The following is a 72,089-nucleotide window of genomic DNA, read 5'->3' on the forward strand; positions in this document are numbered from 1 at the left end:
GTAGGCTACAGAAACAGGATTTCAAAAGGAAAAGATCACTTTGGGACCAGCAGGGGTTACGTCAGGAGTGGCATCTGGAAAGGCTTCACAAAGGAGGTAATCTTGGGGGCCCATGAAGATCATTCTAAATGGGAGGAAAGAGTAAAAAAAAAAAAAAAAAAAGTTCAAGCTGCACACCATTAGAGTGGCTAAAAATCTAGTGACAACACCAAATGCTGGTGAAATCCTGCTGGAGCAACAAGACTTCTCTCTCACTGCTGGAGGGAATATACAATGGTACAGCCACTTTGGAAGACCGTTGGGCTATTTCTTAACAAGTTAAACATAGGCTTATCATACAATCCAGCAATTGTGTGTTCTTATGTATTTATCCAAATAAGCTGAAGATTTATCCAATAAGCTGAAATCTTATAATATAAGAGTAATTATCTACCATTACTTAAACTAATTTAGGTAATGGCTCCAATTGGAGCTTATGTCCAGATGGAGTGTATTTCATGGAACAAATCAACATAGCTCCAGGCAATTAGAAGCATGCAGCTTTTGACATGAAAATGCCTTTTTCTCCATATCAGTTTGCAAGGACAATCAGAAGTAGTTTGCTTTTAACTGGCCTGGCATGACTAACAGTAACTTTACAAATACTGCCTCAAGGCTGTGTCAACTCTCCTGCTTTCTGTCATAATATACTCAGCAGAGATCTTAATCAACTTGATATTCCACACAGCATATCAGTCCACTACAGTGACACTACAGATGACATCATGCTAATTGTTTCTGAGGAGCAGGAAGTAGCAAGTACTTTAGATGTCTTAGTAAACACATGTGAACTCCAGGTTAAAGATAAACCCCACAAAAATTAAGGAGGTTCCCACCTCAGTGAAACTTCTTAGAGTCAAACTGTCTAGAACATGTTGAGATCTCCTTTTTAGGATGAAAGAAAAACTGCTGTCCCTTGAAATGTCTTTGGCTGGGAAAAAGCACAACTCTTGGTGGGCTTTTTTGGATTCTGAATTCAATATATACTCTATGTGAGCGTGCTAGTGTAACCCATTTATTGACAACCTGAAAAAGGCCCACTATGGATTCAAGACCTTTCAGAAATGAAGATTTAAATCATTCCCTATCAGGTAAAGAACCTCAACCAACTCAAGTCCTGACTGAGCATAAAGAAAACATAAAACGGGTAGAGGAGGAAGAGAGTTACAAGTATCAACAACAGTCTTGTGACCAATTAGAAGGATTATAGAAACTATGTGTATTTTTCTTCCTTATTTTTCTTCTCCTTTCTCCTTCCCTTGTTTAGTGCCATATGCTATACCCAGACTAAACTTCAAGTGAACTCAATTTCATTTAATATTCTATCAGTTCTGTGAAACAGACAGTTATCTTGGTTTTGTAAGATGAGTAAATTAAATTTGAAAGAGGTTAAACAAACTGAAGCCAGGATCTCAAAGAGACAGGTGTATTCCCGTGTTTATTACAACATTATTCACAATATCTAAGACATGGAAGCAAAGTAAGTATCCAACAATGAATGATGGATAAAGAAAATATGGTATTTATATGCAATGGGATATTACCCAACTTTAAAAAAGAAGGTAAATTGTATTGTTTCCAACAACATGGATGATTATGCTAACATAAGTAAGCCAGATGCAGAACAAATCCTAGAGGATGCCACTTATATGAGAAAATAAAATAGTCAAACTCATAGAAGCAGAGAAAGGAATGGTGGTTACTGAAGTGGAGTAAAAAAGCAAAAAAAAAAAAGAACAAATTAAATCTCCTTACAATTTACAGCCCATCAACAAGTATTTGATACAAGCAGAGTGATCGTTCTCCAGGAACTCAACTGCTTCACCATTAATACTTTGCTAAAGGCAAAAGACAACTTTAGCTTGACATTACCTACACCTCCAGGATCCTGTAAAAACCCCTTTGGAAACTTCCTTTATCTCTACCCTGACCCAAGATATATGTTAGCAATCATCCTCCAAGCATATGGTCCACTGATATTCACCCGAAGCATCTCATGACTAAGGTTTTTACTAGACAGTAGTAAATGGAGTTTTCCTAACAACTGCCAGTCCCTCAGGGTCCTGGAAACCTTGCTTCCAAGTTCCTTAGAGACTCAGGCTATCCCCAAACCCCTCCCAACTTGAAAGTATAAAATCAACCATTCTTCACAACCCCAATACAGCTCTTTCTGCCCACAGGTCCTGTCCCTGTGCTTTAATAAAACTACACTTTTTGCACCAAAGATGTCTCAAGAATTCTTTCTTGTTTGCTCCTGAACCCCAATATTTCACATCTGTTACCAGAGGTTCGGGAGTGGGGAGAATTGAGAAGGTAATAGTCAAAGGGTACAAAACTTCAGTTATGTAAAATGAGTAAGTCTTAGAGTTCTACTGTGTATCACAGCGTCTATAGTTAACAATACTGCAATGTATACTTCAAAATTTGCTAAAAAGATGTATATTAAGTGTTCTTATCACCAAAAAAGAGGAAAATGAAAAAAAAAGAAGAGGAAACTTTCCAAGTTTATGGCATTGATTATGCTATTTCACTGGTCATATACTTACCTCCAAACTCATTGAGTTATTTACATTAAACTTGGCTTTTTGTATGTCAATCATATCTCAAAGTAGTTTTTTAATGACTAAAGAAAATTAAATAGCTTGCTTATAGTCACACAGCTCCCAAAGAAAAACTAAAATATGAACCCAACTCTGACTCCAAAACTCATAATGAGACAATGACATTAAGGAACTGGAAATAAAGAATGGTGTGGGTAGGTTCAGATTATTTATTTTTTATTTTATTTAAAATCAAATAATTGACATACAGTATATTACTAGTTTCAGGGGTAGAGTTTAGTGATTCATCAGTTGCATACAACACCCAGTGCTCTTTACATCACGTGCCCTCCCTAATAATGCCCAACACCCAGTTACCCCATTTCCCCCTACCCACCTCCCCTCTAGCAACCGTCACAATTTGTTTCCTATAGTTAAGAGTCTCTTATGGTTTGTCTCCCTCGCTGATATTGTTGGGAAGCTCTGGGCTTTCAGAGTAAGCTCTTCTGTGCCAGGTGCTAAGATACTCTCCCAGCTGCATGCCCTCCCTGCTGTTAACAGCCCTGTGATGCTCTGCAAACCACTTTGTCGGGCTTTGCCACTAGGGGGTGACAGAGGAAAGCTGCAAAGCTGAAGAGGAAGAAGGCAGTGCTCCTTCCTTTTTGCTTCCTTCTGCTTAATTGGGACTTCCTGAATACTGACAATTCCCAGGAGTCTCCCCCAGTAATACCTGTTCACTCCAGCAGCCCCAGATCCTTCCCCAAAAAGCACCTAAATCCAGTCTGCAATATTCTCAACATGTGGAGAAACTACCTCACAGCACACCCCACTCAAAGTCACCAGCTAGCCAGTTTTCCTGAAACATCTGATTCTCAGGACAACCCCCTCTCTAAATTTCTAAGTGTTAATTCCCTCCCTTTTCCCTTGAAAGAAACTATCTTTCCCAGGGTGTTCTGTAGTTCCTACATTTGTAACATCTCAGTATCCCCTTTTAACCCTTTCATTTTTTTAAGAGCTTAAAGTCTCCATATACAACTTACTTGATTCAAATAATGGGTGTGGTTCTTTTTTTTTTTTAAGATTTTATTTATTTATTTGACAGACAGAGATCACAAGTAGGCAAAGAGGCAGGCAGAGAAAGAGGGATAAGCAGGCTTCCCGCTGAGCAGAGAGCCCAATGTGGGGCTCAATCCCAGGACCCTGAGATCATGACCTGAGCTGACTGAGCCATCCAGGTGCCCCGCGGTTCTTGTTTCTTGAAGGGACCCTTACTGTTACACTCTTACTGCCTTTAAAAATTCAGATTATCGGGGCGCCTGGGTGGCTCAGTGGGTTAAGCCGCTGCCTTCGGCTCAGGTCATGGTCCCAGGGTCCTGGGATCGAGCCCCACATCGGGCTCTCTGCTGAGCAGGGAGCCTGCTTCCCCCTCTCTCTCTGCCTCTCTGCCTACTTGTGATCTCTGTCTGTTAAATAAATAAATAAAAAATTAAAAAAAAAATTCAGATTATCTACTGAACCATTTGTTCAGACTTCCCATCTAACTTTGGCTAATCCTGGGAACTAACTATGGAACAAATAAGACTCTGAGCTTTGGGGCACCTGGGTGGCTTAGTGGGTTAAAGCGTCTACCTTCAGCTCAGGCCATGATCTCATGATCTCAGGGTCCTGGGATGGGCTCTCTGCTCGTCAAGGGGCCTCCTTTCTCCTCTCTCTCTGCCTGCCTCTCTGCCAACTTGTGATCTCTAGCTGTCAAATAAATAAATAAATAAAAATCTTAAAAAAAAAAAAAAAAACTCTGAGCCTTGGCGGTGACAGCCAGAGAATTACATTATAGGCCTGACAAATTCTGACTGAGGAACAAGAGAGACTACTCAGGACCATTTAGCTCTGTAGTTAAGAAAGCTCTACCATGTCTATAAAAACCTTCTATGCAAAGTGGGCTGTGCCTTGGAGACCTGACAGCAGGTGGCCCTTTGTTAATTACTGACATCCCCCAAACTATAACAACTATGATAGAAAGCAGGTTTCTCTGCTTTCTATCATGATTGTTCTATTAAACACTATTAGGCAAACTTAGTTTTAAAAGTCCAAGAATACAAAGGGATTTTGAGAAACTGAAGGGAGAAAATGCTGAATCATCACATCAACAGAAGCATGAAAGCCTTAGGTGAGCCTGGGGATTTGAAAGCTAAGTAAAAGTGTTCTCGTGAAATTGAGAGAGCCTAATCCAAAGCACCAAATATTTGTTCATATTGGGGCTCTTCATTTTTTTAAGATTTTTCAATACAGTATTTATCTTCGATGGAAGAGACAAACTAAATCTTTTCTCAAAATGATGGGAGGAATCTTGGTTTGAATGGAGCCAGAATAAAGTAAAGGTAGTATTCATTTGTTCAAAAGATCAGACCTGTAGGCCTGCAGAAAAGATCCTAATAGGTTTATAACATTGTGGGATGGAGAAGCGAAGGAACACAGGATTTTCAGAGTCTCTGAGGTGGTAAGCCATGAGAAAGTTTGAAAAGAATCAAGATGACAGAGGTTTATGTAGAGTAACAGCCGGAAGATCTTGAAGCAGGAGAAATTCATGGTTCTACCCTAGAGGGCATCATGGGGGAGGCAGGAGATAATATAATGAATCCTAAAGATAGAATTCAGGAAACTCTGAGTTTAGCATTTTGAAACTTCACCCCAACACTTACTGTTTTATTGAACAGAAGAGGCAAAAACGAGAGAGAAGCAAACAAAGGTTAGGAACAGAAATCCGTGTGGACCAGAGGTTGAAACTGGAAGTAAGCCAAACAAATATCTTGTTATATTGTATTTGAGTATAGACTGTACACTTTGATCACTCTAAAGACCTTTTCAATTGTAGGAAGGAACCAAAAAAGGAATCAGAAGACCTAAGATGAAAATCACAAATCTACCCAGTTATATCTTGCCTATCAAATAGGGGTTCTAATATCTCAGTGTCCCTGTATCAAATAAGTTTATTGGGCACCTGTGTGGCTCAGTGGGTTAAGCCCCCGCCTTCGCTCTCTGCCTACTTGTGACCTCTCTCTCTCTATCAAATAAATAAAATAGTTTTAAAAAATAAGTTTATCAATAGTAATGTGCTTGGCATTTAAAAAAAAAATAATTTTTTCTCTTCCTCCTCTCCATTCAATTGTACATCTTCAGGAGAACAAAACCCTACTACTAGGAGGTTAACAATAAATACCCAAGTACACAAGAGTAGAGGATAAAGTTGAGAAAACTAGGAAGAAGGCTATCCAGGGTGATGTTTTACTCCATTTGGGTGGTTGCTCCTTCTTTATCCAACTCATCTGCACTCAGAAAAATCAAAACACTCAATACTTGCAGGAATTTTTTCCCACAGATGATGGTCCTCTCCTTTTCACGTACTTCTTCCCAACTGACCAAGAAGCCAAATTTCTACTGATGAATGCTGACCAGCTATGATTTTAAGCTGTCCTAAAACATCATAGTTCTCCAGTTAAAATTTCAAACTGGGGACGCCTGGGTGGCTCAGTGGGATGGGCCTCTGCCTTCAGCTCAGGTCATGATCTCAGGGTCCTGGAATCAAGCCTTGCATCAGGGAGCCTGCTTTCCTCTCTCTCTCTGCCTGCCTCTCTGCCTACTTGCGATCTCTGTAAAATAAAGTCTTAAAAAATTTTTTTTCAGGAGCACCTGGGTGGCTCAGTGGGTTAAGCCACTGCCTTCAGCTCATGATTTCAAGGCCCTAGGATCGAGCCCCACATCCGGCTCTCTGCTCAGCGGAGAGCCTGCCTCCCCTACCTCTTTGCCTGCATCTCTGCCTACTTGTAATCTCTGTCAATTAAAAAAATAAAATGTTAAAAAAATTTTTTTTCAAACTGAATTTCAATGTGAATTGCATCATTTCCCATAAACCATAGGTATTAATGAGGAATTCAGAATGGAAAAAACCATACTCAAGCTGACAGAGCTGTGCTTCAGTCCCTTCTAAATAATAAATCTTACTGAGGGTTTGCAAGAACTACCTCCACAAAATGGCAACATGGCAGAAGGTATTAGAGAAGAAGACACTGCTTCCCAGTAGCTTCACAGGGTTCCAGCAAAGCAAGGCAGAGAGCCACTAGGCCTTCCTTTGGAGAGGTGGAGCTCCTACTGGTTGCAAAGTTATAGTGAAGACTGAACAGGCAGAAGACTTTTCAGACATTGAGAGACTGGAAAGCTAAACTCCTAGGATTTACCCCCAGACCACCTCGTTGTTAAATAGAACACCTGTAAATGATGGAAAAAGAACTCTAGCTCCCCTTCATTTAATTAATAACTACCCTTTATTTAGAACAATTTATTGAGCACTCGCTATGTTCCAGACACCGTGTTAAACATTCTTAGTGCATGATTTACTTTATTCCTTAAACATTCTAGTGATGTGGTATTTTACAAATGGGGAGATTAATGAAGTAATTTCCCTGCTTTAGAAAAACATGCCAGTGGCTTTCAATGGTCTAACTACTTTACTTTTGTTCAAACTCCTCAGCCTGTGAGTCAAGACTCTCCATCTAGCTTTTACCTTCCAAGACTCTTTTCCAGACACAGTATAATATTCACTGCTCCCTAATGACAATTGGTTCTTTTCCATATCTGTGCCTTTACTGCAGCTGCTCGCTACAATTGGAATGACCTTCCTATTCTGCTTTGTCTTCAAGTCCTGTGTGCCCAAAGAACTCCAGTAGAAACTAAACCACCTGAAAGTACAACTGTGTCCTGCTCATTCCTAAGTCCCCTCAGTCTCCTACCACAGTGCAAGACAAATAGCAGGGGCTCAACAAAGACCGGCTAAAATAAGCTAAATTACATATTTTTCTCCTCAAAAATATAACAGCCAACAATGGAGAGATTATAGATTAGTATACAGTGATTAAGAACACAGACTCTGGAGTCAGATAGCCAGGGTTCAAATCCCAACTCCACTATTTACCAGTTGCTGACTTTGAGCAACTTATTTATTCTTGCTATGCTTCAATTTCCCTCATCTGTAAAACAGAGGATATCTTTAATACCAACCACAAGGGGCTGCTGTAAGAATTAAATTACATAATACATGCAAAGCATAGAACCATATCTGCTACATAGTGAATGCTAGATAAGGGTTTGCTGTTATTATATAATCAGCTGCATATTATAGTAAACTAACAACTCAAAATGTATTTTAAAGTCATCATGCCAGTTATTTAAATACATTAACATTAAATTATCTTAATTTTTAAAAATTTCAGCCACTTACAGGAATTCTTTGGAAATATAGTAGCTATTTAATTTAACCCAGTAATTAGATTTGTCTAATCAATGAGAAACATTTGATTCAAAATAAAATTATTTGATATAACTATTGTTAGCAAATAATTCCAAGGAATAAAAACCCTATGTTTACTATAGAATAATTATGTTTAATTATCTCAATACTAGATTTCACACAGTGAACAGCCAAAAATTTAATTTCCTCAATGCCTGTCATATATTAGGCATCCAAATTTTATTAAACATCCATTTTCCCAACCAGGTTAATTTTACTTAACACATACAATTTATACCTTCCTTAACTGTGTATAATTTCCTGTTACTACTGCACATTCTACAGCCCACAGTAACACACGAGAATTAACCCTCCAAGAAAAACAGGCAGCACTGCTAGTGAGCAGAAGCTGGGTGAAGCATGCATGTGCGGTGTGGCTGAGTACCGTGAAACCTGCTCTGGCATGTTGCAGCAGGACCATACATGTCCATGGGACACAGGGTGGAAGGGCTCACTCACCCCTCCCTTTAAGCCAGTATCAGCTGTCTTCAAGTCGCAAAACATTATTTCCATTTAAAAGAAATCCAGTCGGCACAGGCTAATAAGCTAGCAAGCCTTGATTCTGTCTTGGCTATAACCACACACTAGAAACTATCTCGAAAAAGCCCCCAAAGTCCACCACTTAACCCAAACCCAGAATCCTCTGCCTGCCTGCTCAGCAAAGAATAAAGTGAACATCATGCAATGAAAAGACTGACGTCCGTAGCCATCCTGATGCCAGCTATTTGCTCTTCCAAATGATATCATAAAGGAGTTCACCAGAAATTGAATAGATCATGCAATTCAGAAAACAAAGACCAAATGTTTTTACTTACAGGCATTTTTATTAGGATGACAAACTGAAAAGGCTCCTATAGCCTGCTTTTGTGAAGGGATGAAGTGCTCCATCAGGCTTAAAGAAAATTGAGTTGCCTCGAAGTGTGAAATCTCCCCACACTGACATTCCTGCTGACTCGGGAGGTGCTGTCATGGGAGGGTTTTCCCGACAGCACCCAGGAAATCCAGGATGTTGGTAAGGCACACAGAGGCTCACAAAATAACTGTGACTAACACACATAAAAGTGACCTTTCATCCCAGGCCAAGAACTTGGCAGTAAGCACATTTTGCGTCTGGGTGTTGGGGCCTCTTGTGTCTTCAGCCCTGCTCCCTTTCAAGGGCTTCAGGCTGCTTACCTTGCAGGTCCCACACTGACTTCATCATCCACCTCTTCCCACTGCCCCAGATGGCAGCTCTGTGGCTCAGCTCCCCTCTCACCTATGAGTAAATCTGAGATCTAAACATGGTGGTTGGTCTCTCTCTCCACACATCTTCCTGATGAGCACAACCTACCATCTCTACTTTCAAAATGTCTCTCCAACTCTTCCACCTCTTACCAGTTCCTCCACCACTGGCACCACAGCTCATCCTCTCTCCTGGACCATGGATTGTTCTGCCAGTTTTCACTTTGGCCCTGGAGCACCTGCCTTTCCCCAGAACATAACGCATGCTTTCACCCCCTGCTGCAAAGCACCCAGTGCATTCTCAGTGCCTTCAGAATAAAAGCTAAACTGTGTTGAACCTACAAAAACCCTACATGGCCCAGCATCTGCCTACCTCTGTGAACCTCATGCACTTTCACACTCATCTTTTGCCACACGCACACCAGCCACCTGGCAAGGGCTGTCACTGACCACCCGACCTCCCACCACTCTATCACTTCACCCTGTTTCATTTTCTCCTGGCACTTGTCACTTGCCATGGTTACTCCTTCATTTTTTTATTATTGTTTTCCCCTACTAGAATGAACACCTTGATAACAAGGACTTTATCTGGTCTGTTAACACCTGTATGCACAGCACTTACCACAGTGCTGGCTGATCTGCTGAATGATTTAACTAATTAAAAAAAATGAATAAACACAATTTACAGTTATGTAAATTTAATTCCAGAAAAATGCTGATTTTTTGGGGGTGCCTGGGTGGCTCAGTGGGTTAAGCCGCTGCCTTCGGCTCAGGTCATGATCCCAGGGTCCTGGGATCGAGCCCCGCATCCGGCTCTCTGCTCAGCAGGGAGCCTGCTTCCTCCTCTCTCTCTGCCTGCCTCTCTGCCTACTTGTGATCTCTCTCTGTCAAATAAGTAAATAAAATCTTTGAAAAAAAAATGCTGATTTTTATTAATAAGTATGAGGAACTGCTATTAGACAGGTGCCATTTACTACCCGTATTACTTTAAATCATTATTTAATATCCTCACTCTCAGTTTTGTCTTCTGGGAAGCACGTATAGTAACAGTCCTGGTCTTATAGGGTTGTAAGAAATAAGGAAGAAAATGTGCATAAAATACTATGTATTATGCCTGGCATATGGTACATATGTTCAATAATTGTTACCTATTAGCCGAGGAGAAGATGACCATATTGTAGTCATCTTGAAAACAAGAATATTAGTTTTGGGGGTGCCTGGGTGGCTCAGTGGGTTAAAGCCTCTGCCTTCTGCTCAGGTCATGATCCCAGGGTCCTGGGATCAAGTCCCACATCGGGCTCTCTGCTCCGTGGGGAGCCTGCTTCCTCCTCTCTCTCTTCTCTGCCTGCCTCTCTGCCTACTTGTGATCTCTGTCTGTCAAATAAATAAATAAAATCTTTAAAAAAAAAAAAAAGAATATTAGTTTTGTTGTGGAAACTGCTAAGCCACCAGTGGTCCCCAGGAAATTGAATAATCTGACTAGAAATCCCAGATATATCCTCTCTTTTGTCTTTAAGACAAAAACCACACCCTCCTCAATACCCCCAAAGGACACCCAAATAGCTTCCCATCTACTGTCCCTGCCTTCAAATTATCTCCTTTCTACCGCTAGCATTTTGGTTAAGAAAATAGGCTTTCAAATCAACTCCCCTTTTTTTATGGTCTCAAGCACTTCAATAACCTGTTCCCACCCATTTTACATCAACGTCTCTTAGGGTTGTCTAGTCAGAACAACACCCCCACTCCACCCCCATCCACCAAGAGGAAATCTGTAGAGTGGCTGAGAGTGCACAACCTGGAGCCAGACTGCTTGGCTTCAAACGCCAGCTCCATCACCTACTCACTGACTAGTTACTTAGCCTGTCTATGGCCCAGGATCCTCATCTGGGAAGTGGCAGGGACGGCAACTCTGCCAGGCTCAGCCTGGGGTGAGAACTGTGTAACACATGTTAAGCACCCAGCACAAGGCCTAATACTTAGTAAGTGATGATGTTGCTGAGTCTCTACTCAAAAACTAGTCATCTTTCTAAAAACAAATCCACACATGCCCTGTATCTGTTCAAAATCTTTAACTAACCTCTATTGCCAAGAGGACAAAGTTCAAAATCCTGAGTGGAGCCTACTAGAGCAAATTCTTCCTACTGTGGCCCTAGCCCACCTTTCCAACTCCATCTCCCACTGCTCCTCCTCCACAGCCTCCCCGAGTAAAGAAGATCAGGAGTCCATGCTTTGTGCTTCCCCCAGTCAACCCTGTTGCCATCCCATGAACGCTCCGCGGCGTTTTGTTTCCTTGATTTACTTGCTGAAATTCCCTTCCTATTCCTTCCTACATGCTAAGCTCCTCATCATGCTGCGATACCCACACAATCGTTCTCTTTTCATGAAGCACTTCCTGAATTTTCCACCTCCTTCTAAACTCCCACACCTCACCCAAAACACCTGGATGTACAACCCCGTTGTCATTTACCAGTTTACTTCTCTGTGTCTCTTCTCTACCACTTCAAGGGCAGGCACATATTTGCTTCTTTTTTATGCAATGTCTGAATTGCAATAGGTGTTCGACCAAATGAGGGTTTGACTGAACAAGAGATATCTGTGGGAGGAATGTGGATGACAAGCAAAATTCTAGCAGAGGAATCCAAAACCACAAAATCGTTCTAGTAGTGATAAGTGATAAGATGAAAAGTTTTCATGTAAAGCAGCTTTTGGATCCATCGTCTTGTTGATTTTGGCTTCTGACATCTTTATGTTGTACAATTCTCTACTTATTTTTTAAAGCCTGAGCCATTTTATATGCAGCTGGGTCAAGAAAACATATTCTTTAAGACTTTCAAAGTAAAATATTTCCTGAAGGTTTACTAGTTTGGTACTTTTCCTATTCCAAAGCAATTCTAAAACATCACAGTAAGTTTTATACCTTTATTTAATTAAATAATATGATCACTAAGGCTTTAGTAGTTTAGATGTGACTTGGAAATCTCCTAAATGTGCTCCAGAGAACACTAACTTAAGAAGCTAACTTATGGAAACAAATAAAATGATTCCATGGCCAAGCAAGTTTGGAGAAAAATACATGTTACATCTCTTTCTTGGAAAATCACAGAGCACTTTTGCATATTAAAGGCCTTGGAAGGTCCACCAATGAAAAACTCTATTTCCCAAATGTATTTACCAGAGAACCCTTTAATGGTTGCTTCAAACATGTGTTCATGGAACTCATTTTATGAAATACTGTTTAGTCTCTAAATGGCCCCATATGACTGTTCTTTGGGTTACGAATAATCCTAGTTCATAACATTGTTGGATGGAGTTTTAATGTACAGTTTCTGACTCTCATCTGCCTGTCCCTGACAAGTTACCGTTCACGGCCCGCATGGAGGGAATAAAAAGCAAAAGATTTTTACAGCTAAGGAGGTGTTTCTTTACACAGAATCAGAATCTCCTTCTCTACAGATCCCAACTGTTCATCTTAATTCAGCTTGTCGGAGCCATGAAGAATAAATCTAAGACCCTTAGCGCTTTTTCAGCCAGAAGACCTGGATTATCCCATAGAATCTTTGGTTGCTGGAAGACCAGCAATCAAAAAGCCTACTTATCTCCTTATCTGAAAAACAGACAAAAGAAATGTGGGGATGATTTGCAGATACCTAGCATACCAGGCCATCACTAATGATGTATAATGATTAGAGGTTAATGACTCGGTGCCTTTGAAGATTGAAATGAAGTGTCCTTAAAGTGACAAAGAGCCAACATGAAGAGTCCTAATTTGACAACAAAACAACCTAAACCCTTTTTATAAGGTAAAGAATGTGTCTCAGGTAATAAACACTTAAGTAATTAGACGGTTTTAATGGTGACAGCTATAAACTGAAACACGGAAAAAAAATCGTGGTAATAGGCTGACGCCCAGGAAGGTGAGTATAAAAGAGCCAAGGCAGAAGAGAGAAGCATTGAGACACCAACAGACTCCTCTTCTCAACCCAACAAAAACCCAACTCCTGACACCATGGCTTGCTGTGTTCCCTGCTGCTGCAGCGTCCCCACCGGCCCCGCCACCACCATCTGCTCCTCTGACAAATGCTGCCGGTGTGGAGTCTGCCTGCCCAGCACCTGCCCTCATGACATCAGCCTCCTCCAGCCTACCTGCTGCGACACCTGCCCCCCACCCTGCTGTGAGCCTGACACCTATGTGCCCACTTGCTGGCTGCTCAATTCTTCCTACCCAACCCCTGGAATGAGTGGGATCAACCTGACCACCTACGTGCAGCCTGGCTGTCAGAGCCCCTGTGAGCCCTGCTAAGCAACCCTATCTCTGCATAGGTCAGGGATGTGGGGCTCATCATCTGACCTTCAACCCCTGCTACCACCTACATCAGGCTAAATCAATCCCAAGACCCTGGGCCATGTTTTCATGAATTCACTCAACTTCTTCTCTCCTCCTTTGAGTGGAGTTAAAGACCTTCTTTCTGTCTTTTAGGCCATTTCATGGCTCTTTGAGAAATAACTATTTTGACTATTCTTTAATAAACTTTATTCTGGCTTAGCAAATGTTGCTTTGTGATGATTTATTCTCATGTTTCCTCTCAGAGAAAGTGGAATGCCTACCTAAACCTAAACAGCAATTCATCGTATCCAAGATTTATCTCAGCAGAAGGAGAGCATGTGTGGTGGAATCATTGAAAAATTAGATACTGGCTCTTTGTCATGGGTTGAAAAGTGAAAAATTCACTAGGTCATCTTGTAAGATCTTTTTACTCAATAGGTATTTTTTGAAGACAACCACTATGCCAGGCCCTATCCTGGAACCTGGAGATTAATATGTTTTTTAAATGTCTTATTCATTGTAATTTCCACTGACCCTGAAATTGATTTTTCTTTCTTCCCTAGGTGACTAAACAAACTGGCCAATTTGTAGAAATAATTTTGATTCCCTTAGTTATAGCCATCGGCAAAATTCCAAGCTCAAAATCCAATGTAATTTGGGGAAGACCAAATACCCATTTCTTCATATATGCTATCTTCTAGAAAAATCAATTCTGAATATTAGCATTTATTGATTATTCCTTGATCCCTCAAATGAGGCTTGGTTTACATGAGTCAGAATTCTCCTTAGAAGTTTATTAGTCCAAGTGTCATATAATATCATGGTGTTAAAATGAATTAAAAGTATCAGACTGGAGTGCAGTATTCTCCAAACACAAGAAACAGGCACACAATTCTGGAAGCAAAAACACACAGTTCCTCTTAGAACAAAACTTCGGTGATGACCATTAATTCATCTCCACAGTTGTCCTGTAAAATTCCAAGTGTGCAAGATTTTTACCAATACCCAAACTGCAATCTCATATATTTGCTTAGACTTGCCTTGGAACTTTGGGCTATGCACTTCCTCTCAGCCTAACTTTCCTTGTTATCATAGCAGAAATGATACTCTTATCCCTGCTTATGTTTCAGGATTATTGTGAGAATCAAACAACCCAAAGTGTTGACAGCCCCACTCTGGATGGTGAGAGACACTCGCCATTATTGCCACACAAGGATTCCCAGCTTCCTCACCAAAAGGCACCCCCTTATTTCTAGAAAAACATTATTTTTCCCATGTACCTTTGTAAAATAATTCATTGCTTCCTTCATGTTTGTTCAAAATACATTTATAAGCATCAGTGAGAATGTTAGGATTAATATACCCGTTACCTCTTTTTTTTTAGTCAAAAGCAAAGCAGTCTGACATTTTTATACATGCTTGTAAGGGATAAATATTTAGACTTTATTTTTTTCCTCAATTTATTTATTTTCAGAAAAACATTATTCATTATTTTTTCACCACACCCAGTGCTCCATGCAAGCCGTGCCCTCTATAATACCCACCACCTGGTATCCCAACCTCCCACCCCCCCGCCACTTCAAACCCCTCAGACTGTTTTTCAGAGTCCATAGTCTCTCATGGTTCACCTCCCCTTCCAATTTACCCAAATTCCCTTCTCCTCTCTAACGCCCCTTGTCCTCCATGCTATTTGTTATTGTCAGAAAGGATGAATACCCAACTTTTGTAGCAACATGGACGGGACTGGAAGAGATTATGCTGAGTGAAATAAGACAAGCAGAGAGAGTCAATTATCATATGGTTTCACTTATTTATGGAGCATAACAAATAGACTTTATTTTTAATACTTAAAATAAGTCTGAGTGTCCCAGTACTACCTCTGTGGACCTTTAGGCAATCAAAGACCCTTGCCTCTAGTTAAAAATGCCCCAGATGGAACCCAGGAAAGATGTGGCTCTGCACTTGAGCTGCCTCTGCGGCCCTGAGCTGGTCACTGGAGTCTGTGCATCTTAAATCAATTAAAAGGGTTGGTTGACCAGAAGCTCTCTAGGACACTTTCAGCTTTAAAATTCTATGGCTCTAGATCGTCCAGAAGCATTTTTTTTCCAATTTATTTATTTTCAGAAAAACATTATTCATTATTTTTTCACCACACCCAGTGCTCCATGCAAGCCGTGCCCTCTATAATACCCACCACCTGGTACCCCAACCTCCCACCCCCCCGCCACTTCAAACCCCTCAGACTGTTTTTCAGAGTCCATAGTCTTTCATGGTTCACCTCCCCTTCCAATTTACCCAAATTCCCTACTCCTCTCTAACGCCCCTTGTCCTCCATGCTATTTGATATGCTCCACAAATAAGTGAAACCATATGATAATTGACTCTCTCTGCTTGACTTATTTCACTCAGCATAATCTCTTCCAGTCCCGTCCATGTTGCTACAAAAGTTGGGTATTCATCCTTTCTGATGGGGGCATAATACTCCATGGTGTATATGGACCACATCTTCCTTATCCATTCGTCCGTTGAAGGGCATCTTGGTTCTTTCCATAGTTTGGCGACTGTGGCCATTGCTGCTATAAACATTGGGGTACAGATGGCCCTTCTTTTCACGACATCTGTGTCTTTGGGGTAAATACCCAGGAGTGCAATTGCAGGGTCGTAGGGAAGCTCTATTTTTAATTTCTTGAGGAATCTCCACACTGTTCTCCAAAGAGGCTGCACCAACTTGCATTCCCACCAACAGTGGAAGAGGGTTCCCCTTTCTCCACATCCTCTCCAACACATGTTGTTTCCTGTTTTGTTAATTTTGGCCATTCTAACTGGTGTAAGGTGATATCTCAATGTGGTTTTAATTTGAATCTCCCTGAGGGCTAATGATGATGAGCATTTTTTCACGTGTCTGATAGCCATTTGTATGTCTTGATTGGAGAAGTGTCTGTTCATATCTTCTGCCCATTTTTTGATGTGTTTGTCTGTTTCGTGTGGGTTGAGTTTGAGGAGTTCATTATAGATCCTGGATATCAACCTTTTGTCTGTACTGTCATTTGCAAATATCTTCTCCCATTCCGTGGGTTGCCTCTTTGTTTTTTTGACTGTTTCCTTTGCTGTGCAGAAGCTTTTGATTTTGATGAAGTCCCAGAAGTTTATTTTCGCTTTTGTTTCCTTTGCCTTTGGAGACGTATCTTGAAAGAAGTTGCTGTGGCAACTTCTCCTCTAGGATTCTGATGGATTCCTGTCACACGTTGAGGTCTTTTATCCATTTGAGTTTATCTTTGTGTACGGTGTAAGAGAATGGTCGAGTTTCATTCTTCTACATATAGCTGTCCAGTTTTCCCAGCACCATTTATTGAAGAGACTGTCTTTTTTCCACTGTATATTTTTTCCTGTTTTGTCAAATGTTAATTGACCATAGAGTTGAGGGTCCATATCTGGGCTCTCTACTCTGTTCCACTGGTCTATGTGTCTGTTTTTATGCCAGTACCATGCTGTCTTGGTGATCACAGCTTTGTAATAAAGCTTGAAATCAGGTAAGGTGATGCCGCCAGCTTTATTTTTGTTTTTCCTTAGCGATTCGGGGTCTCTTCTGATTCCCTATTACCCTGCAATTGCACTCCTGGGTATTTACCCCAAAGACACAGATGTCGTGAAAAGAAGGGCCATCTGTACCCCAGTGTTTATAGCAGCAATGGCCACAGTCGCCAAACTATGGAAAGAACCAAGATGCCCTTCAACGGATGAATGGATAAGGAAGATGTGGTCCATATACACTATGGAGTATTATGCCTCCATCAGAAAGGATGAATACCCAACTTTTGTAGCAACATGGACGGGACTGGAAGAGATTATGCTGAGTGAAATAAGTCAAGCAGAGAGAGTCAATTATCATATGGTTTTACTTATTTGTGGAGCATAACAAATAGCATGGAGGACAAGGGGCATTAGAGAGGAGAAGGGAATTTGGGTAAATTGGAAGGGGAGGTGAACCATGAGAGACTATGGACTCTGAAAAACAGTCTGAGGGGTTTGAAGTGGCGGGGGGGGTGGGAGGTTGGGATACCAGGTGGTGGGTATTATAGAGGGCACGGCTTGCATGGAGCACTGGGTGTGGTGAAAAAATAATGAATAATGTTTTTCTGAAAATAAATAAATTGAAAATTAATTAATTAATTAATTTAAAAAAAAAAAAACCACAGACAGATAACTACCATCATTCTCTTACAGGAGTGAAAACTGAGGCTCCCAAAGTTACACAAATAGTAAGTGCCACGGGGGATCAAACCTAAAACCACCTGAGTCTAAAAACCGCTTCTCTTTCCACTATACCAAAGTACACAGCTCCTTTGCAAACAGCACTATGTTCAAGATAAATAAGATTACACATGGCTCTCTTTATCTAGGAGAAAGCATATGCCACTTAACAATACATTTTCAATTATCCCACTAAATTATATATCTGGTTGTATATAGTAACTCACTCTTTCTGGGGTGATTATAGTTTAAGACAAAATGAATATATAGAGTGAGTCTAGGAAAAACTGTTTAGGTTCTAAGGTGAAAACAAATCATCTTTTTTTCTTAAAGTCAGACATTAAATAGTGATTAGCAACCTCAGCACAGGAAAAACATGGACTGGGTCATTAAGCCTGCACTGAAATATGGAATGTTTGGCAACTCAAAGACATTTTCGATTTTCTGATGAGTTTCAATAACCCAGTTCAATGCAAAAACAAACTATCTGTAAAGTTAATAATTGTTTATCCATGATAAGAGAACAGAAAACCATCATATCATTTTTCTTTCAAATTTATCCTGGCCTCCAGACCTTTCTTTCCATCTTCACTGATTCTAGCCTAATTTAGGCACAGATCACCAGACCCCTGATCACAGCCTCCTAGTTAACCTTGATTCAATAATCCCATGCCTCTCCCTTCATCTAAACTATACCTCTGTGAGACCAAGCTTCTATTCCTATTATAAATATTGGCTAAATTGAATTGCTCAAAACTCTAGGATAACTCAAAATTTATTTTTTTTATTTTATTTTTTTACTGAATCAAAGCTAAATTCTTCAATGTGGCTTTTAAGACCCCCCAATAACCTGATATAGTCAATTCCAGCGAATCTTACCTGCTACTAATCCTGGGGCAATGTGAAACCTACACTTGTCAGAGCAATGTCCCCTATATGATAGTCAAGAGAGTTGTCTCTGCAACCAGACTGTCTTCTTTAAAATCATATCTCTAATACTTTTAAATCATATCTCTAACACTTATTAGCTATGTGTCCTTTGGTCATCTCATTTAACTCCTCTCTGCCTCAGGTTCCTCAACTGTCAAATAAGATTAAAAATAGTTTGTAACCTACATAACTAGTATACCACAGAACTGTGCAGGTCATGAAAAACTAGGAAAGACTGAGAAAAGATTGTCCCTGACCATCACCAGATGTGATGACTAAATGTATTTTGGGATCTCAGATTGGATCCTGGAACAGAAAAAAGACAGTAATGGAAAAACTAATGGAAAAACTAGTGATATCTGAATAACATCTGAAGTTTAATTAACAGCAATGTACCAATGTTGGTTTCTTAGTTTCAACATATGCACAACATCATTGTTAAGATATTATCATTAAGGGAAATTGAGTGAGGGGTAGATAGGAATGCTGTACTATCTGCAAACTTTGTGTAAGTCTAAAATTATTCAAGAATAAAGAAGTGATTTTTGAAAAGTATGTATACATACAGAGAACTGGTGGTTTCCAGAGTGAAGGGGTTAGGGGATGGGCAAAGGGAGTAAAGGGGAGTGGGGGATACAGGCTTCCAGTTATGTAATGAGTAAATTATGGGGATGAAAAGTACAACACAGGGAATACAGTCAATGGTATTGCAATAGTGTTCAATAGTGACAGATGGTGGCCACACTGTGTTGAGCACAGCACAATGTACAGATCTGTCCAATTGCTATGTTGTACACCTGAAACCAATGTAACATTGTGTGTCAGCTATATTGCAATTTAAAAACATTTTTTAAAAGTATATACCTCCAAAGAATTTCCAATGGAAAAAAAGACCAGCTCTTCAACAAATGGCTTTGGGAAAATTGGACAGCCACATGCAGAAGAATGAAACTAGAACACTTCCTTACACCACACACAAGAACAGACTCAAAATGGATGAAAGACCTCAATGTGAGACAGGAATCCATCAAAATCCTTGAGGAGAACATAGGCACTAACCTCTTCAACCTCAGCCGCAGCAAGTTTTTCCTAGAAACATCACCAAAGGCAAGGGAAGCAAGGGCAAAAATGAACTACTGGGACTTCATCAAAATCAAAAGCTTTTGCACAGCAAAGGAAATGATCAACAAAATCAAAAGATAACCGACAGAATGGGAGAAGATATTTGCAAATGACCTATCAGATAAAGGATTAGTATCCAAAATCTATAAGGAACTTACCAATCTCAACACCCAAAGAACATGTAATCCAATCAAGAAATGGGCAGAGGACATGAACAGATATTTCTGCAAAGAAGACATTCAGATGGCCAACACACACATGAAAAAGTGCTCAACATCACTCAGCATTAGGGAAATACAAATCAAAACCACAGTGAGATACCACTTTACACCAGTCAGCATGGCTAAAATTAACAAGTCAGGAAAGGACAGATGTTGACAAGGATGCAGAGAAAGGGGAACCCTCCTACACTGTTGGTGAGAATGCAAGCTGGTGCAGCCGCTCCAGAAATAGTATGGAGGTGCCTCAAAAGTGAAAAATAGACCTACCCTGTGACCCAGTAATTGCATTACTGGGTATTTACCACAAAGATACAAAGGTAGTGATCCAAAGGGCATGTATACCCCCATGTGTATAGCAGTGATGTCCACAACACCCAAACTATGGAAAGAGCCTAGATGTCCAACAACAGATGAACATATAAAAAAGACGGGATATACATATGTATATAAATACATACATATATATAATGGAATATTATGCAACCATCAAAAAAAAAACAAAATCCTGCCATTTGCCACGATGAGGATGGAGCTAGGGGTATTATGCTAAGCAAAGTAAGTCAATCAGAGAAAGACAATTATCATACAATAATTGATATGAAGAATTTGGTAAACAAGACTCAATCATAGGGGAAGGGAGGGAAAAATGAAACAAGATGAAACCAAAGGGAGACAAACCATAAGAAACGCTTAATCTCAGGAAACAAACTGAGGGCTGCTGGAGGAAAGGAGAGTGGAAGGGATAGTGTGGCAGGGTGATGGACACTGGGGAGGATATTGCTTTGGGGATCCTGTGAATTATGTAAGACTGATGAATCACAGACCTGTACCCCTGAAACAAATAATATATTATATGTTAACAAAAAAAGTTTTACAAAAAAGTATATACCTTCTAAAACTGTAGTCAAGATTAAGTTAATTAAAACATGTACAGCCTTTAGAACACTGTGTACCAACTGTCAACCTCCAGGTCCATCTTTTTATACTCTGTGATGCTTGGGGTGAGGACTCTTAATATCCTTTGCCTCACTTTCTAGTAGATTCCACCAATGGAGGGCACTAGAAGGAACCTGTAAGGCCCAAGGAAGAGAAGATCTTATTGTCCCAGCATCCAGTCCTTTATGAGGCAGCTTCTAGTCTCCAGCTTCTTTCCATGATGCTCCAAAAATAGCATCACTGCACCCCCTCAGGAACACCTATATCAGCAAGGGGGTGACTCCCACCCATGAAGGCCCACATTCTGGCCCCACAGGGCCTCTTCCCTGAGCTTCTGAGGCAAGAGCACCAGTGGGGCAGCCCCCGGGGTCTGTGCCCAGCTCTGTAGGGCCACTCTTCCAAGCATCTGGGTTCAGTTGCCCCCAGCCTCTTCTCCCCACTCCCCGCCCTAAGGCTGGTAGCCTGCTTCTTGTGTTTGTTACCTCAGCTTTCCTTTTTGTTTTTTTCAGTCCTCCAATAACTATTTAACCAATCCCCTAACTTAAAATTCTCTCTGTTGAAATACTTTGTGTGAGGTTTTCCTGACTAAACTTGATACAGAAGTATTTGCATCATAAATGTCAGTTATCATTATTTTCCAACCTTCCTTCCTTAACCATTCCTTCCATGTGTTCCACCCCCAAAACTCCATCCCATGATCCAGGCCCTATGGTTAGATACTACAGAAATCAGGAAAAATAAGACATAGTCTCTGCTTTGAAGAAGATTACATTCTAGTTAAGAACCAACACGTGTGCAAAAACTGCAGCCAAGTTTTATGGATAGATAAGGGTTGCAATCAAGGCCCAAGAAGGCCTAGCCAGCTCTACCAAGGACAGGGGCAGCAGAGGGGCAGAACATGGAAGAAGTCATTGTTTTCCTTGCCCCAAAGACACTTATCTCTTTTCTAAGCATTGTCTAATCAAAACGACTTATTCCAAACCCTGCAGGCATCTCTGATCACTAAGCCTCTCCACTGTATTTCCTCCTGTGGACATTCTCACAGTGCCTATCCGGGAAACTGCACCGAAATGACCTGACAGTGTCACACGCAAGGCTGGATGATTTGCATAAGGAATTCTCATGTCATCTTTATTTAATTCTTGAAGTAAGACTATAGTAGGTGTATATTACTATTTTTCCCAAATTTGTAGTTGAGAAAACTAAAGCCCAAATAACTTGATCTAGGTCTCACAACATGTAATTTATAATTTGGATTCAAACCTAGCTCCAGCACTCCTCCCATTACCTTGTCTTGTACTTAATTATACATTGTTTGAATCATATGCAAAGGGATATGTAGACTTTTCCATCAGAGTTGGTACTCTTGGAGGGAAGGCACCATGCCTTCTATTTTTCTCTCTCTCCTACAGTTTTCAGAATGTATTACAGATTGAATAAATATTTGATTTATAATGAATAGATTTGCTTACCAGTGTCCTTTACTGTAGTTATGTACTAGCTTTGGCCATGACATCTTAATATTACCTTGAATTAAAGTGGAAGGACTTTTTTAAAAGTTTGATGGGAGGTGACTACCAGCTTTGGCAGTAGTTTTGAAAAATGAAATAGGCAGGTCAGCAGTTTGGCTTTTCTGAAAAGTTTGGTGTTTTGCAAAGAGAGGAAAGCTCATTTTTCAGACCATATATAATCTTATGGACCTATGTTTTAATATGTTCAGGCTCCTGGTTAAAAATAAAAAACAATGTCCTTTGAGAGCTTATTTATACATAATTGCATACACAGACAATGTAGTGGATCGGTACAGAAAATCATCTAGCAGGCTCTGAACTTCCCAATGAAGATGATTTTTTTTTAATTTCTGATACTCATTTATTCTCTCAAATCCATGAAAGATAGCAAGGTGAATCTGGCAGGAAAAAAGTCCCAGAGGTTTTGACTTCCCAAATATATCCAGAACACACATTTTAAGAAGGATCATTTCTTACTTTCTAGGGAAATCACTCTTGATTCTTTACACTCAGCAGTGATCCTTTTTAAGAACACATTCTGGTTGGTAAAAAAGAGGAAAGTTAGAAAAGACAGTGACACATTTGCCCGTGATTGAGTAAGTAGAGAACCTACACTGATACCATTTTGAAATAGCAACAGGAAGCACGTTTGAAATGTAGCAACACAACCAAATAAAACTGAAGGAGAGCTCATCCCACAGCTGATAAATAAGAAGTTAGTGAGTTATTTGTATGGGATTATACAAACAACAGGGAAACTTTATGATGGAAAGAAGCTGTGTTCCCTGAGACAGCTCCATATAAAAGACTCAGAGAACAACTCTGTAGAATATCTTCCTTCCTCACAAAATGTCTTGCTGTGAGTCTGGTCTCCAAGGCTGCTGCAGCATCCCCACGGGTCCTGCCACCACCATCTGCTCCTCTGGCCTGTGCTGTCAATGTGGAGTCGACCTGCCCAGCACCTGCCCACACGAGATCAGCCTCCTCCAGCCCGCCTGCTGCGACACCTGCCCCCCACCCCGCTGTGAGCCTGACTCCTACGTTCCATCATGCTGGCTGCTCAACAGCGGCCACCGTCCTCCACACCTGAGCGGGATCTCTGTCACAACCTGTGTCCAGCCCGGTGAGTGTGAAACACCAGGCTGCTAGCCAAAGATAGGTCCAAGAGCTTGCCCACACTGCCCCAAGGGACAACAACAGTCATTAAGGGCCACTCAGCAAATGGTCTTTAATTAAAAACTCTGGAAGAAAATGTTCTGACCCTGTGCCTTCAGTTTTGCAGAACTGTTCTACATTTTGAATGATTTCCAGTGAGAAGTCAAATAAACACTGTCATGGACCTTCTCACTTTAAAACTAAATAAACACCACTGTGCCCAAACCACGTGCTGTCTCGTGTTTAATGCTATAATTACCAAACAACTTTTGACACATGTGTGCACATTATAAACCTATAAATACGTCCAGGAGAATGACATCATCTGATGACATCAACATAAATCTCAGAGGCAAAAGGAGGCCTCACAAGGATATGCACATACTTGAAGAAAATTGCCTGAATGGTCAAATATATTAAACCTAAGATTAAAATCATTTTAAATTCCAAGGTCAGCTCTTACTTTTAATTTTAAGATTTTCCTGCCTCTTTAAGTAACTACATCGTATTTCTCCTTTTAAAGATTCTGAGAAACTGGCAATTAAATATCCACATACAGAAGAGACCCCAAAAACTGAGCTGAGCCATATTTTTTACTCATTTAGGTGAAGTTTCAAATGTAAAACCATTTTGACAAGTGTAAATGCACTTCAGAAATGAAATGAATCATTCTGCTTAATAAAGTATTATTATTATTATTATTATTAAGGGATATTCTAAAAATAAATACATACCTTTTTCATTCTAATCTGCAACTTAATCCAATTCAAATCACATTTATCAAATGCCTACTCTGACCTAGGTACTTGACAGAGACAAAGAAAGTGAAGTCATAATTCCCACTTTCAGAGAGTTTGCATTGGAGTGAGGAAGACAGATAAAAATGATGAGCCATAATATATAACAGACTGAAACGAGGTTTACATGAAAAGATAGGCAGCATACTTTGTGAAAGCAAAGAATGAAAACATCTAGAAGAACCACCTAAAGGTTGCCATGAAGAAAATAAATGAGCTAATACTTGAGGAATAAGCAGGATTTGAGAAGTAGAGAGTTGGGGAAGGACATTGCAAAGGACATCGCACAAAGATGCAGAGTTCCTAGAAGGCGCTAACTTTCATTTTTATTTGATAAGCTTTGTGACACATATCAATATTCAAGCAAAAATCAAGCCAACTTCACTAATGAGTTTTTCTTCCAATAAAATGCATGAAGCTTATTTACCAATGACATTTAGTATTTTCTGCTGATTGTTTCAACCAGGTTTCTTCGCTTTTAAACAGGCCAAGTTGGTTTTCCGTAATGTCCCCTCGGATACAGCCCACCAAAGAATGCGTACTTTATGTTTCCTCAACAACTTGCCATCCAACAAATTATGTATTTTAGATTCTACTACCTGAGTAGTTTTGTGCTAAACAAGGGGAAGATGCTGGAATCAGGATATTACACCCTGGAGATTATTCAGTCCAACTTCCTCATCTGCCAACATAGACTCTGGCAAACCAAGGCCAAGTGAGGTGAGGAATGCTTTATAAGGCATTCCTCAAAGGAATTTACAACATTAATTGAAGATCCAAGATATGAAAACAAATAAACATGCACAATAGGAAATAAGTCCATGAAGTAAGGATTTCTATAGTTCTAAATCACATTGGATCAGATGGACTTCCAGAAGCCACTGTCATTTTGTGAATCTTATGTCTACTCCTTTTAGTCCTTGTTTCAACTTATTTTAAATTTAGTAGCACATTCATTTGAAAATGAATAAAGATGAGGTGAATTTTCTTTTAACAGTACATTTTACAAAAGCCAGCAACTGTGTGGATCTTTCTTCCCAGTGAATTTACATTTTTGACATAACTTTGAGTAAAGAATGCTAAAAAAAAAAAATAGTAATACAGATTTCAGAAACTTGGAATAGATTAAAAATAATGAAAAGGAGTTTCATCTTATTCCATTCTGGCTCTACCCTACTTACTCAATTGAACCTGAATTATAGCCTCAATAAATAAAGTAAATATGTCTGAGATGCATACAGCCATATGCAATGTTCATCTAGAAGTAGCCATGTCCCTGTTGACTTTATTGAGAGGATGGTCCAATTAACCATTTGAGTTATATGTACTAAAATTAGTAATTAAAAATTGTATCATGTTATGCAACTATTTTAAATTAAGGGGGAAAAACAAGGAAAAGAATATAGCCTCTGAAACTATAGCTAAATTGTCTCTCAGACTGATTATCCATAATTCATATAAGGTTTGGCATTCCAGGACCCTGTGAAGATAAAATGTAATCATCTTACGACAAAAATGACAAGTCAGTGAGTCAAAAACATGATTTACCTTAATAAGGGCAGGACTTTTAATGGACAAGTAAATACCAAACTGATTAGAGAATCTTAGTGAAGAGGAGTGGGATAAACAAAAATGAGAGGAAGCCTTCTGGTTGGACCAACACCCATTGGGGAGCGTATATAAAAGCCCCAAAGCAAGAGGAGACATTTGAACCTGAGAAACCTCATCTTTCCAAGAAACCAAGAGCAGACCAGATTCTCAACACCATGGCTTGCTGTGTTCCCTGCTGCTGCAGCGTCCCCACCGGCCCAGCCACCACCATCTGCTCCTCTGACAAATGCTGCCGGTGTGGAGTCTGCCTGCCCAGCACCTGCCCTCACACCACTTGGTTACTGGAGCCAACCTGCTGTGACAACTGCCCCCCACCCTGCCACATTCCTCAGCCCTGTGTGCCCACCTGCTTCCTGCTCAACTCCTGCCACCCCACCCCAGGCCTGGAGACCATCAACCTCACGACCTTCACTCAGCCCTCCTGTGAGCCCTGCATCTCAAGCTGCTGCTGAATGATGGCTGCTTTGCTCCATGCCTGACAATGAAAAACCCAGAAGCTGTCTATTCAGTATTCACTTGCCTCAGCAGTTTATCAGATGTTGAGGCAGACCAGATGGCCCAGATATGAAAATCTACCTTTCATTTTAACGGAAAGAAAAATTGAGACCCTTTTTTATGATTATTTGGCTGAATAACCATTTCATTCATTTGGGCAGATGAATATCATCTATTATCAAAATACTAATGAATTCTCTAAGAGCTCGGCTGTATTTTCTGGTCATGTTGCTTTGTGGATCCCATTTCTTATACTGGGTATTTTCTTAGAGAAAAAAAAATCATGATGGGTTTTCCAATAAACTATTTCTCTGGCAAGATTTGTTGTTTGTGTATGTCAGAGTTTTGGGTATATGTTTAATTTTTTTAAAAAGGTAAAGATAAGATGATTATTCTATTAAAAGAAATAATCTATTAGAAGAATGCTTGGAACTAGCTAGCTTCCTAGGCTTGTTACCTTCAAATTGGTTATCTTTTATGTTCTCTCCTTTTCCTCAGCCAAATACAATTCGGAGGTGAGCCAATATTTATTTCCCTACACTTTGCTGGGTAAATCATAGTAACTCACATAATCCTTAAAACATCACTCATAGATGAGAAAAATGAAGCTTTAAGAATTATTCAACACTCTCAAAGTTACTTAGTAAGAACTCCAGAATTCAGCTCCTTGTATGTCTGATTTTAAAGCCCAATTCTTTCTACCATATGACAGAGCCTCCAATACCAACAGCCAGAAGCTGAGTGAACAGTTATGACATCAACTTCAAAAATGCAAGAGAAATTAAAAAATGGAAGGATCTTTAACAAAATCATCACATCCAATTATAACAGAAAAGGATCTATTGGCTCACAGATTAAAAGTGGCAGGTATTCAGTTCTAAGATCTGGGTCATTTAATGGGTCTACCAATTTCAACTTCATTTTCCCTTAAAGAGAACTTAAGTGGCCAACTCTAGAAGCAGGGCACTGTATCTCTACTTGCCACCATCCTGGGCACAGAAATTCAAATCAAAAGAATGTCAAAACTTTCCAGGCGATGAGCTGAGAATTAGAGCTAAGGCTTGATTAAATATGATTTAATGGGGCACCTGGCTGGTTCAATTGGTTAAGCATCTGCCTTTGGCTCCAGAGTCCTGGGATCCAGTCCAGCATCTGGCTCCTTGCTTGGTGGGGAGCCTGCTTCTCCTTCTCCCTCTGCCCCTCTCCCTGCTTATGCTCTGTCAAATAAACAAATAAAATCTTTAAAAAGAAACAAAATACAAAAAATAAACATGATTTAATCTATGACTTTGTTTTGTTTTTACCAATCTACTTACTTTTATCTTGAGATTATCCTTTACCCAGCCTTAAAGAGAGAATACATATATAATTCATATATTACACATATCAAGAAGTATACATATACATGTGTAATGCATATATGTGTCATTCATATACAAAGGCACAACTCAAAATCTGAAAAGCATTGGGCTAAAACCAAAAGAATAAAGGCAAAAAAGAAAAAGGCAGGGCAAGGAAGGGAAGAAATAAAAGCTTTTAAATAAATATGTTTCTCAATGTCCTTAGTGTGTCAGTCTCTCCAGAGAGGGATTTCTCAGACAATCTCACAGGCTTATTAGTGGTTTGAATGAATAGAACTTAGCAGCCATGGGGTACATGGATTCAGGCTACAATAATACCAACAAGGAATTTAGTCCATTCATTCATTCATACTTGGCCAGTATTTCATGAGTGCTTCCTCTGTGCCAGGCACCATATCTGTGTTAGGATTGTAAAGATAAAAGAAATGTTATTACCTGGATTGTTCTCAAGTTTCTCTCAAATCTGATGAGGGAGGCAGACAAGCTGTCTTTTTTTTTTTTTTTTAAATTTGGGGTACTTGGGTGGCTCAGTCAGTTACACATCTGCCTTCAGGTCAGGTCATAATCCCAGTGTCCTGGGATCAAGTCCCACATTGAGCTCCTAGCTCAGCAGGGAGCCTGCTTCTCCCTCTACCTGCTGCTCCCCCTGCTTGTGCTCTCACTCTCTACCAGCGGCCCCCCGAAATAAATAAAATCTTTAAAAAAAAGTATTTATTTTAAAGAGGGGAGAGGGGCAGAGGAAGAGAACCTTCAAGCAGACACCCCACTGAGCATAGAGCCCAATATACAATCTCATGACCCAGGAGATCATGACATGAGCCAAAACCAAGAGTCGGATGCTCGGTCAACTGAGCCACCCAGGAACCCTAAGACAAACCAGTTATTGTAGTCACAATACATGTGTTTTCCATAAGCATATGAATATATTTATAATGCCATGTGGATCCTGCTATGACTGATGTGAGCAGCATGGCATGCAAGCACACAGAGGAACTAAACCCCAGATCTGGTGATTCAGTGTCAGGGTGAGGGATAGTTATGGAAAGCCTCTGAGCTATCCAGGCTGAAAATTAGAAGATGACAAGGCAGGAGAGGAGGGGAGATGCTGTTCCAGACACAACAGCAGCTTACTAACTCATGGGTTGAGTCCACTGAAGATGGGGAGAAGAAGTGAGGGAAGGAGGAGAGAAGAAATGCAAAGACCCTGAGGTTGGGGCTCCCTAAGCAAAGGGTTTTAAGACTGAAACCTACAAGCAAAGAGAGATCTGAAGCAAGAAACTAACAATCCTATTTTGTTTCTTTTTATTATCAACCTTTGATTTAGGTCTTCACTGTCCCAGATACCCGTGTAGGGCCAAGGGCAGGCTACCCCAAGATGTGCCACTCTGGCATACTAATTTTTTTATACTGATTATTTTAAATAAAAATTACTTCAGAGATGGCCTATGCAAGGACATCCAGATCCTCCTTTGTCCCTGTGAAAGCAGGAAATAAATCTCCATTGTGAAAGGTACCCTCCCTGTATTAGGAGGTAAAGACACATCCTCATCATTACCAGAGATCAGAAATGTAAAGCTGAGAAGGACGTATATAAACAAACCTTGCTACCTTTTACTTGCTCCTAATTTACTACCACAGCCCAAATTCCATTTCCAATTCCTTACTATTTGAAGTTCCCAAAGTTAAGGTTTTTTTGACCTGCCAATTTCTCATGTATTGTCTATTTGCCCGCCTTAGTCATTTTTTTAAGTCTCAATTTCATTACTGGCCTTCCATGAGCACATAATAAAACTTTGGTGTTTTCTCCTGTTAATCTCTCTCATGTAAATTTAATTCTTAGGCCAGCTGGAAGACCTTCAAGGGTAGAGGAAGAATTTTCTCCTTCCCCACACCTCCACTGACTATAGATGGTATAATTAAAACTGGGCAAGTACTTGTGTATGTGTGCAGGTGCATGTGTACATGTATGCAGATTTTCAGCAATTTGAAAATCTACCATCTAATCAGAATCACCACGTTTTTCCTGCATTTGCTTAAAGGAAAAAGGTGAATTTTGTTTCTTAAAATAAAATGTTTAGTATCTCTGACACATACTTTAAACTTGCATGTTAAACCACAAAAAGGTAGCTCAATTTCAATAGCTCCTATATTTAGTTTATAACAAGTCAGTCATCAGGCCATCTAAGGCAAATTACCTCACCACTCTAGGATTCACTGTCCTAATTTACGAACAAAGGAGAGTTATCCCCAGGTCTCTTAGACCCTGGCAAAGAAAAAAAAAATTTAATAAAGCACCGCAAGTCTTTTCAATAAAAGAGATGAGTTTACTATCATAAACGTATTACTTTACAACTGCTTCGAACCTATAACTTTAAATATTTATAATTATGAAAACATAACATTCTACACAGAACAGTAATAATTTCTTTATCTTTATAAGCTTAACATTCTAAATAAGAGTGATCTCTTTCTGCCATGAAATTCTGTGAGAATCTGAAAACCTCCCTATACTGTTTTTCTTAGTATGTTAAAATAATTTCCTTCTGCTTTTAATGTTTATGCTCTTAGAACCCTTCCTATCATAATGTATAATAGCAGCAACTTAAAATAATATGTGCATGGTAAACCTTCCATCAAACTCCAAGTTCCACAAGAGCAAGAATGAGGTCTATTTTGTTCACGGTTATGTATCTAAAATTTATCACAGTGCTTAGCACGTGGGAACTGCTCAATAAATGTCTATTAAATTATTTTTAAAATACTGAAAATGTTAGTTAGTCCTAAGAAAAAGAATGAGCAATTTGGCAGGTATTCACTCAAAGATAAATCTGGTTGAAGTCCAGGGACACCAGCAGAGATTACAAATCCTTTTTTCCCGACTCATAGAGTACTTTCTTAAATTTAAATTTTATTAATTTATGTGCCAGCTGTTTTAATTGTAGGTATGAACCTTCAAATAAATGCTTGCTGTTTCCTATAGGTTTCCTCTTCTACTTGTCTGCAGCTATGTTTTTTTTCTTTAGACTGGTTATTTCCCCTTTTCCTTACTTCGAATTTGATCTGCAACTTACTTGGATAATGATTAGTTTGTGTAGCACTTTATGATTGTCTATGGAAAATAATCTTCCAAGTAGAAGAATGTAGATATTATGATTCTTATCTTGCAAAGGAGAAAGGATGAGCTCTAGAATGTGAATGACTTACCATAACAAGGAAGACAATGAGCAGGACTGGGATTAGTAAAGAGCTTTCTGACTCCTAATATGGTCCTTTTGAATCTACATGCAATCCAGGAAAACCATATAGACATGCTCCGCTATCATGCACAGATACACAGGTATACTTAAAGGAAGAGGTGGGGAGCAAGTGAGAAGAATCATGGCTTGAAGTATGAGTGAGTCAAAGTTGAGTGGAATGGTGTGAAGGTCGGGATGATCCTGCACAGAAGCCTACTGTGTGTTCCCTCTTAAACACTGAACCATGCCTAAAGTCTAAATAGTGTACTGGAACTAAAGAGTCCAGGTCCTTCCTACCCACAGAAACAACTGATTTGGGGAGAAAATGCACTACACTGGAAAAAAAATTAATTAAATAAAATAAAATGTATACAGATTAACTTAGACCCTTATCTTCCTTTCCTACTGTTAGTAATTTCATGTGAATATTAGTAGTGTGGTCTTGAATTATTCTTTTACTTAGGATGTAGATATAAGCTACAAATTCAACTTTCCCCACACTTAGCAGTTAATGAAGGAGACAAAGCAAGCCAGTTCTCAATAGAGAGATAAATAACCAATACACATATGAAGGAATGTCTCAACGCATTATAAAAGAAATACAAATACAATAATAATGAAATTTCATTTTTACCCACTAAGTTGGCAAAACACTTTTAAAATAAAACATCCATCAAAAAGTATAGGGGAACAGCAACTCTCAAATGCAGCTAGTGGGAATACATAAATAGAGACAAAAAGAACTGTTCTGAAGGGCAGTATGGCAATGAATATCAAAGGCCTTAAAATATTGTTCCAATAATTCTACCCGATAAGTCTGTTCCTGAAATGATCAGAAATGTGCATAAAGACTTCTATCCACAGTTGTTACTACTGCCACAATTACCACCTTGAAAATAACCTAATCATATGAAATTTTTAAGTAATTTAGATGTGTAACTATATGATGAATACTAGGAAACCCTAAGAATAACATTATCAAATATATTTAAGAATACAAGATAATGAAAATATATATGTTTAAGCAAAAGGCAAGTTACAGAAAAGTAGGTATGATTCAGTAACATAATAATAAATGTATAGGAAAATGACTAGAGGCATATATACAAATATTCATAGAGAATATCTCTTGATGATAAGAATATGAGCAATTTTTCTTTATACTTTCCTATTTTGTCCAAATTTTTAAATATATAATATTTATAGTCAAAAATGGAATAATAGGTATCTTTTAAAGTTTGCCATGTTTCTCAATAGCGTATTTCTCCATATTAATGTAAGTACGATCTTCAAAAGTCCCAACATTTAATACAATGTTCCATGTCGATTAGATCTCAACAAAAAATTAAGTCATTTTTTTAAAGTCCCAAAGCTAAAAGAAAGTTACTAACCTTAAGTTCAACTTTTCAAAAATGTATTGTTCAAAACAACAATACATCATCAGGCCAATTGATACAGAGGCAAAAAGAATAAACACTAAACCATCACTAGAGATAAGACCTACAAACTACAGGTATACTATTGTGCAATATTCCCCAGAAAGACTGGTGTTGGAATTGTAATAGCAGAAGCTTTTGGTGATACATCATAAAGCTTGTGTTCCAGTCACAAATAGCAAGAGTAATCAGTTCAGATTTAGCAAGGAATTCAAATAAATGTTAATTAGGAGAATAGAGACTCTTTACAAGCATCTAAATGTCAAACCAATCAAAGGATAATGGGTACACTAATGTAAACAAGAACCAGGAAAGAAGCCTTCTGGTTGGACCAACACCCACTGGGGAGGGTATATAAGAGCCTCAAAGCAAGAGGAGACATTCACACCTTAGAAGCCTTATCTGTCGTTACAAGCAAATCAATTAAAAACACAGATTCCCAACACCATGGCTTGCTGTGTTCCCTGCTGCTGCAGCGTCCCCACTGGCCCAGCCACCACCATCTGCTCCTCTGACAAATGCTGCCGGTGTGGAGTCTGCCTGCCCAGCACCTGCCCTCACACCACTTGGTTACTGGAGCCAACCTGCTGTGACAACTGCCCCCCACCCTGCCACATTCCTCAGCCCTGTGTGCCCACCTGCTTCCTGCTCAACTCCTGCCACCCCACCCCAGGCCTGGAGACCATCAACCTCACGACCTTCACTCAGCCCTCCTGTGAGCCCTGCATCTCAAGCTGCTGCTGAATGATGGCTGCTTTGCTCTGTGCCTGACTTTGAAAGAATCAACCCAGAAGCTTTAGCGTTCACCTGTCTCTCTGTACCTGCAACTAATTGCCTCTGCTTTCCAAGTTGGAACAAGGATGACGTTATCCCTGCCAACCCTAGCTCAAAAAGAAACCAAGAGACTCTCAATGGCCAAGTGGTAGATATTAGTGATCAAGGGCAATTTGAATAGGTGGATGCTATTGGCTTCCCAAAGTTTTTCATTTCCTAATATTAAATATTATCTTTCTTTGGGTGCTTTGGGAATTCTGTTTCCAGTGTTGGGTGGTATCTTTCTGGAAACTGAGGAGCTTCTTGATGATCATACAATAAATTTTACATCTCTGGTATAGCACAAATGTCTACAATTATGTTTGTTTATTCCTATTAATTCATTTTTTTTTAAAGATTTTATTTATTTATTTGAGAGAGACAGTGAGAGAGAGCATGAGCGAGGAGAAGGTCAGAGAGCGAAGCAGACTCCCCATGGAGCTGGGAGCCTGATGTGGGACTCGACCCCGGGACTCCAGGATCACGCCCTGAGCCGAAGGCAGTCGTCCAACCAACCGCGCCACCCAGGCGTCCCCCTATTAATTCATTAAATGCACTTCTCAGCCTTTGAAGAACTGAGAACATCTGCAAAACTAAAGTGTGACTGTGCAAATATTTCTTGCTTTTATTGTTCTTGTTGCTTAAAGAAAACTAAATGGTCTTGCATATAAGATGGTCCACTATTTCAGCATACTTGCAAATAGACTTTTCCTGCCTTGTCTTCCCAAGAAATGGTTTAAGGTAAATTGGGAAGAACTGAACATGACATGAAGACATAACATATTAACTCCCAATGACCTAATGTGTTTATGCAAAAAAAAATTAATAACTTTATAATGTCATTATTCACTCAGTAAACAGTTAATAAATACCCAATTACGTGCCCTATATTTTATTGTTCCTGCTCAAAAGGAACAGACTGTCTAGCAGGTCAGGCAGATACAAACACAATACCCATTCATTCCTTCATACATTAACAATTATTTATCGAATGCTGGGCATCATATTATAATAAAAAAAATAAGTTCTACTAGAAGTATAAGCAAAGTGCTGTGACACCATAAAATTGAGGACAGTTGAGAAATTAAGATTGTCGCCATGGTGATAAACAGGGGAAGGACAAAGACAAATTGACTTGAGCTTGTGGTCAAAGGGATTTGAAAGAGAAGAAGGTGTCAAAGAGAGATTAGGTAGTGGGGTTTTGTCACCTACAGAGCACAGGAGCAGAGAAGGAAGAGAGAATTAAAAAAGGATTTGTGGAGCATAACAAATAGCATGGAGGACATGGGGAGTTAGGAGAAGGGAGTTAGGGGAAATTGGAAGGGGAGGTGAACCATGAGAGACTATGGACTCTAAAAAACAATCTGAGGGGTTTGAATTGGCAGGTTGGGGTACCAGGTGGTGGGTATTATAGAGGTCACGGATTGCATGGAGCACTGGGTGTGGTGAAAAAATAATGAATACTGTTATGCCAAAAATAAAATAAAAATAAATTTTAAAAAAAAGGAAATACTGTATTCTGCTCTAGATATGTGAACTTTGAAGCACAACTGTTTCTAAATGGGAAATTAGTGAGCTGGAATTTGCCCAACAGTGTTCTAGAGAGAAAGAAGATGTATGAGGGAAGGTGCCCAAGTCTGTGTAAACGTTCTTATTAAGTACTTGCAAAGGGCTGGGTTGCTTGCATGCAGGATAAAATTCCATGAGGCTAACAAGAATGGCTTCTGGGGATAAAGAGGTGAATGGAGATACCAGATGTCAATCAGTACTAACAGACACCGAAGTTCCAGTACATGCAGAGATGACAAAGCTCTCAGTGCCTCTGGCATTCAACTGATGTTCCGGAAGGACACACCAAAAAGAGTAAAAAAAAAAAAAATCACAAATTGAGAAAAGAACACACCAAATTATTCTCGCTCTAGAAAAGTCTAAAACCAAGCCTGAGACAATCAAGAGAATCTTCCAGTGATTTAACTTCCTGTCAGAACAAAACTCAACACTCAACAATACCAAGACTTCCTGAAATATATCCTCCAGAATGAATGACATATTAAAAATTGTCATACAGGGGTGCCTAGGTGGCTTAGTCAGTTAAGAAACTGACTCTTGCTTTTGGCTTGGGTTGTGGGCTCAGGCTGCGGGCTCTACACTCAGAGGGGAGTGGCTTCCTCTCCCTCTGCCCCTCTCCCACTGACCCACATGCTCCCTCTAATAAATAAATAACTCTTAAAAAAAAGAAAAAAGAAAACCCCACAAAAATTTGCCAGACATACGAAGAAGCAGAAAAAATGTCATCCATAATTAAAAAAAAAAAAAAATCAGCCAATAGAAACAGGTCCATAGACACACAGATATTAGAATTAGCAGACAAGAATTTTATAACAATTACTATAAAAGTCATTATAAGTATTTTCAGGGACAAAGGGAAAGAGGAACGCAGTGTGAAAGGAAAAGAGTAAACAAGATGAAGAAGCTCACCAGAAAAGTGGAATTTTAAATTTTTAATAAAATTACAAGCTAAATTAAATTTAAATTATTTACATTAAGTGAGAAGCAAATAGAAATTCTAGAACTAAAAAGTACAATCTGAAATAAAGAATTCAGTAGATGGCCTTAACAGCAGATTGGAAACTGCCCATTAGGAGTGAGGTCAGTGAAATAAGAGAACTCAAAATAATCATAGATCAAAATTATCAAAACTAAAACAGAGAAAGGAACTGAAAAAAATGAACAGAACCTGAGCAGCCTCCTGTGGGACAGCGCCAAGTGACCCAACAATTATGAAATAGGATTTCCAGAATGATCGGAAAGTGGGGCAGGAAGTTGGGTAGAAAAAGGCTGATTTTTTTCCAAATTTAGTGATATAACTTATTAAACTACAAATTGAAGACTCTCAACAAACCCCAAACAGGTAACACAACCACCTAGATATACCACAGCCAAACTGTTGGATAAAAAAGCTCAACAGCACGCCTGAAAGAAGTAAGAGGAGTGAATACACATTAAACAGAGGGCAGCAAAGAGAAGAACGTCTGATTTCAATTCAGACAAAAAACGGAGGTCAGAGGACAATCAAACCTCATTGTAAAGGTCCAGGAGGTGGGGGGGGGGGGGGACGGGCCTCGGTTTTATAGTTTGTAAAAACCACTTTTTTTTTTTTAAGATTTTATTTATTTACTTGACAGAGACAGAGAGATCACAAGTAGGCAGAGAGGCAGGCAGAGAGAGAGGAAGAAGCAGGCTCCCCGCTGAGCAGAGAGCCCAATGCAGGGCTCGAACCCCGGACCCTGAGATCATGACCTGAGCCGAAGGCAGAGGCTTTAACCCACTGAGCCACCCAGGCGCCCCTGTGAAAACCACTTTTAAGAATGAAAGGAAAATGAAAACATGTTGAGATAAAGCTAATAAAAAGCATCCATCTGAAAGATCACTTTGGAGTTCCGGTTCAAGGTGACGCCTGAGAAGCTGTTGCACGCCCCTCTTCCCACAGATACCCAGGGTTACAGCTCCATCTGGAACAACTTTCTCTGACAGAAACCTATGGGCTGGCTGAGGGGCACACCAGGTCACCGAGGCGGGTAGGAGGCTGGGGCACCACCTGGCCCCCACCGCTGGGGTGACGGTGGGGGTGAGGTGGGGGTTGGGGGGAAGGGGTGGTACCCGCCATCAGGAGAGAACTGAGAACCCCGAGCCTCTCCCTGAGTAGCTGTGCGTTCAAACCCCACATCCGGTATCCCGATTTTCAGACACACACTTGAAAGACAAGCCCCCAAAACATGCAACCCTTCAAACCAGCGGAGGCTCGCATCCCCAGCCCCACGCGATGGCCGTGAGAGAAAGGGCTCTCAAGGGGCCCGGGCTTGGACTCACCGGTGCAGGGCCCAGCTCCAGCAGCCCATGGTCCCCGAACTTCGACAGAGGAGGCGCTCCCGCTTATATTAGAGCGTGGGTGGCTGAGGGGCAGGCGCTACTCCCCACACACACACCTCAGCGAAAAGCACCGACCGGAAGCTGGTGGGCGCCATCTTGGCGTGCTCCCGTTTGTGCTCCCGAGCTGGAGCGTTTCAGTCCTCAGCTGGTGCCCGGGTTTTTGCAGCCACAGCTGTCTAGCGGATGCGTCCTAATCACCTGGCTCTGGAGGCCCGCGGGGAGCTTGTGCTCCTGGCTACATGGGACTGTAAGAATCCGTGTCACCCAGCCACCCCGTCTGGCACCCCTATTTTTGGCAGTGCTACAAGGGGACACCTCCTGTGGCCCGTGGAGCTTACATTCATGTGTCCCAGAGGACTGTAACCAAAGGAGAAAGAGTTCTTACCCAGGAGCTTGGTCTTTCTAAGAAGCCTGTATCTGGGGCGCCTGGAGGGCTCAGTTGTTAGGCGTCTACCTTTGGCTCAGGTCAGGATCCCAGGGTCCTGGGATCGAGGCCCCTGTCGGGCTCCCTGCTCCTCCGGAAGCCTGCTTGTGGTCCCTCTCTCACTGCGACTGAGGGAAATAAATTAAAAAAAAAAAAATAGAGGCCTTTAGTTAATCATATCTACACCTGAGGGGCAGGTTTCTAATTAAACACATACATCTGTAATCCTTTCTAGGAATCTCAGAGGGTAGGCGCTATCTTCACCTTCAGGCTCTGCAGCACTTCAGAGCACCACTATCCCCTGAAAGGGAACTTTACACATGTCCTGTGCCCGAGGGACACCCTAGATTATTTCACACTTTTGGGTTCCACGGGACTGTGGCAACACTGTGGCAACAGGGGAGACAGTTCTTGGCAGGCTGCCACCCCAAGAATACCACAGAGACAAGCATTTCCCCGCCCCCCACTCCCTCCTCTTTCTGTGAAGAAGAGGCGGGTTGCTTCTCCTGGGAGGACTCCAGACCCAGCACACATTTTGGGTTGAGTGGCTCTCAAGGAACATAGACTACGGACACCATCTTGGCAGGCACTCTGCCTTTCTCCAGCTCAGTGGTACCCAGAAAAGGGCTTATACACTCATCTTGAGCCCCTATTTTTGTAACTGCGGCTCAGTGGACACCTCCAAATCACCTGGCTTTGCTGGCTGGTTGGGCCAGACTATATACAGTCTCACAGTATATATTTGCCTACTTTAAAAAGCTAATGCCTAGGGGTCTGATTCCCAGTCACCCTGAGTCTAGATGCTGACTAAGATCCTCCTCTTTGGGGCACTGACAGGTCTTGGCACATCCTTAATGCTGGGAGCTATTAAAAATATAATAGGCTATTTGCACAAGCACAGAGTTTGAAACTCAATGAAGAGCCAGAGCAGAACTGAACAACAAGGTTCATCTCCTACATAAGGCCACTCCTACATAAAGCCATCTACTGTATAGAACCTAGCATAAAGGTAAAGCAAGATGAAGAAACAGGGGATTATCTTCCAAATGAACAAGATAAAAATAAAATGGAATAAAGACTGGAATGTAAGATCTGAAACCATAAAACTCCTAGAAGAAAACATAGGCAGGAAGCTCCTGGATATAGGTCTGGACTATGATTTTTAAAATTTGATCCCCAAAGCAAAAGCCACAAAAGCAAAAAGTGGTACTACATCAAACTAAAAAGCTTCTGCACAGCAAAGGAAATCAGCAACAAAGTGAAAAGACAATCTGTTGAATGGGAGAAAATATTTACAAATCATATATCTGATAAGGTGAAATATTCAAAATGTATAAAGAATTCATATAGCTCCATACCAAACACAACCCAATTTAAAAATGGGCAGAAATTCTGAATAGACATTTTTCCAATGTCTATTGGACATTGGACATACAAAAGGTCAATAGATACATAAAAAGATGTTTACATCATTAATCATCAGGGAAATGCAAATTAATACCACAATGACATACCATGTCACATCATTCAGAATGGATAGTACTAAAAAGATAAGAAATAACAAGTGGTGGCAAGATGTGGAAAAAAGGAAACCCTTGTGCACTGTTAGTGGGAATGTAAATTGGTGCAGACACTATGGAAAACAGTATGGAGGTTCCTACAATATGATCCAGAAATTCCTCTTCTATGTATTTGTCTGAAGAAAATATAATTTTTATATAATTTTGTATAATTTTTATATTTCATATAGTTCTATATTTTATATATATTTGTTGTATATAAAAAAGATACATGCACTCCCAGGGTCTCCTGAGAGGCTCAGTTGGTTAAGTGTCTACCTTCAGCTCAGGTCATGATCCCAGGGTCATGGGATTGAGCCCATGGGATCAAGACCAGGGTTATGGGATCGAGCCTGTGCTGAGCAGGGAGCCTGATTCTCTGTCGTCCTCTTTCTCCCCCCTCCCACTTGAGCTCACTCTTTCTTACTCTCTCTCTCTCTCTCTCTCCCCCTCAAATTAAAATCTTTAAAAAAAAAAAAAAAAAAGATATGGGCACCTGGGCGGCTCAGTGGTTTAGGCCTCTGCCTTTGGCTCAGGTCATGATCTCAGGGTCCTGGGATTGAGGCCCACATCGGGCTCTCTGCTCAGTGGGGAGCTGCTTCCCCTCTCTGTCTCTGCCTGCCTCTCTGCCTACTTGTGACCCCCCTGTCAAATAAACAAATAAAATCTTTTTTTAAAAAAAAAGGATATATGTACTCCCATGTTAATTGCAACATTATTTACAATAGCCAAGATACAGAAACAACCTATACCATATAATGGAATATTATTCAGGCATAAAAAAGAATGAGATCTTCCCACTGCAATAACATGGATAGACCTCAAGGGCATAATGATAAGTAAAATAAAGTCAGATGGAGAAATATAAATGCTGGATGACCACTCATGTGTGGAATCAAAAACAAACAAACAAACAAATAAAACCAATTTGATAGTTATGAAGAACAGATTGGATGCCAGAGGCAGGAAAGTGGGGAGTTGAAGAAACGGGTGGACTGTTTTATTTCTTTAGTTTAAATATATTGAATTTTAAAAATAAATCACTTTTTAATATAAATGAAAATAACTAAGTAAATATATTCTGAAGTTTATAATCTGGAAAAACTATAATCAACAAAGACAATAGCCTTCTAATAAAAAAGCATATATTTTTGTCATGATCAGACATTAGAAAACTATCACTAAATTTTACCAATACCATTTTTTCATGTATCTTAGCCCATAATCATCATGATGCTAACACTGTTAAATGTTATCTGTAGTAATCCTTAAATGCTTTAAATTTCTTTTTAATTCAGAAATATAATATTCTGTTAAAAAGAGATGGGAATTGAAGAAAAACAACTATGAGAACAACTAAGAGAAAGTACTTCCAGAAAAAAACTTTCATTTGTGTTATAGCATGTAATAACCACCTTAGGAAGTTTTTTTTAATTTTTACTTTTTGATAATTTTAAGTCAAACAATGATTGTATTGCCACTTTTTTGTAGGACCTGTGCATTTACCCTAATGGTATTTTCATCCACCAAAACCAATAGCCTTGGATTACAAAATGTTATCCCTATGATGAGGGAAACACTGAATGAAGTGCTTTTGGTTTAAAATAGTAATTTTGCCACAGAAAGGAACACTGGAATTGGTAAAAATTTAGGACAGTGGAGAATGTGTTGCAAAGGGGCATATACTTTCTCCTGGATAAATAAACCAAGAAAAATTGGCAAAAGACTTGAATAGTTGCTTTGCAGAAAAAGATATCGAAATGAGCAATAAATGCATGAAAAGTTGCTCAGCATCAGTCATCAGAGAGATATAAATTAAACTATGAGAGAACACTTTTACACTGACATGTTTATAATTAAACTATGTGGCAATAACAAATATTGATGAAGATATAGAGGAATTAAATTTCTCCTACATTATTGGTAAGAGTATAAAAGGGTATGTATAATCACTTTGGGAAAAGGTCTGGTAGTTTCTTATAAAAAGAAACATACACCTACTGTATGACACAACTAGTCTACTCCTAAATATTTATGAGAAAGAAATGAAATACATATCCACAAAAAATATTTGTACAAGAATATCTATGGAAGTTTTATTCATAACATCCCCAAATAAGAAATATTCCAAATGGTCATCCAAGGAGAATTGACACATTGTAGCATATTCATACAATGAAATACTCCTCAGCAACTTTGTGGGGTTTTTTTTTTTTTTTGAAATAAGGGAAGAAAGAGAGAGAGAGGCAAGGAGGGAGGATGGGAGGAAGGGAGGAAGGAAGAAGGAAGGAAGGGAGGAAGAAAGGGAGGGAGGGAGGAAGGAGAGGAGGAAGGAAAGAAGAAGGAAAGAGGGAAAGAAGGAAGGAAGGAGAGAGGGAGGAAGGAGGGTGGGAGGAAGAAGGGACTAGAGGAAGGGAGAGAGGGAGGGAGAAAAGGAAGGAAGGGAGTGAGGGAGGGAGTGAGGAACGGAGGGAGGAAGGAAGGAAGGAGGGAAGGAAATACTGTAGTGCTGGTATAAGTGACAACATGGATGAAATAAAAACTGTGACACTGAGCCAAAGAAATCAAATAAAAAAGTACACACACTGTGATTTTACTTATGAAACTCACAAATAGGGAATACCAATTTCTGGTAACCAGAATCAGAGGAGTGTTTACCTTTGGGAGGTAGGGACTAAGTGAAAAAGGGTACATGGGAACATTCTGGTATCATGGAAATGTTAGGTATCTTGACTGGGGTGAGGGTTACATAGGTAGATGCATTTGTCAAATTGCATTTCAATATATGTAAATTTCATCTCAACTTAAAAATTTTGGAAGAAAAAAAGAATATGTACTTGGCAATTATGGAGTTATTGGGGACCAAGTTTGATTAACTGGAGACCTTACATGGGCATCATTTTACTATTTATAAAGTGAAATATATCCGTATTGTTTATGCCTTGACAGCTCCATGTAGAAGTGACAGGTTATTATTTTTCCCTACAGCGAGGACTAAGTAAGTCCCAAAGGAGTTGCATGACTAGATGAAGACAATAGAGCTAGTTAGTAAGAGCACTGGAACGAGAATGTAAATATGACCAGGAGGATGTCACTGTTCGTCCTCCGCCTATCTTCCTTGTCCTGCAGCATTCGGCTTCTTTCCTTAGCAATTATGTGTCAAACAGAAACCTCTACTGAGCCAAGTGTTTATATTTTTAGCAAACACTTATTAAGGGCCCATTATATTGTGTCCCAAGTGCTGAGGATCAGACAAATAAGATATGCTGGTCTTAGAAGAGACGTTTTCCAAAAAGGAGAAAGACCAGTAAACACAAAATACTGATAATGGTAAGAGATGTGACAACTGCTGTAACGGACATGTGTGCGATGGGAAATGCCTCCATCTCGGTGTGAGGAGCTAGACATCGTTTCAGCTGTCTTAACAGGTGGTTTCATCCAGGGTGGCAGAAGAGCAGTGGACCAAGGAAGCACCACCTACAAAGCTTGAAGGATGGCTGCAGTCTGGGGTTTGTGAGACAAAGTATTGGGAAATTAGCCTAGAAAGGTAAACTGGCACCAGATTGGAAAAGGTCATTTGCCAAGTCAGGAAGTTGGGATGTTATAGGTGGAAAGTGGCAAAAAATGGATTTGCATTTTATTAAAGTGATTATAGCCCTTGTAGGTGGATGTTCTGAGGTAAGGGCACATTACAAGAAGAAACCATGATGTCATGTTATCATGACCTTTAACAGCATCTCTTTATTTTCTCTATTCCCAATGTCCCCTCCTTTTGAGGATGATATGCCATAAAAAGGAATTCTGGGCAATTTCAATATTCTTTTTGTTGTTTTGTTTTTGTTTTTAAGTAGGCTCCACACCCAGCATGGAGCCCAGCATGGACCTTGAACTCATGACTTGAGATCAAGACCTGAGATGAGATCACGGATCAGACACTTAACCAATTGGGCCACCCAGGTACCCCAGCAATTTCAGTATTCTAAGATAGGAACTAAAGCTATAGATTGTCATACAACACTACCTAATTAATCAAGCCCAAAATAAAATAGCCCTGTGTGCTGGTGCTCTCACTACTTTCCTCTCTCTCTATCCTCTCTCTTTCCATATATCAACATTTTACAAATAGAAATTAGCTTAAGATTAAAGGAAATATTTCTTATTTTTACCTGCAGTTACTTTAAAATAATGACACATTGCTGCACTTTCATTCAACTGGAATCTACAATAGACAACCAAGACATGGATTCTCCTCCAAGAAATCCTTCCTTTAATTCATTAGGTTACTGTGGAAATAAGAATTTTCCTTCAGAGATTTGTAATTTCTGATTTTCAAATGTTTTTGAGTCCTTGAACTCATGTCCTCTGCAAAATAACATCAATATACCGTCAGCACTCCAAGAACATGAAATGGGCAGGAGACATAAATGGACATTTCTCCGAAGAAGACATACAAGTGGCCAACAGACACATGGAGAAAAGTTCAACATCACTTGCCTCAGGGAAATACAAATCAAAACCACAATGAGATAACACCTCACACCAGTCAGAACGGCTAAAACTAACAATTCAGAAAGCAGATTTGGTGAGGATGTGGAGAAAGGGGAACCCTCTTACACTGTTAGTGGGAACGCAAACTGGTGCAGCCACTCTGGAAAACGGTATGGAGGTTCCTCAAAAAGTTAAAAATAGAGCTACCCTACAACCCAGCAAGTGCACTACTAGGTATTTATCCAAAGGATACAAAAATAGTGATTTGAAGGAGCACATGCACTGCAATGTTTATATTAGCATTATCCACAATAGCTAAAATATGGAAAGAGCCCAAATGTCCATTAACTGATGAATGGGTAAAGAAGATATGGTGTGTAAATATATAGTGGAATATTACTCAGCCATCAAAAAGAATGAAATCTTGATGTTTGCAATGATGTGAATGGAACTACAGTGTATTATGCTAAGCAAAGTAATTCAGTCAGAGAAAGACAAATACCATATGATTTCATTTATATGTGGAATTTAAGAAACAAAACAGATGAACACAGGAGAACAGAAGGAAAAATAAAATAAGACAGAGAAAGAGAGGGAGGCAAATCATAAGAGACTCTTAAACATAGGGAACAAACTGAGGGTTGCTGCAGGGGAGGAGGGTAAGGGGATGGAGTAATGGGGTGAAGTAGGAGGGCATTAAGGAGGCATGTGATGTAATGAGCACTGGGTGTTATATGCAACTGATGAATCACTAAACACTACCCCTGAAACTAACACCACACGATGTGTGAACGAACTTGAATTTAAATAAAATGATGAAAGAATAAAAAAGAACATTTAACATTGTTGAAATGTAAAAAGAATCACTAAAATCAAACCCAACTCCACTCAGTGAATAATAAAACCTAAGAGTCTACAATGATACCTCCCTGAAGGTGCCCAATCCTATCTGATCTTGGAAGCTAAGCAGAGTCAGTCCTGGTTAGTACTTGGATGGGAGAGTAATAAATCCTAAGAGGCTATTTACACCCATCTATTTAAAATCTCTTGGTTTGGTTTTGGTTTTTGTTTTTCCATTATCACCTACCTAGGTAAGAGTGTTCAGAGTTAGAAAAAAAGAAACTAAATTTTTCTGGATCATGAAAATTTTAACTTTGTAAGAATAGTGGGGTTTTTTTTTCCAAATTTTAAAGTATCTGGAGGCAATCTGCTCTCCCACCCTTTGAAAATGAAATAAATACCACAATTACTCCAAGCAAAGTAAAAGAGATTATTCTACATACTGGAGAGGAAATTCAAGACATAGTCTTAAAAAGTTTTATCTCAGATCCCTATCCATTTGGTACAGCACCAGGGATTTCAACCAATGGAACTGCTGGTCTGGAATTCACATTATACCATTTTATTCCCCAGTGCCATTATTTCAAATTTTTATACTTGTGGCCTTAAAAAAGAAGTAAATAAGAGAAAACAGAGTCTATCTCAGGAGAGAAGCCTTCTGTAGCTTCTTAGCCCCTATTCTGAAGTATAACCCATGAGGGTTTAGTTTCACAAGAGACTAAAAGATTATAACCTACAAATCATATTTCATAAGGGTACCTGGGTGGCTCAGTGGATTAAGCATCTGCCTTCAGCTCAGGTCATGATCCCAGGATCCTGGCATTGAGCCCTTCATTGGGCTCCCTTCTGAGCAGGGAGCCTGCTTCTCCCTCTCCCTCTTCCCTCTTCCCTGCTTGTGCTCTCTCTCTCTCTCTCTGTGTGACTCAAATAAATAAATAAAATCTTTTAAAAAAGAAATATTATTTCACTCTTATTATTAATACAGGTGAAAAACAGTATCCTAATCTAAAATATGAGGCATAAGAATGTGGAAAAAACAAGTTTCAGGAAATCAAAAATCACCACTCCAGATCTTAACAACCAATTTGTATTTTTGCGTTGAGGACACAGATTATGCCCATCAGTTATGTAAATTGACTTTTCAATTTGTGCACAGGTAGACATGGTTCATACACACACATGCACACACACACACACACACACATACTTTAAACCCAGTTCACACCTCACTCCTCTACCATGTGAACACAGCAAGACCAAAAAAGCATTACAAAGATTGCTAACTACATAGAACATTTTATGATGGTGGCACAAACAAATAAATGGCATTTAATGATAAGTAATATGAATTTTTAAAGGATACATAAACAATTTCCAATAGATAAGAGTAAAATCTGTGGGAATATTATTTTCATTATTTGTAATCAATTGTATCTGTAACTACTGAGTGGCCAAATTTTTTCTGCCTTTCCATATTCTACCAAAAAGACAATGCTTCCTATGAAGATTTTCTGAACCAAGCATTTAATCCTACTGGCACATGGAAATAGTGTCCTTACTTGGTAACCTGAAGTTATGCCTCTTTTATGAGGCATAAAACTCTTCTCAGCAAACAAACAACACTAATGAATGTTCATATGAAAACTGGCACCAACAATGATAAACAGAACATCTGGTATATTCTGTAAATACTCATTTTGCGGGCTGTATAAAAGTCTCAGGAAGCAAAGAGACCTTGGGAGCCAGTCAGTTGGAGTTTCACAACTAGTCTTTGTTCTTCACATCTAACAGGATGACTTCTGACAGTTCCCCCACGTGCTGCTCTTCTGAATCCTGTGCCAGAGCTTCTGACTGTGCATTTGCTTCAACCTGTTCCGTGGAAACCACTTGCTTCCCCAGCACCCCTGCTACATCCAGATGCCAGACTCCCAGCTTCCTATCCAGGTCTCGTTTGCCGACTGGTTGCCTCACACCATGCTACTTGTCTGGGACTTGTAATCCGTGCCTGGTGGGGAACTGTGCTTGGTGTGAGGATGGAGTGTTCAACAGCAACGAGAAGGAGACAATGCAGTTCCTCAATGACAGACTCGCCAACTATCTGGAGAAGGTGCGTGGCCTGGAGGAGATGAATGCGGAGCTGGAATGCAGGATCCGAGAGCAATGTGAAGAGGACCTCCCACTGGTGTGCCCTGATTATCAATGTTACTTCGACACCATCGAAGAGCTGCAGCAAAAGGTCTGGTGTCTCTCATTGCCCTAACTTGTGATTTGCTTTATCCTTATACTAAAAAAAAAAAAAGAAAGAAAGAAAAAAGAAAGAAAAGAAAAGAAAGTCTGTTCTATGGAAGTCCCCCCCTCCCCAGGGAAAGGGGTCTTCCAAGAAATAGTGTGACTTAGAGGAAAAGGTGGTGGGCTGAGCATCAGCAACCATCAGCATTAGCCATGGGGCTCCAGTAATCATGAAATGGCCCAAATAAACTCACTCACATCTAGACTATGTCACCCAGAGAATGAGAAGAAAACTGTATGTAACACTAGATATTTATGCTGCTATCTTTAACATAGATATTGAAATGTCATCTTTTTAATCATGTAATATCATCCTTGTAATCATTTTCTTTTCTTACTGATGAATTTTTATCATTGTGGATGGGGATACACTCATAATACAAACTACCTCGGGAGAAAAATCCAAGTTCAACTGCCAGGAATATTGCAAAATGTCTTAGATCGCTGAAAAATCTTTTTTTTCTATTTCTTTTATAAATTGGTCCTGCTTTTCTCTTCGTTGAAGTGACATGGTTAATAAGAAAAATAGGCTGAAGGCTATTTTATACGTTCTTATAAAGACTTCTAAAAGATGGCATAGTTGTTAAATAAATAGTTATTTACATTTCTTTCAAAGAGTCCTCTATTACATATAACTAACTTACTTACCAGATCTTGTGCACGAAGGCAGAGAATTCTAGACTTGCTGTACAGCTTGACAACTGCAAACTGGCTGCCGATGACTTTAGATCAAAGTAAGTTAAATTTGAATTTGAAAATAATTTATGGCTTCCCCTCTCTCTCTCTCTTTCCCCCAAAGTCTCTCACACATGCACGCATCTGTACACACCACCAATATTCTCTATATAAGCTTTACTTTAAGCGAAGAATGCTCATAAAACTCACATTTGTCATTTGGGATATGGCTTCCTTGAGTCCTTGTGTCACTCACCAGCATGCCCAGCACCATACATGGTGTCTAGCAAAGTAATCTTGTATCTCTTTGGCTCTAAAAGGTACGAGTCTGAACTGTCTCTTCGCCAGCTGGTAGAGACAGACATTGGCGGCCTGCAGGGGATCCTGGGTGAGCTGACTCTGTGCAAAGCTGACCTGGAGGCCCATGTGGAATCTCTGAAGGACGATCTCCTTTGCCTTAAGAAAAACCATGAAGAGGTGAGGAAAGTGGTAAAATTGCTGAACAAATGTAGAAGTGACAAAGTCAAACTGATAGATTTCATGTTGTGTATATAAATCTAACTTGGACAGGTATTGCTAAAGCTGGAATGAGATTACTCGAGGCACCATTACAGGATTTTTGTTCCCTTGTGCCCACAGTTCTTGGTCATAACGCTTTGAAGAATGAAGAAGTAGACCAGATAAAGAGTGGTGGCAGCAAAGCAAAACTTATTGAGTGATAGTATAAAGCTCCTGGAGAGGGAGGGGAACTGAGAGGGTTGCCGTTTTCCCTTTCCAGTTTAGCAGTTTTTAGAAGCTCTTTCCAGGAACTATCTTGAGCATCCTGAGTGTGGGCTGCTTGTGGCTTGGCCACTAAGGTACGCTGATCAAGGCTTTGATGAGGCCCCTGTCTACCTATCAGGTTATTGTTCATGTGTTGCTGGTCTTTGGGGCTGATATCTGGAGACGAACTGCCTCAATTTGAGATAGTGACCAGTGTTTTATGGGTAATTGTTTGTTTCAGGATATTTGGCAAAAGTCACTTCTGCAGAGGCTGCCAGATGGGAGGCTATTATGGTCTTGTCTTTGCTGTAAAACAGGATGCTAGCACGGTTTTGTCTTAGCATCCTGATCCCAGTTTTCTTGTTGGGGACCCTGGCCCTCATGACCCAAGTATCCAATTAACCTCTAACAGCACTAACATTGTCCAGGCTGATCACTCCAGCATATCTCTGGATGTACATATGGAATGGCCCCAGCCAGTAACACATGAAAGAACCACTGTTTACCTGCCATTGCTTTTGTGAAGGAGGCAACTCTATAAATGGCCTTCCTTGGAGGCTTTATGCCAGATGTACCTCTAATCCATAAAGTGTGAAAATCAGACTGATAAACATGGGTATGAAGGCCGTTTCAGAGTGGGGATAACATTTCAGAATGGGGATAATATTGGGGCCACTATTGTAAAATATTCTGTCTCTATAAACCTTTTCATAAAATATGAAGTATATGATTATCTCACATTGATGAGGCTACAGAGTGAAAAGCTGAATGATGTAACATCGTATATTTTCCCTTTGAGCATGTGATGATGATAATAGCATTTACTGAGACCTTCCTCTGTGCCAAGGACTTTCATAAGTGATTTATATGAATATTAACTTGTATCTCACACAATAACTCTCTGGGGAAGGCAAAATTATTATACCCATTCTGCAGATGCAGAAACTGAGCAATAAAAAGAGATTCAACCTAAGCAATCTGACTCTAAATCCCACATTTTTACTCACTTCTCCAGAAACAGGATGCCCTTGGGATGTCAAAGTGAATTTTCTTCTCCAGCCCTCTGTGGCTTTCTTTACTCCATTTCCTCTTTCAGGCGGTCAGCTTGCTCCGGGGACAACTCGGTGACCGACTCAGTGTGGAGCTGGACACTGCCCCCACCATCGACCTCAACAGGGTCCTGGATGAGATGCGTTGTCAGTATGAAACAGTGCTGGCCAACAACCGCAGAGACGTGGAAGAATGGTTCGCTGTTCAGGTCAGCATCTGGAGCAAGAAAAATGACAGGCTTCGTCCTTCTTTGCATCCTCTAATCATACCTGTGTTTCAGACCGAGGAGCTGACCCAGCAGCAGGTGTGCAGCGCAGAGCAGCTGCAGGACTGCCAGGCAGAGATCCTGGAACTGAAACGCACAGCCAATGCTCTGGAAATAGAGCTCCAAGCGCAGCAAAGCCTGGTATGGGAAAGAAAGACAGCTCTGTTTTTCTCACTAAAGAATCAGGACCTGAGAAGCTATCCCCTCTGCCATAACCCCAAGGAGAGACCCACAGTTCACAGGGGAGAAAGTCTGAATTTCTAATTTGCAACAGCTGAATTCCCTTGTTTTCCCCCAATACTGCTGCTTACCTAGCTAGAAGCAGAGGTAATAGGTCAACAGCTTTGTACTGTCCCAGCAGGATGCCTGACCTTCCCTCCTGGCCTTGAGCATGATCCCCAGCACCTTCCAGAGTCAGAGAGAGAGAGCGGGCGCATGCAGGAGGGTAGGAGCAGGATGAGAGTGGAATCTCTGAGCCAAAGGCATTCAAGTATTCTAGTGGGTTTTAACTCTGTTTTGATATGGGCCGTGTTCCCAAACTCATCATCATATAAAAGAATAGTATTCACACTTTGCATTCTACCACTACCCTAAAATTTCCCAGGATCCACACCTCAACCAGACCCTTCACTGCACCCCACACCACCAAGCAACCGGAATACCATCCACTGGGGGCCCCTGGCTGGCTCAATCAGAGGAGTGCGACTCTTGCTCTCAGGGTCGTGAGTTCGAGCCCTACACTGGGCATAAAGATTATTTAAAATAAATAAACAATTTAAGAAAAAAAGAATACCACACTAGCCGCATCCAGTGGAACACCACTGTCTGTGCCACGTTACAGCTTAGGGAGACTATCTTGGTGAGTAATAGCTGCACATTCATCCTCTGAGAGCCTTAAAAGCCTCACAGTAGCTTTACGGGGTAAACCCCTTTACTAACCCCACTATATAGATGAGGAAGACTGAGATTCAGATTACATAGGGGCCATGCAGTTTTTTAAGAGGCAAAAGTGGAAGCTGGATCCAGCTGGTTCAATCCCAGAGCCTTTTCTCTGAACCACTCTTTAAGGGCTCCTCCCCACCTCAAGCCCATACTCAGTTTCTCAAATGCTGTTGACCCTCCTGAAGCTACATCCGAGTATGTTGCAGGTTGCAGTAAGCACAGTGATGGTAGGAATAACTAACCCTTACACAGCTTTTAAAATTTTTTTCCAGGCACTATTCAAAGTGCCTTACACATATTAATCCATTTCATCCTCACAACCATCCTATGAGTTAAGTACTTTGCATTGCCCATTTTTTATAGAATAAAACGGAGGCTCAGAGAAGCTAAGTCATTTTCTCAAAGTCACACAGCTGCACTAGGGTAGAGCAAGGATTTGAAAGCAGCGCTCTGTCCCCAAGACTATGCTAAACAGCCCTCCTGAATACACTCTTTTCCTTCTGCAGACAGAATCTCTGGAATGCACTGTGGCAGAGACGGAGGCCCAGTACAGCACCCAGCTGGCCCAGATACAGTGCCTGATTGATAATGTGGAGAACCAGCTGGCCGAGATCAGGTGTGACCTAGAGCGGCAGAACCAGGAGTACGAGGTGCTGCTGGACACAAAGGCCCGGCTGGAGTGCGAGATCAACACGTACCGTGGTCTCCTTGAGAGTGAGGACAGCAGGCAAGTTCCACGCGATTATTCTCCAAATCCCCCAAGTCACAAAGAGGCTCACGCAGGAGAATCCTGCCTCCTCAAGGTCTGCCCAAGGTGAAACCTCCCTAACGCATTAAAGAATCTCCTTACAAGGGTAAAATACAAACAAACAAAAAATAGCTCAGGCTAATCACATGACAGTAGACGTGTTCAAAAGTATTCAGAAGTTCAAAAGCGGAATGAGTATCATAGATAAGATTCCATGCTGGCGATCTCCCTTTGTTCCTGTCTGGCACCAAAGGGAAATCCGGAACATGCACAAGACAACATCTGCAAGTGAAGTAAACATGTAAAATTGCATTCAGCTGGCGTAGCTGCAGTGCATGTGGAACTGCAATGCTGGGTCCAGGCTTAAGTCAAATGTTACTCGGCGAAGAGTGTTCAGAAGATCATTTGCAGGGCAGATTTTGGCATGACCTTTCCTGAGTTGAAATTCTATCCAGCTTTCCCTTGTTAAACCTGGTTCAAAATTTCCACAGGCTCCCCTGTAACCCGTGTTCTGCCATAAGCACATCAAGCAACACCTGTGAGCCTTGCTCGGCGTATGTGATTTGCACAGTCGAAAACTGCTGTACCTGAGCGCTAAACCCCCCGTGTGTTGGATGGAGGAATCAAAGTCGGCGGGGTCCTGGAAAGCCAAAGGGGCAGCACAGACAGCTGAACCTGAAAGTCAAGAAGGCATTTCTATCCTAAACTTGTCCTCTAAACATCCTCACTATATTTCTGCTTTATCATTTCCTCTCCCGCCTGCTTGTGATATTAGAGCAGTCTATAAAACTTTCTTGCTCCAAATAAAATGTGTTTCATTCCTTTAACATGGCAAACATAGCTTTGTGGCTTATAACTGTGGATATAATAATGATGTGATGCCAGGGTAATTGCCTATGCCTGGCTTAATGCAAAATCAAAGTGGAACTGAAGTAGGAAACTCTATCCTTTTCTACATGGACATATATAGAAGGAGTTCACCTGGGTTGTCAAACACTGAAATGGCCATTTTATTTTCCTCAGTAAAATCTCATAGAGTCCTAATTTTTAGTTAAGAATATAATATCCTTGGGGCACCTGGGTGGCTCAGTGGGTTAAGCCTCTGCCTTCAGCCCAGGTCATGACCTCAGGGTCCTGGGATGGAGCCCTGCATCAGGCTCTCTGCTCAGCAGGGAACCTGCTTATCCCTCTCTCTCTCTCTGCCTGCCTCTCTGCCGACGTGATCTCTCTCTGTCAAATAAATAAATAAAATCTTAAAAAAAAAAAAGAATATAGCGTCCTTGTAGCTTTAACAATGCACTAAATAAAGTGCCAGTAATTTTAGCACTTAGTGTTGCATAAAATTTTTAATCTAAAAATATAATGCATCACTCATTTGTAAGAACCAGCAAAAAGCCTTGCATTCTAGTGTCTGTGGATATAGTCCACCATGAGAACTCTCATGTAAAACAATGGCCTCAAAATTTACCTGCTGTAAATGCAAGAAGCATTCATGACCCAAGGACTCAGGCTTCTCATAGTATGTATTTGGTATTTACAACTCATGGATTACTTGCTAGCCCTACAGAGGTGATATTTCCTCCCTATACTCAGTCTGGACCTAAAGCCCAACCTTTCTCTCTCCCACACAGCCTCTTTCCCAGAAGGCTCCAGCCAGGACAACACTGTAAAGGGAACTCCTTTCTATTACTCTCAGACTTGCTTTTCCAGCATCTGGAATGTGCTGGCTCCCCAGTCCCTGGGGCAGGAAAAGAGGCTGTACGAGTGTCTTGAGCTAGAGATTAAAGACCTGGTTACTCCTAACTGCAAGGGGACAAGAAAGAGTTATCTTCCCATGTGCCCCAAAGGAGAGGAGAACCAAATATGGGTGAGTGCTGAATTCTCTCCCACAGCAGCCTTGAAACACCTAGATGAAGAAAGGTGGAGGAAACCTCAGCAATAAATCTGCTCTGGGGAAACAAAGCAAGGAGAGCTTGGAGAATGGGAAGGGATACAATTTGGCTAGAGTGTAAGTATCGGGTACAGGAGCCAAGGGATATGAGATAGAGTCAGCTGGGTCAAGACTGTGGGGGTCTTAATTGCCTGGCAATCGAAAATTTGTACATTGCTTTGTAGGAAGCACTGAGCATTTCCGCACTGGAAAATGGTGCTATTAAGGCAGATAAAGAAGCTCTTCAAGATAGACTATGTCACAGAATACTCACAGGTTAGTCAGATTGCCAAAAGTTAACAAATGAGCTGGTGGTAGCAAATGAAAGTGACAGACACCCAATGTTGTCTCAAAAAAAAAAAGGTAATAAAAGAAGGAAGAAGGGGCCCTGCGTGGCTCAGTCAGTAACTGTCTGCCTTAAGCTCAGGTCATGATTGTAGGGTGCTGGCATTGAGCCCCACTGCCAGCTCCTTGCCCAGCAGGGAGCCTGCTTCTCCCTCTCCCTCTGCCTCCTGCTCCCCTGTTTGTGCTCACTCTCAGTCTTTCTCACTGTCAAATAAATAAATAAATAAATAAATAAATAAAACCTTTAAAAAAAAAAAAACGGAAGGAAGGAAGAAGCTACCTTCATGGCTGAAGTGCTATATACTTATGAGTAAGACATTTCTGATCAAATACACTTACAGAGAAGTGTGTAAACCTGGCGATTCACAGACCCGTACCCCTCGGGCTAATAATAAATTATATGTTTATGAAAAAATAAAATTTTTTTTAAAAATACGCTTACAGGGAAAGGAAAATTGATCAAGATTGAAGATGTCCAAGATGAAAGAAATGAGGAATATAATTGGTGAAATGATACTGAAGAAATCATAGAGGAGTCAGCTCCAGAACATAAATAAAGCAGTCAGCCATGGAAGGAAGGAAAATCTCTACCCAAGACACTCAAGAGAAGAAAAGTGAGAAGATGAAGAAAAGGGTATGAAAACAAAAATACAAAATAATTGTCAAACTCTGATTCTGAAAGTGATACACCCAAGTAGTAGTAGAATGTGTAGAAAAAAATAAGGAAGAAAATAACATTAACCAAAGTTATAAAACTCAAAGTCCTTTTTATGTGTTTTAAAAATGATTACAATTTCAAATGCTGTTATTTTTGGAGTCAGATTTATCCATTTTTTGTGGTTTCTTGATTTTGAGTCATTGTCCCTCTTAATTTATGATTAATTTATAAAAATTTTATAAATAAAATTAAAAATTTATACACTCTAAATTTATAAAAGAATTGTCTTACACTTTCTCTTGGCACATCTATGACTTCCATTTTTCACAAGTGAATCTATGATCCACTTGTAATTCAAGTATATGAATAGAGTAATGAGCATTACCAGAGCGACTCAGCTGTATCATATCTTAACTTTCTGTATTAATATCAGTTTATTGGGATCTAATATTCATACAATAAAATGCATCAGTGGAAAGTATGCAGTCCCACAAAATTTGAAAACATACAGTCATGTAATCATCCAGATCAAGATACAGACTAGCATAGCAAGATGTAAAATACCAACCTTGAGAGTATCTTCATGCTCCTTCCCAGTCAGCTCACCTCCCTCACGAGAAGACAATCACTACTCTGATAGCTAAGGCTACAGATGAGTTTTACCTGTTCTTGAAGTTAATATAAATGTAATCATACTGTTTGTACCCTTTTGTGCCTGACTTCCTCAGGTAGACATAATATATGAAGTTCTTCCGTGTTACTGTGAATACCAATAGTTCATTCTTTTTTGTTATCAAAAAAAAGTATCAGTCTATTCTATGAACATACCACAATCTATTCTATGAACATACCACAGTGTGTGGATCCATTGTCCTCCTTGTGAGCAGTTGGGTTGTTTCCAGTTTGGGTGCTATTGAGAATAAAAATGCTACAAGCATTTTTATACAAGTCTTTTTGTGTATATACATGCACTTACTTCTCTTGGGCACAGAACGAGTCATGTATCTGCTGGGTCAAAGGGAAGGTCCTTCATAAAATAGTGAATCCTTTCACCCAGGAGGTGGCCTGCCCTTTTGCTTTCTTAGTGGTATATTTTAATCAACAAAAGATTTTAACTGGAATGAAGTGTTATATTCCTTAGTGTTCTCCGTGTGCTAGAAATCTTTGCTCACCACAAGATTATGAAGATACTCTTCCATGTTGCTTTCTAAAAACTCCATACATACAATCTTCACATTTAAGTGTTTAATCCATCTTGAATTAATTTTTATAATTAATTTAAATTATTAAATTAATTTATTATTTATTATATTAATATTTATTATAAATATTAAGTAATGTAAATCTAAATTAATATGAATATTTATTATTAAATAAATGAATATTTATTATTAAATAAATTTATTTATTATTAAATAAATTTTGTGAGGTAGAGCTCAAGATATAGTAATTTATTTTATACAATTACCTTGACATTTATTGAAAAGGCCATCCTTTTCTCATTGACCTACTTGGGAAACTTTTTCAAAAATCAACTGACCACTGGGGTGCCTGGGTGACTCAGTGGGTTAAAGCCTCTGCCTTTGGCTCAGGTCATGATCCCAGGTCCTGGGATCGAGCCTCACATCAGGTGCTCTGCTCGGCGGGGAGCCTGCTTCCCTTCCTCTCTCTCTCTGCCTGCCTCTCTGCCTACTTGTGATCTCTGTCTGTCAAATAAATAAATAAAATCTTTTAAAAAAATTAATTAATTTTAAAAAATCAACTGACCACATGTATATGAGTCTATTCCTAGAATCCGTACTCTTTTTCACTATTTGCCAGCCCTCGTGCCAATATCACACTATCCAAGTATTATAGCAGTATAGTAACTTGTATGAATTTATACTCTCACCAGCAATAAATGAAAGGCTGTATACAGTACATTTGTTATAAAACTGTGATTTTTTCCAATCTGATAGTTGAAAAGATAAAATGATTTCTCAGTGTACTTTAAGTTTACATTTCCTTTTTTATTAGTGACACGAAGCATTTGTTCTAAGGCACTTTTTTTTTTGTTTTGTTTTGTTGTTGTTGTTGTTTTTTTGTTTTCCAGGATTTTTTTTCCAATTTATTTATTTTCAGAAAAACAGTATTCATTATTTTTTCACCACACCCAGTGCTCCATGCAAGCTGTGCCCTCTATAATACCCACCACCTGGTACCCCAACCTCCCACCCCCCCGCCACTTCAAACCCCTCAGATTGTTTTTCAGAGTCCACAGTCTCTCATGGTTCATCTCCCCTTCCAATTTACCCAAAAGCACATACCCTCCCCAATGTCCATAAGCCTACCCCCCTTCTCCCAACCCCCCTCCCCCCCGCAACCCACAGTTTGTTTCGTGAGATTAAGAGTCACTTATGGTTTGTCTCCCTCCCTATCCCATCTTGTTTCATGGATTCTTCTCCTACCCACTTAAGCCCCCATGTTGCATCACCACTCCCTCATATCAGGGAGATCATATGATAGTTGTCTTTCTCCGCTTGACTTATTTCGCTAAGCATGATACGCTCTAGTTCCATCCATGTTGTCGCAAATGGCAAGATTTCGTTTCTTTTGATGGCTGCATAGTATTCCATTGTGTGTATATATACCACCTCTTCTTGATCCATTCATCTGTTGATGGACATCTAGGTTCTTTCCATAGTTTGGCTATTGTGGACATTGCTGCTATAAACATTCGGGTGCACGTGCCCCTTTGGATCACTACGTTTGTATCTTTAGGGTAAATACCCAGTAGTGCAATTGCTGGGTCATAGGGCAGTTCTATTTTCAACATTTTGAGGAACCTCCATGCCGTTTTCCAGAGTGGTTGCACCAGCTTGCATTCCCACCAACAGTGTAGGAGGGTTCCCCTTTCTCTGCATCCTCGCCAGCATCTGTCATTTTCTGACTTGTTGATTTTAGCCATTCTGACTGGTGTGAGGTGATATCTCATTGTGGTTTTGATTTGTATTTCCCTGATGCCGAGTGATATGGAGCACTTTTTCATGTGTCTGTTGGCCATCTGGATGTCTTCTTTGCAGAAACGTCTGTTCATATCCTCTGCCCATTTCTTGATTGGATTATTTGTTCTTTGGGTGTTGAGTTTGTTAAGTTCTTTATAGATTTTGGACACTAGTCCTTTATCTGATATGTCGTTTGCAAATATCTTCTCCCATTCTGTCAGTTGTCTTTTGGTTTTGTTAACTGTTTCCTTTGCTGTGCAAAAGCTTTTGATTTTGATGAAATCCCAAAAGTTCATTTTTGCCCTTGCTTCCCTTGCCTTTGGCGATGTTCCTAGGAAGATGTTGCTGCGGCTGAGGTCGAAGAGGTTGCTGCCTGTGTTCTCCTCAAGGATTTGGATGGATTCCTTTCTCACATTGAGGTCCTTAATCCATTTTGAATCTATTTTTGTGTGTGGTGTAAGGAAATGGTCCAATTTCATTTTTCTGCACGTGGCTGTCCAATTTTCCCAACACCATTTATTGAAGAGGCTGTCTTTTTTCCATTGGACATTCCTTCCTGCTTTGTCGAAAATTAGTTGACCATAGAGTTGAGGGTCTATTTCTGGGCTCTCTATTCTATTCCATTGGTCTATGTGTCTGTTTTTGTGCCAGTACCATGCTGTCTTGATGATGACAGCTTTGTAATAAAGCTTGAAGTCCGGAATTGTGATGCCACCAACTTTGGCTTTGTTTTTCAATATCCCTTTGGCTATTCGAGGTCTTTTCTGGTTCCATATAAATTTTAAAATTATTTGTTCCATTTCTTTGAAAAAGATGGATGGTACTTTGATAGGAATTGCATTAAATGTGTAGATTGCTTTAGGTAGCATAGACATTTTCACAATATTTATTCTTTCTAAGGCACTTTTTAAATTGAATGCCTTTTGTATTTTCTTTCCAGTCATTATCTACAATGTTATTGCAAATATGCTTTCCCAGTTTGTCATCTGTCTTCTGATTTTAGAGGTTGTGTTTTTACCAATGTACAAGTTATTTGGTGTCGTCAGTTTATAAGTTTTTATGGTTTCTTTATTTTGGTCATTATTAGAAAGGCCTTCTGACTTCAAATTTATAAAAGAACTCTCATATTTATTAGCACAATTATGATTTCATTTTTTTGCATTTGAATCTTTGATCAATTTGTAATTTGTCAGGCTCCTGGGTGGCTCAGTCAGTTAAGCATCTGCCTTTGGCTCAGGTAATGATCCCAGGGGCCGAGGATCAAGTTCTGCATCAGGCTCCCTGTTCAGTGGGGTGCCTGCTTCTCCCTCTGTCCCTCCCCCAGTTGTGTTCTCTCACTCTCTCTCTCAAATAAATAAAATATTTTTTAAAAATTTATAATTTGTCCTACTATAAGGCATGAGGTATGATTCTAACATTTCCTGCCCTACCTTTGACCTCAGGTGATATAGAAATGTCCCCAAACTACCTATCACAGTCTATCTTTTCCCCCACTGATTTTAAATGTCACATTTATCATATACTAAATCCCGATCTGTAAGGAGGTCTATTTTTTTTTATTTTTTTAAGATTATTTATTTATTTATTTGTTAGAGAGAGAGAGAGAGCACAAGCAGGGGGAGAGGCAGACAGAAGGAGAAGAAGGCTCTTCTTCCCACTGAGCAGGGAGCACAATGCAGGACTCATTCCAGGACTCTGGAATCATGACCAGAACCAAAGGCAGATGTTTAACCAACTAGACACCCAGGTGTCCCAAGGTCTGTTTTAGACTCCTTATTTTATTCTCTTCATTTGTCTGGTTATTCAGGGATGAATACTATAGTACTTTAATTATTGAGGCTTTAAAATAGAAAGGATTAATCTCTTGGTGACTTTTCTCGTTTAGAATTTTCCTGGCTACTCAAATTTGATTAACTTTTTCTCATAAAACTTCAGAATTATCTTGTCTAATTGAAACTAAATCAATTTTGGGAGGATCTCAATAAATTTATTGGAATCTAAGTTAAATTAATGTAGAGATCACTGACATTTTTATAGTGATGACTACAGTATTTCAGGCCAAGAACATGATAAATCTTTCCATTTATCCTAGTTTTCTGTCCTCTAGTGCATTTCAATATTTTATTCATGTGACCTACCTTTCTAACTAAATTTACTTCTGTGTACTTTATATTTGTTGATGCTATTGTAAATTATTGTGCTTTTTCCTCACATTATGTGATATGCAGAATAATGGGCCCCCAAAGATGTCCTTATCCTACAATCTTTGAATATGTTAGGCTACATGACAAAGGGGAAGGCCACTAATCAGCTGACATTAAAATAGGAAGATTATCCTAGATGATATGCATGGGCCCAATATAATCACAAGGTCCTTAAGTGTGGAAGAGGGAAGCAGAAGAGTCAGTGTCAGAGTCATGCCATGTGAAAAAGATCTGCCACATGCTGGCTTTGAAGATGGAAGGGGCCACTAGCTAAGGAGCATGGGCAGCCTCTAGAAGCTGGAAAAGTCAAGGAAATTATTCTCTCCTAGAGCCTCCATAAAGGATCAGGAACAAATAACTTTCTTCAGAAAATGCTGAGAAAGTATTCCTGAGAAAGAAACCACGTGCCTTTCAACTGATCATGTTTAAACAGCAAATATAAGTCAACACCATGATAAATTTTTAGCTAACATAATTCCACAAGCAAACACTGAGCGCTAGAAATGTCATAAAATTTCCAAGAAATTTCTTCTTAGCAATCAAACCCTACCTGGAAAACTGAAACAGGAATCTAACAATCACCTTTAAGAAGTGTCTTATTTAAAACTAACAATTTAACCCATACTCACAATGTCTGAACCATGAAAATGGGAAAATCAGTGGGGCAGAACAAAATAAAACACTGATTTCTGAGTTCTCCAATGATTATTAGATATTAATAGATTCCCTTTCCTAGAGAAGAAAGGAAAAGAAGGATGAACTCATTCCCGATTCAAGCTTAATGCCAGGTGGAGAGGTCAATAAGGATTTAATGAACTTAATATACTCACACCTACTTAATAATGGATGCTGTTAGAACTGTGACGACAGTTCCTTTTGAAGACTTCATGTGAAGCTCTGGATCCAATGACAAGTAGTAGTTGTGATGGGTCATAACTTAGTAACAGCCTCAATGCACATTTTTATGAGACAAGTAACTCTTCTCAGGCAAGTAAAAAGCAGACTAATGAGATGTTCCTATGGGATTTGATATAAACATTAGAAAGGAAAACATCCTGTCAGCTGTGACCCCACCTAGAGCAAAGGCTATATAAGCACTTCAAAGAGGAAATAGCCGAGAAGCTTGGAAATCAGACACAGTCGAGGTTGCTTGAGCTTTCCATCAGGACCACGGACTAAAATAAACCAAAACTGGGTACACACTATGGAAACCAATGGTTGTACAACAACAATGATTTCTTGTTCAACGCCACACCAAAACTGCTCTAGGATTACAAATTTTCGGACCATTTCTTCTAACTCCAGCTGCCAACATGACGGTCTTGAAGCCAACATCTGCCAACAAGTTAGCCATGTTCCGAGGACTGCCAGACCCACTCCTTGCTTTTATTTCACACCCATCTGCTTAATAAGCAACTTCAATGCCTGTCCCCTTCTGGATGATTGTGGCTGTGGTGAAGGCATCAACAGCCACGAGAAAGAGACCATGCAAATCTTGAATGAGCGCCTTGCTAACTACCTTGAGAAGGTGCGGATTTTGGAACAAGAGAATGCTGAACTGGAGTGCAAAATCCAGGAGGAGTGTAACAAAGAGCTCTGTGTTGTATGTCCTGACTACGTGTCCTACTATGCTACCATAGAGGAGCTCCAGAGGAAGGTAAGATTCTTAGGAATGTGTATAATTGGGTTGAGTCATGACACTCTCCAAGCAATAGCCATTTGCTAACCCTTAATATTTTAGTTCATCTTATGTTGGAAAAAATATTTTGTAGAATAAGAGAATCTCTTGAATGGAATTGTCATCTGGAGGCAATATTCAGAGTTTTATATTTGCTCATCTTCCAGAGATACATTCTGCTGTGTCAGAAGTGTGTCAACATGTGTCAAAATGTGTCAACAACCTATTGCTGTCATTTCTTTAGCAAAAATAAGAAAACAGGGATCTGAGAAAGGGCATTTTGTTTTAACAAGTTCCCAAACGTTTAGGAATTATTATATGTTTTATCCATTTTGCTACCATCACCACTGTTTCCCCCTTTTATGCTCATTTCATTATCTCCAAATTATTTCAGTGGTTTCTTCCAACACCAAGTCTATCTCCTAATCAGAGCAATGTGTTGCTGTTACTGCACATGCCAGATTTATTCCATTTTTTTTCTTCAACAGGTGTTACCAAACACCACCACCAACACACCAGACATTACTCCAGGCTCTGGGAAAATATTTGTGTGCTAAAAAGTCCTTGCCCTCATGGTGGTTACATTCCAGAGGATGCAAATCAAGGGCAGATTTTATATTATATTTTATTTTTTTAAGATTTTATTTATTTATTAGACAGAAATTACAAGTATGCAGAGAGGCAGGCAATGGGGAGGAAGCAGGCTCCCTGCTGAGCAGAGAGCCCGATGCGGGGCTCAATCCCAGGACCCTGAGATCATGACCTGAGCCGAAGGCAGAGGCTTTAGCCCACTGAGCCACACAGGCACCCCAGATTTTATAATTTAATGGTAAAACATATACAGAAGTTTTTATTGGTGTGGGTTTTGCTGATTTCTTAGGAAAATAACAAAAACTCAGACTTTCCTGGGGTGCCTAGGTGACTTAGTCGTTAAGCATCTGCTTTCGGCTCAGGTCCTAATCCCAACATCCTGGGATCAAGCCCCCCATCGGGCTCCCCACTCTGCAGCAAGCCTGCTTCTCCTTCTCCCACTCCCCCTGCTGTGTTCCCTCTCTCTGTGTGTCTCTGTCAAATAAATAAAATCTTAAAAAAAAAAAACTCAGACTTTCCAAATCTTCCCAAACATCCTAAGCATAGCTATGAAAAGCCTAACTCCCCCCCATCCACTGTTAATTGCAATACACACAAGCCATTGGTTTTTAAAGAAGGAGATCCTGGTGTTTGTCTAATTTGTGTGTACAATTTCTTAATTCTAGATCTTGTGCACCAAGGCTGAGAATTCCAGACTGGTCTCACAAATTGACAACACCAAACTGGCTGCTGATGACATGAGAGCCAAGTAAGCCCACCCAGCACTGTCATTTGCGGCAGAATTCACCCGCCTCTGACTCTATACACTCCTGAGAAGATTATCCCCAAATCTGCTAAACCTCCTGCTTCACACCATACCAGCATGAGCCCAGGGAAAACCTTCACATTTGATAAATGGAAACAGTACTTGGAGATTCTAACATATGAACCCATCTGATCACCTGCACAGTAATTCAGGAAAATGGGTTAATAAATAGTTGCCTTGTTTACGTTGAGAAAACTGTGGTTGGGAGGGGGGGGGGGTCTGTCACATCCAAAGACATACAGCTAGGACAAGAAATAGCTAAAACATGCCTCCAAGTTTTCTAACTCCTCATCCACTGCTCTTTCTCCATCTACTGCATTGCCTCTTGGAGCAGGAGAAAGAGGATGAATTTCCTTATCTCAAAGAACAGCAATATAGCCTCATCCCAGCAAACTGATTAAGGAATAATAATTACGTGTGATATTTATCAAGTGGTCTCACTCTAACGAGAATAAAACTGACACAGAAATATACTAAATGAAAGGTCCAAAGGAAAATGCAGAAGGAGAGTTCTGCTTGGCTTGATTTACACTATCTGATTATAATGCCTTTCTTTTTGTGTCTCATTTTTAAAGGTATGAAGCTGAGATGTCCATACGCCAGCTGGTGGAGGCAGACGCCAAAGGCCTACAGCAGATCCTCAATGCATTGACACTGGCCCAGGCCGACCTGGAGGTGCAAGTCCAGTCTCTGAAGGAGGAGCTCCTCTGCCTCAAAAACAACCATGGAGAGGTTAGAGAAAAACCAAGAGAGTCATTACAAGCTAAGCCTCTAAAAATAGCAGCAATTCCTTTGACTTGAACTGGGCAATAGGTGTCTCCAAAAAGTAGAAACTACTCTGCTTTTCAGCCCCGACAGTACCTACCGCTACTAGCATGGGAATCCATCACCTATAACACAGTATCGGAGACCTCCATTGCCCTTCCCGCTTTTCCAGGAGAAGGAAGCAACACTTTTCCTGTCCTCACAGCTTTCCTCTCTGTTTGTAGGATCCCTACATAGACTTCTGCCACTATTTCTATAAGTCTGTATTAGTAAAAGCCCATATTGGCGTCATAGAGGCTATGGTCTCTTATTACAAGTTCTACCTCTCTGCTGCTTCACCATTACCCATCGCTGGAAATGATCTAAATTCTTTAACTCTGATCTTACTGATTGATTCCTTTTAATGTTCTACATATTTGAACACAGAGTCATATCTGAACTAGCCTGAAGTCATTTTATAGCATCTCAATAGCACCTATAAATCATCTATGTCTTTATTGTGAGCTATATTTCAGATACAATTAAGCTAAACCATTGCTATTAGACAAACAAGAACACAAGGGTGTCATCTGTTCACCAAGTGACCTCCCATTCTTTTTCTTTCCATAGGAAATAAATTCCTTACAGAGCCAGCTTGGGGACAGACTCAACATTGAAGTGACTGCTGCTCCTTCCGTTGATCTAAACCAGGTTCTACAAGAAATGAGATGTCAGTATGAGTCCATCATGGAGACAAACCGCAGAGAAGTGGAACAGTGGTTCAACACACAGGTGGGGGAGGGTAGAAAAGTCAAAACCAAAAAGTTGACATTGCATTTCCAGGTGCCCGTTAATCAAAGTCATGTTTTCCTTCATAATAGTCATGGTCTTTGTATTTCAGATGGAGGGGCTGAACCAGCAGGTGGTGGCCAGCTCTGAACAGCAGCAGTGCTGCCTGAAGGAGGTCACTGGACTGAGACGCACTGTGAATGCTCTGGAGATTGAACTGCAGGCCCAACACCGAATGGTACCCAGCAAGCTGACCAAGCCTAATACAGCAGTGATGGCAATAGCTCCAGACACCTGCATGTTGCAATGTTTCTCAAATTGTGTCCCTCAGAAGTTCCTCTGTTTGCTAAAGGGCCTATGGCCAAAAAAGAGGCCTGTGGTCCAAAAAGCCTAGGAAATGCTGGAGTAAACACAGGTTCAACAGGGTACCTTCCTGCAGGCCTTTAATAAGCTAATATGCTCTATGGCTCTCCCAGAAGGAGATATATGGTATTCAGCTTTCCAGACTTATTTGGCTCTGGACCCCCTTTTTTAAGATCCTCTCATGGCAATAATGATCTATGGAATACACTTTGGGAAACATTAAGAGGGCATTTTATTACATGCAAAACATTTTTTAAAACTATCAAATTTATAAAATAATCTTATAAAGGAGGTAGCATAATTACTGAGCCAATTTTACAGCTGAGGCTCAGGCAGCTAAAGTGATTTTCCCAAGCCAGATCCCAGGTGAGTTCCATCTTGCCTATTTTATAGAGATGGAGACACTGAGATCCTGAGGCATTAAGTAACTTGTTAAAGGTCACAAAAGAAATGAGCCTGAGCCAGAATTCAGGTTCCAAAGCTGGAACCACTTCTGCTTCATTTTACTGCCTCGAAGAAAGCAGCTATTTATTTATTTATTTGACAGAGAGAGAGATCACAAGTAGGCAGGCAGAGAAAGAGAGGGAAGCAGGCTTCCCACTGAGCAGAGAGCCTGATGCAGGAATCGATCCCAGGACCCTGAGATCATGACCTGAGCCAAAGGCAGAGGCTTAGCCCACTGAGCCAACCAGGCGCCCCGTAAGGAGTTATTTAAATGGCTCTGATATGAAGGGTACTTGGAAGAGCCTGTCCCAAAGCTGGTTTTGTCTCCAGCTAATCATGTGACCATGGACAACTCACTTAACCCCTTGAACCTCAGTTTTCTACTCTCTAAAAATTGGGAAAACCATGGAAATGATAGGTTATTCAAACCTAAAATTCCATTGTCCGTAGACTTACAGAATGACGAAGCAGGAAAGAACTTTAATCATCAAAGTTTCAACTCTCATGTTTTAGATATGCTGCGTTAGATGCTGCTGACTTCTTTAAGGTATAAATATTCATAGAATGAGGTGCCATAGTAACAGGTTCTCATAGCCCAGGTGTAAATTAAGTTGGAATACTTTTTTGTCTCACAGGTAGGAGAGTGTGGTAGGATATTATCAGGTGATTAAGAAAGAAGTAAATACTTAAAAGAGGGCAAAAATAAGTTAAGAGTATAAAGGGAAGTGAGCTTTAGCATAGCTGATAATTTTGGTTTGGGATTTATTTGGTTAGGAAGTAATAAGAGGGTTGGAGATTCATTAGTACCTGCCCAAAGAAACCATTGTTTAAAATGATGCAGTTTACAAGTGACCTAGGCTCCAACAAGTTATCATTAAAAATCCTACTTTCCTCCTCCGTGGTAGAGAGATTCCCAGGAATGCATCCTGGTGGAGACAGAGGCCCGATATACAGCCTTACTGGCCCAGATCCAGTGTCTGATCGATAATGTGGAGGCTCAGCTGGCAGACATCCGGTGTGCCCTGGAGAGACAGAACCAAGAATACGAAATTCTGCTGGATGTCAAGTCCCGACTGGAATGTGAGATTGCCACATACCGCAGCCTTCTGGAGAGTTCAGATGTCAAGTAAGTAAAATAAAAACAGCTCCTACTAGAAAATATGCTCACCTACATGTGTTACTGCCACTGGCAACAGGGGGCGTGAGCTTTGATCTTCTTGCCAGTGATGGGAACTTGTGATACATGGTCTCAAGCTGTGCTGTTCGGAGACCTACAATTGTAACCTGGTCCAAACTTGAGGCCTTAGCTGAGCTGAGTCATTCTGAAGAGCCAGTGTGCCAGGTTAATTGCTTATATGTTGAGTTTTTTTAAGTACAAGGGAAAAAATGGTTTTCCTAAATATTCAAATATTCCTGGCCACTTACAGATTTTCCCCCACTGCGATGAACTTTCATGAGATTGAATAGGATGACCCTGTTCCGTTTGGCGGAACATTCTGCTCAGGCTGAAATGCCCATCCCTGTCCAGCCATTCGTCCTTGATGCCAACAGCAGCATGTAGATATGTATTTTAGAATCTTTTTTTTAAAGTAGAAATTGTAAGGTTTTTCAATAAGAAGCCAAACAACTCATAAGGAACTGACCTAGATAGAGCACAACCTCTTCAGAGGAAGCAGCTCCTTCCAAACGAACGCCCCAGGTACAGACTCTGTTAAAATTGTTACAGAAACCTTCTTCCCCAAAATAACCACTGAATTCTGTTCCCAGCATTCTTTTAACTTGCACATTTTAACTGCCACATTATACTAGCATAAGGTTAACCATAGCTAGTCCCTATGAGGAGCTACAAGGCACCAAAGTGCCCTGAATCATCAAAGAAAGATGATGCTTTCCATAAAGAGCTTTGTTAACTGCTTCCAACTCCAATTCTGTAAAGTTTCATTTAAATACACCCAAAGGCACTTTGAAGCTTCTTGATAAAGACTGAGGACTCTTCCATAGATGGGGCCCAGCCCACCAGTAGTATTGTGACTCTCTGATAAGAAAAATATCTGACTAACTTCTTGTCCTCAGATAATAAGCCCCTCAGCTTGTCCCATATCACTACTGACCCTGTAAATTTAGTTCCCATTATACCCATCCTGGAGATGAAGAACTAAAGCTCAGGAGGCTTCACTGACTTATCTGAGGTCACCAGCTGGTAAACAACAGAGCTGGGCTGCACCCTGGTCGTTAACTCCTGGCATGGTGTTCTTCCACAAGGCAGTGGCATTGTGCATAATGGCAGCTTATGTAATCTAATGCTTCCAAACTAAGGATGCTGCTTTCCCATGGATCTGCTTTCAATCTTCTTCTTTCACTAATGATAGGACAAAATGAATGAATAAGCTTTTGGGAGTCCTTGTTTTGAGTGGCCCATGTTGACACCACTCCATCACCATCATTACCTTCCCTCAGTCACAGGTAAAATTCTGTTTTTTCTAGGCTTCCCTGTAGCCCATGTACCACCAAATGTGAGCCTTCCAGTAAGGCCAGTGCCATGGAATGTGCAGCCTCAGTTGACAATGCATCATCCTCGGCTTCCCACTGGACACACGGGCCCTGCTGTGCCTACAGATGCCTGCCCCGAATACTGGTTAAAATCTGCACCATCACTCAGGAGATTCAGGATGGCAAAATCATTTCTTCTCACGAGCATGTGCAGCCTTGCTTCATCATCAGAACTGTCAGAGTCTAACATCCCAAGGTGATGAAAATGACCCTCATTCATGAAAGAAAGGCCAATACTTGCTCCTACCAGAAAGGCTTAAAAAGTCCCCAGCCCCTTAAGGTACCTAGTTTCTTACTACCACAGTGGGTCTACATTGCTAGATAGAATACCTTGCATTCTGATCCTTCCCTAAGTTGCCACTATCAACAGGATAACAAATGACATTGCTTGGGAAGCACATCACCCATTTCTCTGAGAGACGGGCACTGATTTATAAGTGCCCAGGAAGGTGCCCTACATTACTTGACTCCACAGGTGATAGGCAGGTTTCTCTCTTGTTTACTCAGATCTTGTTTACGTATATTGCTCACTAGATCCAGTCAGACAAGTTCTAAGATTGGTTTTGGCCATGGTACATGAGGTGAAAAGTTGCGATCTTCCCTCCTAAAATCCTTCCTTGACTGTAGAAAGAAGCCTATATAGGAATAGCATGAATAGGGGGAAAGATCTTTAATGTTGTGTTTCCTTTAATAGTTGTGAGTCTGACTCCTGTTGAACTGGACTGTCTGTTAACCATACGCACATACTTTATATTCCCCAAGGCATTTTTGAAGATGTCCGTGTTCTCCAAAACTTTGTAACCATTGGGTTCTCCAAATATTTTCATCAAGAGTCAGGAAGAGTTGTGGGGAGTGAATCTAGAGCATTTTGAAGGAATACTATGGATCCTTTTATTAAATGTTTGCTATTTCTCTTTCCACTCTATAGGGAATGGGAGTTGTTTCTGACTGTTTAACAAGGAACATGGAGCTGGAACTCTCATGCCATAATCCTGTTCCTCCATCTCCCTGGGACTGATGACCATGAAAACATAGCATAGCTTCCTCCTTCAATTTATCCATCACAGAGAAATGGACTTGATCCCACAAACTTTGCAGAAAAGTAATCATTGAGTAATTGCTGCTTCAGAGCACAAGACAGTCTCAAGTGAGAAGATACCATGTATGTACCAGCCATTATCAGAGCTTCTCATAAGTAGGGTCACAGAGGGTTTCAGTCAATCCCTACAAAATATTTGACATTTTCAGAAGTTTTCATAAATAACTACAAATCAAATACAGAATGTGGAGCCAAAAGACCTGAAGTCCTAAACTAGTCTCTTGGGACCCTGGGCAAAACCTTTAGCCTTTATCAAACTTAATTTCCTTATTTGTTAAGAGGACCATGGCTACTTGACAGGTTTGCTGTGCAGATCAAATGAAATTGTTTATGTCATGTACTTGGTACACTGAAGAGCATGATGCAAATGTTATTTTTACATAAGCTTTGCCTTTAACTACAGCCCTGGACTTAACTGTGTTATTATCCCATGTCAAAATTCTTTCTCTATAAATGTAGTTATCCACTCATGATTTGGGGAGTTTTAATAGTGCCCGGCTTTAAGGGGTGAAAAAAGAAGAGAACAAGATCTTCCTGTCATCAAGCCTGCAATTCTACTCAGTAAAGCATTTCTGAATCTTCAGGTCTATATCAGATATCAGCTGATAGCTAGTGCCCACAGCAAAAACAGAAGCATAATTTAACTCAGAGCTCAGCAGCCACTTCCTCCATACAAGTAGCAACTTATACTGAGCAAGAAGAATGGAAAACTCTCAGAGTTATCTCCTTCCTCCCAATAACTTCTTTCCCATCTGAATGCCCAGATTACCCCTGGTAGCACTTCACAGTGTACTATCTCAGACTGAAGGATGGAAATGTGGGAAGAGCAGGGGGTTGCCTCAGAAGCTGTAGGAGAAAGTCTCGTCCCAGTCTGTGTGTATGACCTTGAGTAAAAGGGACATAACAATGTAGGTCCTGACACACTGGAGAGATTAAATGGAATAATAACACTAAAAGGGTTGTGTAAGCTGTATAAGGCCAGGCAGAAGAGAGGTTTGTCCCCTAATTGGAACCAGGCATTTGTCATTTCACAAACTTCTTCCTTTGTGTCTGGTTCAGTGATGGTCCCCAGTGGACCCCATACGTACTATCAACACTAACTGAGAAACCAGTTGGTAAGAAGCCAGAGTTGCTCAGTCTGCTCTGAGTTTTGATTCCAATAGGATTCAGGGTTTAGGAACCCTGATGGATTCAGGCTAACCTTGGGTTGATATGGCAATGCCATTCTCAATTTATTCCCAAAATAGGATCTCTTCCTCCCACTCCACTCAAGGATATCCCATCCCATGTGCCAAGCTCACACTCATACATCCTAGGCTGAATTATAGATATTTGAAACCAAAAAGACTGTGAATCCCAGTCCTGTAAGGCAATATAATGCCAGGTTCCTTTCTCTGGAAGTCTATAAAGTCCTAGTAAGACATAATCTTAAGAAGGATTGACTCCAAGAGCAAGATGGCCTTTTGATTGGTAGAACCTGTCTCAGAGAAGGAAAGAGTATCAAAACCCATTTGGTGGTCTGCAATTATATTTCCCAACAAAGGAGGTTTAAGGATATATTTTTTCTAGATTTTTTCTTTTTTCATGTTGACCTCACCTTAATATATGACAGCTGGTTTAAACACTTCCAAATGCAGGGGTAACCATGCTTCTCTCTTCCCCTTTGTCTCTCAACCATTAACTGCCCCCCTAATCCCTATAGATAGATGGCTCACAACCTCTCCATCCTCATCCTCTATGATCACCTCCACCAATTCATGCTTAGAAGAAGTGGCCTGAAAATTTTTCCTCAAGAGTTTAGTCAGTGGTAACCCATTACATTACTTGCCACCAGGATTTCTCTAGTTGACTCAGAAACCACTTATATCCAAAATCCCAAGAAACCTATAAAATTTAGATTCTTTGGCCGTACTGTAGACATCCTGCATCAGCATCTCCAGGTGTGGGACCTAGGCATCCAAATTTTAAAAGATTCTCACTTGAAGCATGCGTGCTGAATTATAAAAGCCACTGCTTGCTAACTGACAAATGCCTTTTGCTTTAAAGATCTGGATGACCTACTGTCTTAGGGAATTATCTTTTAGGTTTTGACACTAGCTTGATAGATGACTACACTTAAAGACAATTCCTCCCCTACATATCCATCGACCTATTTATGAAATAGGGTTAATTAAAAAGCTAGTAAGTAACTCATTTAATAACTAATTCATTTAATCCTTACTACCATGAAGGAGCTACCCCTAATATTTCCATTTAGTAGATAGAGGAACTAATGAATAGAGTGGTTCAATGACTATCACACAATATTGTGTGAATACTGAGTATTGTGTGACTATCACCCAGTGTCACAAAATAATAAGATTGAATGTTAAGTACTTTTATTTCCTTAATAGGGTTAAAATAGCACCAGATACATTCTGTAATCAGTCTCTAAGAATGGAAAGAATTCACAGTAGCAAGAGATTATTTTTTCAACTCTTCAAAGAACTATTTTCTAGCTTGCTTGTCTCTGATTCTAGTGAGAGACCATCCAAGGAGTCTATGGTATTAGCATTAGTCTATAAATAGTCTTAAATAGTCTGTAAATAGTCTATATAGTCTTTTTATCTATAAACTCATAGACTGAGATTTATTTTTTAACTTTTAAAACTTAACTTTTAAATTTAAACTTTATTTTTAACTTTAACCTTTTTTTAAGATTTTTTATTTATTTATTTGACAGACAGAGATCACAAGCAGGCAGAGAGGCAGGCAGAGAGAGGGGGAAGCAGGCTCCCCGCCAAGCAGAGAGCCCAATGCAGGGCTCGATCCCAGGACCCTGAGATCATGACCTGAGCCAAAGGCAGAGGCTTAACCCACTGAGCCACCCAGGCACACCTAACTTTAACTTTTTAGCTGTGGTAAGAATGCTTAACATGAGATTTAGTCTTTTAACAGATAATTAAATGAACGGTTAGCTATAGACACAATGTTGTCCAGCAGATCTCTAGAACTCATTTTATTTTTTTTTTACCCTTTGATTAGCAACTTTCCCTTTACGCTCCCCAAGCAACCTCCTTCCATAGCAACTACCTTTCTATGTTTTGCTTCTATGAGTTGATTATTTTAGATATATCTCATGTACCATGTAAGTGGAATCCTATCATATCTCATATAAATGGAATTATGCATTATTTGTTTTTCTGTGACTGACTTATTTCACTACTATAATGTCTTCAAGCTTCATTTATGTTGTCACTTACTGCAAGATGTCCTTCTTACATTCTGAATAATATTCCATTACATGTGTATGTGTGTGCACACATATATATATATATATATATATATATATATATATATATCTCACATTCTTTTTTATCCACTCATCATCAAACAATCCATTTTGATTGTTTCCACCTCTTGGCTATTGTGAATAATGCCTCAATGAACATGGGAGTGCCTATAATTCTCTGAAAATTAGAAAGATTTTTGATGGCATCTAATAGTTTTTTCCATATCAGAGGTGGAGAAACGGGGGCCCAGAGAGAAAGGGGATTGGTCCATGACTACACAGTCAGTGAGAGAACCCAGTGCTCTTTCTTCTACTTCTCATT

The 72,089-nt window shown here is 40.2% G+C and overlaps 4 protein-coding genes and 1 pseudogene across 4 annotated transcripts; all 5 read left to right on the forward strand.

The window, feature by feature from the left end:
* The first annotated feature begins 13,108 nt into the window (after positions 1-13,108).
* Positions 13,109-13,441, forward strand: LOC122906269 (keratin-associated protein 3-1). The gene has a single exon (XM_044248016.1). The coding sequence runs from the start codon at positions 13,148-13,150 to the stop codon at positions 13,439-13,441; it is 294 nt and encodes a 97-aa protein (XP_044103951.1). The 5' UTR covers positions 13,109-13,147.
* A 9,844-nt stretch (positions 13,442-23,285) lies between these two features.
* Positions 23,286-23,672, forward strand: LOC122907329 (annotated as a pseudogene).
* A 2,446-nt stretch (positions 23,673-26,118) lies between these two features.
* On the forward strand, positions 26,119-26,561 carry LOC122906268 (keratin-associated protein 3-3). The gene has a single exon (XM_044248015.1). The coding sequence runs from the start codon at positions 26,155-26,157 to the stop codon at positions 26,449-26,451; it is 297 nt and encodes a 98-aa protein (XP_044103950.1). The 5' UTR covers positions 26,119-26,154; the 3' UTR covers positions 26,452-26,561.
* Positions 26,562-46,245: 19,684 nt separating this feature from the next.
* KRT40 (keratin 40) lies at positions 46,246-51,905 on the forward strand. Its single transcript, XM_044247980.1, has 7 exons — positions 46,246-46,817; positions 47,522-47,604; positions 47,866-48,022; positions 49,404-49,565; positions 49,638-49,763; positions 51,071-51,291; positions 51,804-51,905. Exons 1-7 carry the CDS (start codon positions 46,374-46,376, stop codon positions 51,901-51,903), a joined length of 1,293 nt encoding a protein of 430 aa, XP_044103915.1. The 5' UTR covers positions 46,246-46,373; the 3' UTR covers positions 51,904-51,905.
* An 8,732-nt stretch (positions 51,906-60,637) lies between these two features.
* KRT39 (keratin 39) lies at positions 60,638-67,584 on the forward strand. Its single transcript, XM_044247978.1, has 7 exons — positions 60,638-61,090; positions 62,368-62,450; positions 63,083-63,239; positions 63,882-64,043; positions 64,153-64,278; positions 65,753-65,973; positions 67,332-67,584. Exons 1-7 carry the CDS (start codon positions 60,638-60,640, stop codon positions 67,582-67,584), a joined length of 1,455 nt encoding a protein of 484 aa, XP_044103913.1.
* The last annotated feature ends 4,505 nt before the right edge of the window (positions 67,585-72,089 follow it).

The sequence above is a fragment of the Neovison vison genome, chromosome 5 (assembly GCF_020171115.1).
Source record: "Neovison vison isolate M4711 chromosome 5, ASM_NN_V1, whole genome shotgun sequence".
In the NCBI taxonomy this organism is placed as follows: domain Eukaryota; kingdom Metazoa; phylum Chordata; class Mammalia; order Carnivora; family Mustelidae; genus Neogale; species Neogale vison.

Coding starts and splice junctions, on each gene's coding strand:
- LOC122906269 (XM_044248016.1), top strand. CDS start 13,148: ATGGCTTGCTGTGTTCCCTGCTGCTGCAGCGTCCCCACCGGCCCCGCC.
- KRT40 (XM_044247980.1), top strand. CDS start 46,374: ATGACTTCTGACAGTTCCCCCACGTGCTGCTCTTCTGAATCCTGTGCC. Junction 46,818..47,521: donor TCGAAGAGCTGCAGCAAAAG/GTCTGGTGTCTC, acceptor CTTACTTACCAG/ATCTTGTGCACGAAGGCAGA. Junction 48,023..49,403: donor TTAAGAAAAACCATGAAGAG/GTGAGGAAAGTG, acceptor TTCCTCTTTCAG/GCGGTCAGCTTGCTCCGGGG.
- LOC122906268 (XM_044248015.1), top strand. CDS start 26,155: ATGGCTTGCTGTGTTCCCTGCTGCTGCAGCGTCCCCACCGGCCCAGCC.
- KRT39 (XM_044247978.1), top strand. CDS start 60,638: ATGGAAACCAATGGTTGTACAACAACAATGATTTCTTGTTCAACGCCA. Junction 61,091..62,367: donor TAGAGGAGCTCCAGAGGAAG/GTAAGATTCTTA, acceptor TCTTAATTCTAG/ATCTTGTGCACCAAGGCTGA. Junction 64,044..64,152: donor AACAGTGGTTCAACACACAG/GTGGGGGAGGGT, acceptor TTTGTATTTCAG/ATGGAGGGGCTGAACCAGCA.